Source organism: Gasterosteus aculeatus, chromosome 11, assembly GCF_964276395.1.
Source record: "Gasterosteus aculeatus chromosome 11, fGasAcu3.hap1.1, whole genome shotgun sequence".
Taxonomy (NCBI): domain Eukaryota; kingdom Metazoa; phylum Chordata; class Actinopteri; order Perciformes; family Gasterosteidae; genus Gasterosteus; species Gasterosteus aculeatus.
The window spans coordinates 192274-263083 of NC_135699.1; the positions used below are offsets into that span (position 1 = coordinate 192274).

At 45.9% G+C, this 70810-nt stretch overlaps 1 protein-coding gene and 1 long non-coding RNA gene across 6 annotated transcripts; one reads left to right on the forward strand and one right to left on the reverse strand.

Annotated features, from left to right (window-relative positions):
• Positions 1 to 18566: 18566 nt before the first annotated feature.
• On the reverse strand, positions 18567 to 19288 carry LOC144384583 (uncharacterized). Its single transcript, XR_013451385.1, has 2 exons — positions 19008 to 19288; positions 18567 to 18894 (listed from the first exon to the last, which is right to left on the reverse strand). It is a non-coding gene; the product is annotated as an uncharacterized LOC144384583 (long non-coding RNA).
• Positions 19289 to 31017: 11729 nt separating this feature from the next.
• On the forward strand, positions 31018 to 46906 carry LOC120828149 (putative ATP-dependent RNA helicase TDRD12). 5 transcript variants are annotated; one of them, XM_078084707.1, is made up of 38 exons: positions 31029 to 31074; positions 31254 to 31326; positions 32304 to 32459; positions 32595 to 32731; positions 33627 to 33746; positions 33861 to 33916; positions 34015 to 34100; positions 34279 to 34426; positions 34687 to 34742; positions 34819 to 34889; positions 35931 to 35978; positions 36311 to 36353; positions 36559 to 36638; positions 37183 to 37212; positions 37289 to 37354; positions 37443 to 37499; positions 37620 to 37680; positions 38201 to 38326; positions 38753 to 38935; positions 39043 to 39196; positions 39290 to 39417; positions 39513 to 39689; positions 39783 to 39911; positions 40293 to 40410; positions 40691 to 40830; positions 40927 to 41144; positions 42092 to 42173; positions 42388 to 42569; positions 43047 to 43254; positions 44155 to 44247; positions 44849 to 45006; positions 45088 to 45300; positions 45531 to 45574; positions 45782 to 45836; positions 46042 to 46155; positions 46272 to 46425; positions 46497 to 46557; positions 46654 to 46906. In XM_078084707.1, the coding sequence occupies exons 2-38, from the start codon at positions 31303 to 31305 to the stop codon at positions 46725 to 46727; spliced, it is 4050 nt and encodes a 1349-aa protein (XP_077940833.1). In that variant the 5' UTR covers positions 31029 to 31074; positions 31254 to 31302; the 3' UTR covers positions 46728 to 46906. The 5 variants fall into 5 exon arrangements, with proteins under 5 accessions (XP_077940830.1, XP_077940832.1, XP_077940833.1 ...); XM_078084708.1 differs by having other exon boundaries at positions 37292 to 37354; XM_078084705.1 differs by having other exon boundaries at positions 39043 to 39417.
• Positions 46907 to 70810: the final 23904 nt, after the last annotated feature.

Sequence of the window (70810 nt, forward strand, 5' to 3'; positions counted from 1 at the left end):
TCATGAAGCCTGCATCGGAGAAAAGGTGGAAGGAACTTTTCCCAGATAAGCAGATAGGGACCATTTGGTTAAATGTAGATGTACCTTACCTACCGCACGCTTTATTCCAAGCAGAATTCAAGCTAAGGCACAGGAGGATATGCATCAGATCCACAAAAAGATTTGTCAAAGGACTTGTGCTGTGTGTGAAAGGGAAGACGAAGATCTGGAGCATCTATTTATGAAATGCTCCGCTTTAAATCCCATTCAAGCTTATATCAAATCTATATTGATGACCTGTTGTGGAGTGAGGGCCGAAAACATTGGCCAGTGGGAGTGGGTTTGGCTCTTTGGCTTGCCTAAAAAGAAAGATGGTACCGCAATTGCAACCAACACCATTCTTAGTTTTACCAGATATGCGGTACTGCTAAAAGGAAACCGGGCGCTATTTGATAACATAAAAACAGATGTAATTGCAATGTTTAAGAATATGTTTAAAGCGCACGTCAAGTTATTATTTATGTGTAAAAGGGAATGGTGCAAGAAACATTTTATGGAAGATACCACAATATGTAGTATTGATGAAGAGGAGAAGCTATGCTTCTCCCTGTGAACCATATGGTAGTGTGGGTTAACCCTGTGTTTTGTTTTGTTTTGTTTTTGCAGCTTCGATAAATCATTGTCATTTTTTCTGTGTGGAAGAAGAACTATATGGGGAATGTATACAAACTATATCAAATTGATGTGTGTGGTGGCGGGCGTGGTTTTGGCTCAGCTGCAGGGGGGGACTGAGAAGGGAGTGGTTCAGGGAACGGTGCCGGGGGAGGCAATTGGCCTCAGCTGATGTGAATCAGTAATCAATATACTTCTGTTAAGTAGGAGAGATCCGGCGACAGCAGAGAAAGCGAGGCGAGGAGGCTGGAGCCGGTGTTGTTGTTGTGTGTTTGTGTGGAAATACGAATAAAAAACCATTTACAATGGACCCGACTGCCTCGTGCCCGTCATTCCAAGACCCCCCCAGAGGACCAACCTGTTACAGTGGCGCCCAACTTGGCTGGGGGGAGGAAATGACGGCTGACGGACACCAGCAGGGGATGCCGACCCAGCCGCTTGTGGCGCTCGGCCAGATGATCGTAGAGCTGGCGGCCGTCCAGAAGGAGCAGGCAGAGGCTAACCGGCAATTTCTGGGGGCGCTCCAAGCCCAGGTGGAGAGACAGGCCCGGGCGCTGGAACAGCTGGCGGCGCAGCCCGCGGCCGCGCCGCTGACGCAGAGACCCGCTGCGTTCGCCGGGCTCACGCTGCAGCGAATGACTGGGGACGACGACGTCCAGTCATTCTTGGAGACCTTCGAGGCGGAGGCGTGCGGCTGGCCAGGGGGGGAGTGGCCGGTCCGGCTTTTACCTCTCCTGACCGGGGAGGCGCAGATCGCGGCCATGGGGCTGCCACCGGCGGCGCGGCGCGACTACGCCACCGTTAAAAAGGCTGTGGTGGACAGACTGGGGCTGTCGCCGGAAGACCACCGCCGGCGATTCCGGGAAGCCAGGCTGGGGCCCGGGGACCGCCCGTTCGCGTTCGGCCAGCGGCTGAGAGATGCCGCCACGAGGTGGCTGCAGCCAGACAGCGCTGAAGTGTCCAAGGGGTGTTGACGCGAGTGGTGCTGGAGCAGTTCGGGGAGGGGCTCCCGGCCAGGACAGCGGCGTGGGTCCGGTGCCACCGTCCGACGACCCTGGAGGCAGCCATCACCCTGGCGGAGGACCATCTGGCGGTGCATCCCAACGGGCAGAGTGACTGGGAGAATTTGCCAGCGTTGGCCGGACCAGGAGCTGCGCCGCGACCCAGGCCGGCTCCGCGGCTGGTGCCTTTTTCCCCTGCCCACGACCCACCGACCTCGGGGAACTCGAGCACCCTTCCCGACCCCCAGAGAGGTTCTCAAGCGCCGGGGCAGGAGTGTTGGAGGTGCGGGCGGCTCGGTCACCTCCGGAGAGAGTGCCCGCTGAGGGAGGTGGGACAGGTGATCCGAGTTGCCGGCGTTCCGGCACCCTCCCCCGGTCCGGGAGCGACGTACCGCGTTTCGGTAAGAATCCAGGGGGGTACACGCCAGGCGATGGTGGATTCGGGCTGCACGCAGTCTATGATTCATCAGAGCCTGGTTCGTCCGGGGGCATTGGTGGAGGCAGACCGGGTGAGAATAAGGTGTGTGCATGGGGATGTTCACGAGTATCCTGTGGTATCGGTGGAAATTAGATATGCGGGGGAAAAGCATAGAATGAAGGTCGCGGTTAGCTCCCACCTGACGCACCCCGTCATTTTAGGTACAGATTGGCCGGGGTTTGGTAAGTTAATGGGCGGGGCTACGGGGGTGCGTTCACGACCGACAGGGTTATGCGAGATGTGTGCTGTGCTCAGCGGTGACGCGGGGTCGTCCGACGCTGCAGACGGGGAGGGGGAGCCCGCGGAGCCTCCTGTAGAGACTTCGCCGGCTCCAGAGTTTCGCTCCATGGAAGATTTTCCACTCGAACAGTCTCGTGACGATACCCTACGCTCAGCCTACGACCAAGTGATACGTATTGATGGTCACCTGGTGCGCCCTGACGCAGCGCAGTCATTTCCGCACTTTTCATTGATTAGGGACAGACTGTATAGAGTGACACTCAGACGGGGCAGGAAAACACACAGTTGCTGGTGCCAAAAAGCCGCCGGGAAATTATCTTCCAGGCGGCTCACTATAACCCGATGGCTGGTCACATGGGATACGAGAAAACGCTAGACCGGATAATGACCCGATTTTATTGGCCAGGCATCCGGGGGGACGTCCTGCCCGGAGTGTCAGTTAGTGAACGCTCCGGCCATTCCGAGGGCGCCGTTGCGTCCTCTGCCGTTGGTGGAGGTCCCGTTCGAGCGGATCGGCATGGACCTCATCGGGCCGTTTCACCGGAGCGCACGCGGATATCGCTTTGTGTTGGTTCACGTGGATTACGCAACGCGGTATCCGGAGGCAGTGCCGTTGCGCAATATCTCTGCAAAGAGCGTCGCGCAGGCTCTGTTTCAGGTCATCTCCCGAGTTGGAATCCCTAAGGAGATTCTGACTGACCAGGGCACCTCGTTCATGTCGCGCACACTGAGAGAACTTTACGGGTTACTGGGCATTAAGTCCATTCGTACGAGCGTGTACCACCCGCAGACAGATGGGCTGGTGGAACGCATGAATAAGACTCTGAAGTCCATGATCCGTAAATTTATTGGCGACGATGAACGTAATTGGGACCACTGGCTTGACCCTCTGTTGTTTGCAGTGCGGGAGGTCCCCCAGGCCTCCACGGGATTTTCTCCCTTTGAACTTTTGTTTGGCAGGACGCCGCGGGGGGTGCTGGACCTGATTAAAGAAAACTGGGAGGAAGGTCCGAGCCCCTGCAAAAATGAGATCCAGTACGTCCTGGACCTGCGAGCAAAACTCCACACACTGGGCCAGATGTCACGAGAGAATTTGCTGCAGGCCCAGGAGCGACAACAACGGCTGTACGACAGAGGGGCCAGGCTGCGACGATTCACACCGGGAGAAAAGGTACTTGTATTGCTTCCTACTTCCAACTCTAAACTCCTAGCCAAGTGGCAAGGGCCCTTCGAGGTCACACGGCAGGTGGGGGACGTCGACTACGAGGTGGTGCGGTCTGACAGGGGCGGGGGTACACAGATATACCACCTGAACCTCCTGAAAGCCTGGAGGGGGGTGGAGTCCGTCTCTCTGGTCTCTGCGGTATCTGAAGGGGAGGAGCTGGGGCCGGATGTTCCAAAAGCAGGTAATCATACCTCGCTCCCTCGAGACGCTCATCTCTCCGAGAGCCAGAGGGCGGACGTTGCCAGGTTGCAGGAGCGGTTTGCTAATGTGTTCTCTCCCTTGCCAGGCCGGACCGACCTCATAGTTCACAGTATCAAGACGCCCCCGGGCGTGACAGTGAGGTCTCGACCCTACAGGTTGCCCGAACACAAGAAAGAAGTGGTTCGGAGGGAATTGGCGAGTATGTTGGAGTTGGGGGTAATAGAAGAGTCCAACAGTGCCTGGTGCAGCCCCATCGTCCTTGTGGCTAAGAAGGATGGATCTGTACGGTTCTGCGTGGACTATCGCAGGGTAAATGGCGTGTCACGGTTCGATGCCTACCCAATGCCCCGGGTCGACGAACTCCTGGACCGGCTAGGCACTGCACGTTTCTTCACGACACTGGATTTAACCAAGGGCTACTGGCAGATTCCTCTGTCGCCAGAGTCCAAGGAGAAAACGGCATTCTCCATCCCGTACGGTTTGTACCAATTTACCACACTTCCCTTTGGGCTGTTTGGGGCCCCGGCCACGTTTCAGCGTCTCATGGATCGGGTGCTGCGTCCGCACGCGGCATATGCTGCCGCTTACCTGGACGACGTGATTATCCACAGCACCACCTGGGCGGAGCATGTGCGGCAGGTGGGCGCGGTGCTGGAGGCGCTGGGACAGGCGGGGCTCACCGCCAACCCGGGGAAGTGTGCGGTTGGACGGGTGGAGGTACGGTATTTGGGGTACCACTTGGGGGGCGGGCAGGTGTGCCCTCAGGTGGACAAGACGACTGCTATCGCGGCCTGCCCGCGGCCCAAGACCAAAAAAGAGGTGAGGCGGTTCTTGGGGCTGGCGGGGTATTCCAGGCGGTTCATCCCCGGCTTCGCGGACCTCACCAGCCCCTTGACCGACCTGACCCGGAAAGGTGCGTCAGATCCGGTCCAGTGGTCGGAGCAGTGCCAGCAGGTGTTTGAGAAGGTAAAACAGGCTCTCTGTGGGGAACCACTCCTTCATACTCCTAACTTCTCTCTCCCCTTTATTCTGCAGACTGACGCGTCGAACAGGGGGCTGGGGGCCGTTTTGTCCCAGGAGGTGGGGGGGGTGGACCGCCCCGTGGTGTACATCAGTAGGAAGCTGTCCGAGAGGGAGGCCAGGTACAGCACAGTAGAGAAGGAGTGCCTGGCCATCCGGTGGGCGGTCGACTCCCTACGCTACTACCTCCTGGGACGCTCATTCACCCTCTGTTCGGACCACGCCCCGCTCCAATGGCTCCACCGCATGAAAGATGCTAACGCCCGGATCACTCGGTGGTATCTGGCTCTACAGCCTTTTAATTTCAAGGTGGTCCATAGGCAGGGGGCGCAGATGGTCGTGGCGGACTTCCTCTCCCGCCCTCTCGAGGGCGAGGGGGGGAGTAGGTTCGGCCGGATGGCTCCCCGGCCTAAGTCGGGCGGTGGGGGTATGTGGTGGCGGGCGTGGTTTTGGCTCAGCTGCAGGGGGGGACTGAGAAGGGAGTGGTTCAGGGAACGGTGCCGGGGGAGGCAATTGGCCTCAGCTGATGTGAATCAGTAATCAATATACTTTTGTTAAGTAGGAGAGATCCGGCGACAGCAGAGAAAGCGAGGCGAGGAGGCTGGAGCCGGTGTTGTTGTTGGTGTGTTTGTGTGGAAATACGAATAAAAAACCATTTACAATGGACCCGACTGCCTCGTGCCCGTCATTCCAAGACCCCCCCAGAGGACCAACCTGTTACAATGTGTTAAATATAATTTGCCCCTAGAAGCCCCTCTGTCTAGGTTTTTTTTGTTTTTGGTATGGTTTTGTGTAGTGGTCTTTTGTATGCCGTAACCCACGAGTTTTATATATAGTTAAAATGTTATTTGTGATTGAAAAAAAAAAAAGATTAAAACAAAAAAAGCTCCGTCTGATCTCAGAAGCTAAGCCGAGTAGGGCCTCGTTAGTACTTGGATGGAGGACCGCCTGGGAATCCCAGGTGCTGTAAGCTTTTTCATTTCTATCTCTGGAAGAAATCAAGAAGGCATTAGAAAGTTACTCCTTTTGATTTTTAAAAGTCTAAATCTTTTGACACATTTTAAAGGATTAGGAAGAGGACAAACTGTTACTTATGGCCATACCTCTTGGACACGCCCAAGGGTCCGCTGTCGACAGTATTATAAAATTGACAGTATTGGTGGATATAGTGGGAGAAGAGCGAATTACAATGATGGACATGCTAAGAAAAGTAAAAGAGGACTGCGGAGTAGTGACAGGCTGCAGGTATAAGACTCCCAAACAATATGAAGTAACAATGCAAACAAGTACAGGAAAAGAACGCTTAATGGATGGTGTAAAGATCAGGGACTCCAGAATTCTGGCAAGAGACATTCAGACGGATGAAATGGTGGTGTCTTTCCTGGCGCTCCCCATATACATGGAGGACAAGGAGATCCATGAGAAATTGAGGGGTGAAAGCAGTCTCCAGGATAAGGAGGAGGATGTGGCCAGGCACGGACATTGCTGATGGGACAAGATATGTAAAGGTCAAGTTTACAGAAACGGTGAAATCCCTGCCCTACTCAACTAAGTTTTTAGTATAGTGGGAGGAACAGAACACTTTCGGGTCATACATGACCGACAGGTGAAGGTTTGTCGCCTATGCATTCAGCCAGGCCACGTGGTGAGAGACTGCCCGGAGTTTAAATGCTTCAAATGCGGGAGGACTGGACACTACGCACGGGAGTGCGAGGAGGAGAAAAAATGTAATGCCTGCGGCATGGGAGGGATCTGGTGTATGTGTGGAGAGGCGGGGACATCTGGACGAGAGACAAAGGGGGACTCCTCACCAACTAATGACCAAGAGGAGGGGGAGGCGCAGACCAAGGAGACGACCGAGAGAGCAGAGAGTCGAGACCCGACGGAGGAAAGCTGTGAGATCGGAGTTGCGGATGATGCGAGCAGAGAGAAGGAGGGAACTCCGGAGCACCAGCAGGCGGAGGAGACAGGAAGTGGGACGGAAGGAGAATCAAGTCTGGTGACCAGGATGGACATGCCGGGCGTGCAAAGATCTTTGACGGAGCAGATGTTGGAGCCGCTGGAGCTGAGGGAGACCGAGGCTGCCGCCCAGAGACCGGGACGTGTGGAGGGAAAACAATCCAAGAGAGGGTTTTTTCAAGGCATCAAGTGGTGAAAGGAGTACTTAAACAAAGCAGGATAGACTTGGTACTGAGTTCAAAGAGCCTAGTAAGTAGAATCGGAGAAATAGAGTACAGAACAGCTGCTCTCAGTGAGCATAGGGTAGTGAGATTCACCCTGGGGAATGTGTGTGAAAGGAGAGGAGGGGGTGTATGGTGCATAAATAGGAAGCTGCTTGAGGAAGAAAAGTACAAAGAAAACATAAGAGAATGTATACTGAGAAGAAAGAATGGAAGTATGGATGAGGACGAAGTGGGGAGGAGATGAAAACCATAAGTATTAGATACAGCAGGGGAAGGAATAGCAGGGAAAGGGAGAGGGAAAGGAGACTTAGGGAGGAACTAGCAAGAGAAACTGAGAGGGCAGACAATGATGGAGGACATGGACTAGAACAATACATCCAAATTAAAGATGAGCTACAGGAGATAGAGCACACGAACTGCATGGGGGCAATGGTTAGAAGTAGAGCTAGATATATGATTGAGGGAGAGAAGTGTACAGGATTCTTTCTAGGGTTGGAAAAGACAAAACAAACAAAAAAAATTTGAACGGTGGAGGGGAAGGAGGGAGAAAAGATAATCGAACGAGTAGAAGAATTTTATAAAGAACTATTTAGCAAGGATGAGGTTGATAAGGAGACCAGGCAACAAGTGTTGGAGAAGATGGAGGCTAAGCTGAGCGAGGAAGCTAAGCAGATGTGCGAGGGAGGTATACAAACAGCGGAAATAGAGAATGCCATACAAGGGTTAGGGAAAAACAAGAGCCCAGGGACTGATGGTTTAGTTGACTGTTTAAATGGATGGAACAGAAGGATGAGATGCCAGTGAGTGTGGCAACAGGGTTAGTTACCATAATACATAAGGAAATTAGAAAACTACAGGCCACTGAGCTGTTTGAACACTGATTACACCATTTTAGCTAGAGTACTGGCGAATAGGATTAAGAAGGTGATGGGGTCAGTAGAGTAGACACAATAGAGCACATGAAGGAAGGAAAGGGAGGGATAGTAGTGAATGTAGACCTAAATAAGGCATTTGATAGAGTAGACCACCAATACCTGTACAATGTATTAGAAAAAGCAGGGTTTGGCCATCAGATAATCGGATGGATCAAAAGATTGTACGGGAAAGCTGTTAGTCACATTAAAATAAATGGGGTGGTGACAAGCAAAATTCCACTTGAGAGGTCAGTTAGACAAGGGTGCCCACTGTCTGCTATGCTATGTGCACTGTCAGCAGAACCGCTAGCTGCACTACTTGTGCAAAATAAAGAGATCAGGGGTGTAGACTTGCCGGGGGGGTGAGTCTACTGCACCAGTATGCGGATGACACAACAATAACAGTTAAAGACCGTGGGGGTATACAGCAGAGCATCAGGAGCAAAGGTTAACATAGAGTGGATAAGAAAGGGAGAGAAGATGTGGGATTGAAAGAAAGGAAGAACTATTTAAAAATCCTTGGGATTAATTTAGGTTTAGAAGGAAGAGAAGGGAGGGACATGCAATATGAAGGGATAATGAATAGCATAAGGAGGATATTAATGTTTTGGGGACGCAGGCGATTGAAGCTGAAGGGGAAGGTGGTGGTTGCAAATGCCCTGATAATGAGTAAGCTGGTTTACACAATGAGTGTGATGCATGTGCCTGACTCTAGTGAGTGAGTTTCTATGGGGTGGAAGGGGTGTTAGAATAGCACGAGAAGTGTTGTAAAATGAGTACAATGATGGTGGATTAAAACTAATTAATTTGGAGGAAAAAAAAGAATGCACTCCGGGTGAAAATGCTGACAAGATATATAAAAGAGAAGGATGATCAGGTATGGAAGATATTCTTAAAGGAGGCAATAAAGGTGGGTGGTGGGTGTGGAGAAAGTGATTATTTATGGAACTGAAGAAGGGCATGCTAATTGGAGTGTCTGAGTACTACAAGGAGGTGTTGGGAGCATGGGGAGTGTTTGTCAAACGGGTGAAATACGATTGTAAAAGCGTACAACATGTGTGGGACCAACCGATGTTCCTAAATCCACAAATCCTGCATGAAGGGAAAACAATGTATAACAAAACCATGTGGAGATCAGGCTTTAGGAGGGTTAGGGAACTGGCATATGAGTATGTGCCGGGATTTATGAGTGCTCAAGCGGTGGTAGATGAAGTGAGGGAGATGGGGGAGGAAATAAGCCTTTGTGCTGCTGAGGGCATGGTGGAAAAGATAAAGGCTGGGATGGCGCGGGAATGGGTCGCAATGATTGAAAGCGAGGCAGGAATGATGAACAAAGAAGAAGACATCGAAATGTATGTGGAAGAAGGGGAAAAGACAATACGTTTGGCGGGTTTGAAAACAAAAACAATATACACGAGTTTGGGAAAAAAAGTACGAAGACCAGCTGCAGAGAAGGTCTGGGAAAAAAGTTATAAATGGGATGAATGTAAAAAACATGTGGCAGAACCTGAGAGTGAAATGGAATAGCATAGAATGCGAAAATTTTGATTTCCTGTTATAGCACAATAGGGTCTTCAACAATTTAATAATCAGCCAATTTGATGCAGAAGTGGGGAAAAATGTGATGTATGTACAATGGAAACAGAAACATGCATGCATGAGTTTGTTGAATGCACAGGACTAGATACCTATTTTGTAAAAATAAGGACACTAATAAGCAGATGTTGGGTGGGGGATATTGTGGGGAGAATGGAGTGGAATAGGCTATGGTTTTTTGGCATTGGAGAAAAACTGTAAGGATGTAATGTGAACCTGCTAAACTACACCTTGAGCCATGCCAGGTATGCAGTGAAGCTGAGGAGGAACCTTGCCCATTTTGAAAAAGAGCAGAGGTCTGGGATATGTTCAGGAGCATCACGACAAAAGATGTAAGCATGATACACAAATTTGTCAGGAAAGGGGTGTTTTACAGTGACTATTGAAGGTAGCACCTTTTATTAAGATAAAAGGAGATCGTAAACTTCTGTTGGACTTTGGATGAAAAGAATGCGATGTTCATCTCAACTGTACACATAATATGTTGTACATTATTTGTGAATAACTGAAAAATATAATTTAATTTTTGATAATAAAAAAAGCTCCGCCTGATCTCGTCTGATCTCAGAAGCTAAGCAGAGTAGGGCTTGGTTAGTACTTGGATGGAAGACTGCCTGGGATTCTCAGGCAGGGCCGGCTCTAGCCCATTGGCTGCCCTAGGCGATACTGAGATTTGCGCCCCCCCCCCTAACATAAATGTACTACAGGCAATGTAATGGTTCCCTGAACCTTTTTATTTTTAGTAACTTTACAAACTCCAACAACAATTGAATTAGTATATACATGTTGAATATACACATTTATACAATCTTCTCTGTCACTGCCAAATAAATACAAATAAGATTTAAAAGATAAATTAAAAAGCGCAGACCTTTTTAATTAACTACAATTTCAAATACTTAAAATAAATAAAAATATAAACAAACTTAACAGCCTAATGCCAAATTTGTCAATGGTGTTATCAAATTAAATCTGACTTGAAACCTTGTGGTTGATACTCAAAAGTGCAAGCCCATTTAGACGTTCTTGGCTCATTGTTGACCGAAGGTACGTTTTAATTAATTTCAATTTTGAAAAGCTTCTCTCTGCAGTGTCAGGGATGGGGGTGGAAGGCAGGACTCAGAACGCAGAGTTCAAAACAAAAGACTTTAATAGTCAAAAGGTCCAAAATCCAAGGGGCAAAAACACTCAGGCATGAAACTATGGGCATCCAAGACAAAGACAGGACAAGGACATGCGTGGCAAAAGACAATGACGCGACCAGTGACACAGGAGACACATGGCTTAAATACACAAGGGAGGTGCAGGTGATTGGACACAGGTGGAAACTATTAGATGATCACAGGGGATGACGGGACAAGGCAGGAAGTGAAGTTACCCGGGGACACGAGTGGCAGAAAACTACAAAATACAACAGGAAGTGAAACCACACCGTGACATGCAGAAGCTACTGTTACTGGAAGGGTGGCAGCAATTCTGAGGGCCACCCACATGTTTGGAAACATTTCTCCTAATTTCTTCTCATACAAGAAACTTCGAAGTTCCAGAGTGGTCATGCTTGCTTTTGGCAAAACAGGGAAATTCTGCATTTCCATCGCAAGTTCCCTCCAATCCAGGTCTGACTGCCCACCACAGCTCAGGGTTTGACTGAGTGCTTCACACTGCTTTGTGAGCTCTTCTTCTTGGAGCTTAGGGAAGTTCACCAGAACTCCAAACTTTTCCTCAACATCACCTAAGGTTTTGAAACGTTCTTGCAATGATGCAACCGCCACATCAACCACCACATTAAAGAAGGACATTTCCAATTGTTTGAGTGCATCTCCCTCTGGCTCATCAGGAGATTCATAGGAGTAGCTTACTGTCTTTGTCTTTCTCAGCCACTTCTGCTTTAAAGCAGTTTCCACATTCATCTCCTCCAGTTCTCTGGTTGATACCTGGGCAGAACAGAATCCATTTCCTCTATAGGAGGTAAGAGGGGCTTTTGCTGTCTTAAGCAGCTCAAGAGCCACATCCAATTGCATGGACACCGACTGCAACATTTTGCTGACATGGTGAATTTTGGCAAGGATGTCATACCAAACCACACTGCAAATGCAAAATCTGTATGATCCTACCTCTTCAGCCAATGACTGTGCCTCAGTTCCAATAATTGCATCTGTGGTTCTATTCCTCACCTCTAGTAGAGCCTCTCTGACTCGGTTTGAAATCTTACAGCTTGGACACTGTTTATCCGGCTTTCCCACCTGGTGTCGGACCAGGATTTCAGGGTTGTCTTAACATGCTGCTTCAAGATGGCCCATCGTTGTGTGGAAGCAGAGCCCCTTTGCACTAGATAGTGTAGACCTTTTCATTTTACTTCGGCTCAATCCGAGTTTTCCCTTTGCCTTGCAGCAAACATCCATAAGCGCGCAACCGAAGGGTCCGCCGCGCGGGACCGTTGACGGCACGGCGCCCCCCACCCCCCAAAAAAACACACAAAAACTGAAGCCGAAACTGAAGAATGTCCTTCTTCACGTGGTTCTCCAAATCGTTTGCTAAAGCTAGCTAAATTCATGTGAAATGGTTTGTAAAAACAATCTTGCCAAATGCTAACGACGACTTCTGCCAATGAGCTAGCTACAACGACATGTGTAAGACATTAATAGTAGACCAGGAGCGATCACACTCCTGTGACCAATCCTGCTCAAGAATGAGGTTCGGCCCATCGTAAGCTCATTTACATACGGACACAGAAATGTATAAATAAATAAATTAAGAAATACAGATATGTAGAAATACAGAAATGTAGAAATCGATTTATTTAATAAATTCTGTTTAGATACCAACGTATATTAATACATTAATTTATGTTTATTTATTTATACATTTATTTATGTATTTATAAATGTATTCATTTATCTACACATTTATTCATGTATTTATACATTTATTTACACATTTATTTATTTATTTATACTTAAGTCATTTTTGGTCCTCCATATTTGCCTAGTGGAGCATTCACCAGAAGATCTTTTAAGTTTTTATTTCTTCTGGTGGCTGCTATTAGTCTGAAACCAGAGAGCGAAGGTATCTGGTCCTGGAGATTCCTCAAGTGTTTTTTATGCTGATGGTAAGTGTCTGGGATGCTGGAGAAAATGTAGAAATGAAGGGGACCAGAGAGAGGTTAGAGTTTTCTCTCACAGGTCTCACCGCTAGGTGGTAATTATCTCTCAAATCCCCTTTAATTTCCCAGAGAAATGAACTGCTGTAGCCCCGACGTCTGAGAGCAGCTAAGAGAGTTCTGGTGGCTACTTCCAAATCCTCTGCCCTCGTACAGATCCTGTCGTAACGAATCAGTTGTGATTTGACTATGCCACGGTAAGTGAGTCGAGGGTGGTAGCTGGTTTTATGCAGAAGTGAGTGAGTGTCTGTAGGTTTAAAATACACTCTGGTCCCCAGGCTGCTCTGTCCTTCTTCATGTGGAATTAAAACCACTACAAACTCAATCCTCTCTGACTGTATGTTAAATTTCACAGAGATGGATGATGATGGTGATGGTGGTTCAGGACCGAGATAAAAATCGCTGAACTCAGCTCGGGAATGAGTCCAAATGCCAAAAATATCGTCCAAGTAACGTATATAAAAGTTGGGTAATTTAATGCATTTGGGAAAGACAGTGTGCTCCCAGTCGGCCATGTAAATGTTGGCATAGGCTGGGGGGGACTTCTTTCCCATAGCCGTGCCGTGTACTTGCAGATAAAATTGGTCATTGAATTCAAAATCATTTTTCAACAGGCCAAGTTTCAGAAGTTTCAGGAGGGCCTCATCTGGTCTAGTGGGGTCAGGGTGTCGCTGGAACATTTATTGCACTGCCCTTAGCCCCCATCGGGTTTCTATGTTGGTATAAAGTGAGACGCCATCAGGAGGCACCGAAAGTTGTTTCAATCTGTGACAGGGGTTCAGATATAAATAAATAAACTCCAGGATTCTATATGATTCACTCCTACAATCGGAGACAATGGGTCTCCCGGGAGGAATCTGATGTGGGACCAACCATGTGCCTGGATCCTTGTGGATTTTGGGTACTAAATATAATGTATGTAGGCGTGGCGGGTCCTCTCCAGAAGTAAACTGGGAGCACACCACGCTGGTCATCTTGCAAGACCATTATGAGGCGGTTATGAAGGGGGGAAATCCTGAGCCCTGAGACGCTGACGGAGACAAGAGGCTATTGTGTACTGGATGGCCGTGCTGCTAATTAGAGGACCCACAACTGCCCCCTGCAGTGACGGTGCCAGCGACAACAGTGACCCAGACCGACCCGGTGAGGCATCCTTTGAGGCGCTTAAGACCCGTGGATGCAGTACAGCCGCCAGGTATGCCACCCACATACACCGTCGGGGCCCAGCCACGCTCAGAACCAGTACAGTCCAGCGTAGCAGCAGCAGAACCCGTGGCGGCGGTGGCACGCGCTGTCGTGGCTCAGGTCCATGCAGAGCCAGCGCAGCCCCGCAGAACAGCGGCAACGCCAGTGACAGCTGCCACTCAAACTGTGGGAGTCCACTCAAAACCGAGGGGCGCAGAATTGATCGTGGTGACGCCCCCTTCTCCTGCTGCATCACCTCTGCCCCCCAGCACTCTGCCAGTGATTCTTAATCTCATGGACTCTCCCATCGAGGCCCGGTTCAGCTTAGGCACCCTCTCCCCTGACACCCCGCACCAGGGGGAGAGCTCACAACAGGGGTCCCCACACACTCCTGTTACACAGCAGCCACTGGCGCAGAGGCCACAGAGGCTGTTTGTGAGCAGAAAAGAGACTTTACATTACATGTCATTTAGCGTACGCTTTTATCCAAAGCGACGTACAATAAGTGCATTCAACCATAGGGTACAAACTCAGGAGAACAAGAAACAAGAAAGTGCAATTTCCTCAAATAAGCCAATTTACAATTGGCTATAGATGAGTGAAGTTACAAGTACAATTTAAGTGCTACAATTTGTTAGTCTTTAGTCGAGGTAGAGTCTGAGTACAGCGAGACTGGCGAGGGAAGTACGAGCAAGAAATTGAGATCTAATCAGTCGGAGAAACAGAAAACTGACAACATGAAGATTGGGCAAGGAATCGTATGGAAAGTTATTCTTGAGTTTAACCAGGATGGTGGACATTACCACCTGATCCACTAAATCCAGGATGGCGCCGTTGATGGCAGCCACGGTGCTTCGGTGCGCTTCGTTTTTTGTTGTTTTTGTTGATAATTACGTTTGCTGCTGCGATTCCCGGAGCTCTTTCACCAGAGATGAGCTCTTGAACATCCGTGGAACAACTCCAGCGGAGTTACTTCCAACTTTCCTGCTTTCTTCTGTGGAATTACTGGACATTCTAGTCAAAGGTGCGCTCACCTTTCGTCACGCGGTGAGACGCCGTAGGAGAGGAAAACGGGCCGGCTCGCTGGTGAGACTCCGCAAGCATGGTTCTCGCACTCCGCTGCCGGGCATCTTTCTCTCCAACGTGCGCTCACTGTGCAACAAACTGGACGAAATTCAGCTGCTGATGAGGAGAGACAGAGACTTCTCTACATCCTCCGTCTTGTGCTTCACGGAGACGTGGCTCTGCGGATCGATACCGGACTCCGCGCTCCAGCTGGCGGGCTTCCAGCTGCTCCGAGAGGACCGCGACACGGAGCTCTCCGGCAAGACAAAGGGTGGAGGAATCTGCTTCTACTTCAACAACAGCTGGTGCAACGACGTAACCGTGATCCTACAACACTGTTCTCCTGATCTGGAAACTTTTTTCATCAACTGCAAACCCTTTTATTCCCCCCGTGAGTTCGCTTCATTCATCCTGGTTGGTGTTTACATGCCGCCGGCGGGCAACGTGCACGAGGCTCAGCGGACACTCGCCGACCTGATACGGCGTGTGGAGCGGACCAACCCGGACTCCTTAGTTATTGTCCTCGGGGACTTTAACAAAGGAAATCTCACCCATGAACTCCCTAAATACAGACAGTTTATTAAATGCCCCACCAGAGAGGAGAACACGCTGGATCACTGTTACACCACAGTAAGCAGGGCTTATCACGCCGTCCCTCGTGCTGCACTGGGACACTCTGACCACGTCATGGTCCATCTGATTCCTGCATACAGGCAGAAACTAAAGCTCTGCAAACCTGTGGTGAGGGAATTCAAGAAGTGGACCAGTGAGGCGCTGGAGGATCTTCGGGCGTGCTTTGACTGCACAGACTGGGATGTTTTCAGGACGGCTACTGACTGTCTGAATGAGTTCACAGAGGCTGTAACTTCCTACATTGGCTTCTGTGAGGACAGCTGTGTACCATCATGCACCAGGGTGAGTTACAGCAACGACAAACCCTGGTTCACAGCGGAACTCAGAACACTACGCCTGCAGAAGGATCAGGCATTTAGGAGTGGGGACAAAGACTTGTACACAGAGGCAAAATACAAGTTTAGCAAGGCGGTGAGAGATGCTAAACGACTGTACTCTGAGAAACTCCAACAACAGTTCTCAGCAAGTGACTCTGCTTCGGTCTGGAGAGGCCTCAAACACCTCACCAACTACAAGCCAAACCCCCCCCCCCTCCATGAATGACCTCCGCCTGGCAGACAAGCTCAATGAGTTCTACTGCAGATTTGAAAGACAATGTCCTGATCCCATCCCCCACAGCTCCACCAACCTGCTGCAGTCCCCCTCCCCTCCCTCCCCCAGCCCATCAGGTGCTCAGGCCTCTTTAACTATATCGCCTTCCCCTCCCCCACCAGCAACGACCCTCTCTATTCTGGAGAGAGACGTTAACCGGCTCTTTAGAAGACTAAATTCCCGTAAGGCAGCCGGTCCGGACTCAGTCTCCCCTCACTCCCTGAAGCATTGTGCTGACCAGCTGTCTCCGGTGTTCACTGACATCTTCAACACCTCCCTGGAGACCTGCCACGTACCAGCCTGCTTCAAGGCCTCCACCATCATCCCTGTCCCCAAGAAGCTCAGGATCACAGGACTCAATGACTACAGGCCCGTCGCCCTGACCTCTGTAGTCATGAAGTCTTTTGAACGGCTAGTCCTGACCCACCTGAAGTCCCTCACCGACCCCCTCCTGGACCCCCTGCAGTTCGCCTACAGAGCCAACAGGTCTGTGGACGATGCTGTCAACATAGCCCTCCACTACATCCTCCAGCCTCTGGACTCCACAGGAACCTACGCCAGGATCCTGTTTGTGGACTTCAGCTCTGCTTTCAACACCATCATCCCGTCTCTGCTGCAGGACAAACTCTCCCAGCTGCACGTGCCCGACTCCACCTGCGAGTGGATCACTGACTTCCTGTCTGACAGGAAGCAGCACGTGAAGCTGGGGAAACATGTCTCAGCCTCTCGGACCATCAGCACCGGTTCCCCCCAAGGCTGCGTTCTTTCCCCTCTGCTCTTCTCCCTGTACACCAACAGCTGCACCTCCAGCCACCAGTCCGTCAAGCTCCTGAAGTTTGCGAATGACACCACCCTCATTGGACTGATCTCTGGTGAGGACGAGTCCGCCTACAGGTGGGAGTCTGACCATCTGGTGTCGTGGTGCAGCCAGAACAACCTGGAGCTCAACGCTCTAAAGACAGTGGAGATGGTTGTGGATTTCCGGCGGAACAGAGCCCCACCCTCCCCCATCACCCCGTGTGACTCCCCCGTCACTATTGTGGATTCCTTCCGTTTCCTGGGCTCCATCATCACCCAGGACCTCAAGTGGGAGCTGAACATCAGCTCCATCACCAAGAAGGCTCAGCAGAGGTTGTTCTTCCTGAGGCAGCTGAAGAAACTCAACCTGCCAAAGACGATGATGGTCCACTTCTACACGGCCATCATGGAGTCCATCCTCTGCTCCTCCATCACCGTCTGGTACGCTGCAGCCACAGCCAAGGACAAGGGCAGGCTGCAGCGTGTCCTCCGCTCTGCAGAGAGGGTGATCGGCTGCAATCTGCCGTCCCTGCAGGACTTGTTCGCTTCCAGGTCTCTGAAGCGAGCTAAAAAGATCGCGGCTGACCCCTCTCACCCCGGACAAAAACTGTTTGTGCCCCTTCCATCTGGGAGGAGGCTGAGGTCCATCAGGACTAAGACCTCCCGCCACACGAACAGTTTCTTCCCTTCGGCAGTCGGGCTCATCAACAGAGCCGGTCCCCCACTGACTGACTATAACACTCCACCGGTCACTCCCCCTCATACTGCACATGCCACTTTAACTGCAATTCATCACTTTGTCACTTGTCACTTTGTCTCTTGTCTGTTACTTGTTCGTTAGTGCACTTTATACTTAAATATTAAAAAGGTAAAAAGAAAAATATTAATTTTTTTTAACTTTATTCCCTTGTTTTATACTAACCCATAGCCTTAGCCTTATTCTACTAACCCATTGCATTAGCATTTCATTCCACTTTATTTTATTACTTGTGCACTGTTGTCTTGTCGGTCTACTGTCGCGCACTAACCGCCAAGACAAATTCCTTGTATGTTTGACATATTTTGGCTAATAAATGTTTCCTGATTCCTGATTCCTGATGAAAAGTGAGATTTTCGCCCCCGTAAACGCCCGGAAATCTCCCTAATTTCCGACAATTTCCGACAATTTGCAACCCGCGCACGTTGCGTTTGTCTGTGCCACAAATTGTCGGAAACGAACCATGACGTAGGCGGAGAGCTGGCGGAGGTGCGAATGGCCCGAATTAGCATATGAATGCAGCGAAACCACGGGTGGCCGAGCCGAGCGGGCTTGAATATCCTTACTCCTTATTGGATGAAACCACAACTTACTAACAAATAAAATCACTCGTGATTGGCAGCAAAACCACACATGGGCAGACCAGGCTTGAGTTTCCTTGTTCATGATTGGATGAAACCACAACTTTCAATCACTCGTGATTGGTTGGCAGATCTGTCGCTATTGGTCACCCGCCTCATTTTATTTATATATTCATATTATGCTGTATATTCATTTCATGGTTATCCTATGTAGGCTACTGCACTATTATTAGGATACCAACCAGGACATCAATGAATTTATAGAGAAAATGAACATTTGCCACATGTTTATGCAAAGAAAGAGCTTTATTAACAACACACAAACAACTACTTCATACAAAGTGAGGATCTGCCCACACTTGGGTAACGGCGGTTTAAAAAACGACAGCTCAGTAAACTGTCCGTTTGCCTCCTCGGGGTTGTAGACCGTCACTGGCGCCGTATTTTCCGAGGCAGGTCTGTTGTGCAGGCGCCTCGTGTGTGTGGCGACCGTACAATCCACCCCGAGACCCCGCCAACAACGCCGTCCCCTCCGTCCGACGTGAGCTCTACGGTGGCGGATTTCCAGAGTTCCACCTCGTCATCAGCCAGCACACTTTGTCTCGATTCCAGCAGCTGTAAAAACAATGAATCAGTACTGTGCGATGCGGTACGGACACAACACATCGATCAATGCACCTGAAAAAAAGTCAGTAAATAAACTCTGACCCTCTTCTCGCTCGACTCACTGAATCTGAATCCTTCGCAGCTTCCGCCCGCAATGAGTGTTCCGGCTGAACCTGAAGCTCCAGCGTCCCGTCTCAAAATACGTCTTACAGGCGGCACAATTAAAGAAAACAATTAAATGAGTGTGGTATGAATACAAAAAAAATCAAACGCAAGTCACAGTAACATTGAACAGGGAAGGAGAAACAGTAAACAGTGTCACTTAACACAATGACGTCGTCTAAATCTGGACTTTTCCCGGAGCAAATACGAGGTCACCGCCTCATTATGAGGCAAGATTAGTCTGTGAAAACAAAATGTACAGTTTTGATCGGTATCCATACGTATATATTTCCTTATATCGCAGAATGAAAGCATATTCTTTAAATCTGACCCTTGCTCCGGTTCGTAGCGCCTGTAATTCGTCTCGGAGTTGTGCAGACGGCGGACCGCTTCGACACGGCAAAGAAAATAGACTTTAATAAAGCAGTTTCTGCTCACTTGTAAGGCTACTAGGCTACTCTTAGCTTAGCTTGAGGCTACGCTACTTTTAGCTTAGCTTGCAGTCATCGAACGTATTCTTACCGCTATCTTGGGATCGTGCGCCCGTCTCCTCTTCTTTGAGTCGGTTCCTCTCCTCCATGGACAGAAACCCGCAGAGTCCCGAATGCTCCAGTGGAGCGAACCGCTCGTTGATATCGGCAGTTTGTAGTTGGAGTTGACGAGACGATCCACTGAGAGCTTTCAGCAGCTTCTTCTGTCTGTCTGCGGACTGGCCGAAAGTTGGTGACCGCGGAGAGGAGTTGAAGGCGAGACGCCGTCCAGCCATTATTCACCAACCAGCAAAAACCAAACAAAGGAACTGGAGATACAGTTCTTCTGAATATGTCTGTTTGTATGCTCGTCTTGCAAGTACTGCTGTCTGAGTCATGCCTATGACCTCACACGTGATTGGACGAGGAGTCTAAGGGTCCTCCAATCACATACGAGGTTATTGTTATACGGAAGGACCAGTATTTTAGGAAGACAAATGGTTGGGACTTTGAAACAGCTGATATGCTTTATGTAAAGCAGTGTTTTGGTGTCAGCTAACCCTAACCCTAACAACTTTCCCTAGAAAACTGTACAGTGGTGCCTCTTTCTCCATTCCACCAGACACTCTTGGATGAGTCTGACAGACATGCAATGTTGACCATGTATCATCAGATGTACCCTTGTGTCACTGAGGTTGAATGTTTTGCCATGACATGTAAACTGGTAACATGTATGAATGTAACTTAATCGATAGATGCAGAGCAGAAAGGTCAGCATATGTTCATGCTAAGTGGTGTGGAAACACTAACAGTTTTGAGGAACCCGTCCTTGACCCTCTAGCAGAACTACGACCAGCCATTATAAAGCAGTTTATAGTTGTTAATGTTGTGTCAAAGGGAACTGCATTTAAACATGTTCTTGCACAAGTTTCCTGGCTTTATCTCCACCCGGACAGACATTTTTATGGAAAGCCAATAGAAGTTTGGGGCTTGCAGGGAACAGACACGTCATACCCAGCATCATTTCTGCCAGTTGAGCGCATTGCTAGAAGATGTGTGGTTAATACATCCTCTGTGCATTTAAGTAAGACCAAAGAAAAGGTCACTGTAGTCCTGCCACTATGCACTGTAGTTGAGCTCTAGGAGACTGTGATCTCTGCAGACCCCTCATTCTGATTCAAATGTTGTTTGCATGGAATGCTCATTTTACCTTGATTAAAACTAATTGCTAATGGCAATTAGCAATGGCAAATTGCCATTAGCCAATGGCATAAAACTCCCTCGGCGTTCCTGATTTGCATTTGTATAGCTCACAGCATTTTCATTTACATGTCAAAGCCTCCCCTAGAATTAGGAGGAGGGGGGTCATGGGGGGACAACTGCCAAGGGAGGCCCACATCAATTTCTGACAATTTACGGCAGTTTTCGGCGTTGCCCGCAAATTGCCGTGAACAGCCGCAAAACTGAAATTCCACGACAATTTACAGTGCCGCATACTGCCGAAAATCCCACTTTTCATGCAGTGTTCAAACTTACTAAGGCGATTGAGAAAGAGATTGGTAAAATCATATTTGCTGGGTTTGTGAGCAATAAAAGAATACTGATACATGCAACTAGCAAACAACAACAAGAAAAGATACTGAAAATGTCCTCACTTCAAGGGGAAAGAATGAAAGCACATATAACAGGAGCAATGACAAAAGTGAGAGGAGTGATCTCAGGTGTACCATTGAGTATGTCAATGGAAGATGTCAAAAATGAGATTCAGGGAGGTAAAGTGATTGAAGCCACACGGATTAAAAGCAAACGAGATGGTGATCATACAGTGTGAGAGAGTATGTTCCCTGTGGTAGCGGGCGTGGTTTGGCTCGGCTGCAGGGGGGGCTGAGAAGGGAGTGGTTCAGGGTGGCCTCAGCTGGTATTAATCAGTGTCATCACCCTGGCGGAGGACCATCTGGCGGTGCATCCCAGCGGGCAGAGGGACCGGGAGAATTCGCCGGCGTCGGCCAGACCAGGAGCTGCGCCAACCCAGGCCGGCTCCGTGGCTGGCGCCTTTTTCCCCCAGCCCACGACCCACCGGCCCTGGGGAACTCGGGCACCCTTCCCAACCCACAGAGATGTGTGCTGTGCTCAGCGGTGACGCGGGGTCGTCCGACGCTCCGATTATCAAAGGAAAAGGGCTGTGGCACGTAGGACAATAAAGTGTAACAAAAAGAGAAACTGGAGAGAATTCTGTTCCACCATAGGCAGAGGAGTCAAATTAGGGGATATATGGTCTACGTTCAAGAGAATGAATGGGAAAAGGACGTCTGGTAAAATTCCAGCTTTGATTGATAGAGAGAAGATAATAGTATCAGATAAAGGAAAGGGGGAGGGCCTTTGTGGCAGTACACAGTTGTGAAAACCTTAGTGACATACATAAACAGCAGAAAGAACGGGCATTAAGAGAGAATAATAAGGATATGCCATGTTCAGACAGTTACCAGGCAAGTTAATATCAAGACTGTTTAATAAAATTTGGCGGGATGGAATAATACCACACAGTTGGAAAAGTGCAGTAATATTACCATTCAACAAGCCTGGTAAGGACCCAGCTAATCCCGATAACTATAGGCTCATAGCATTGACATCCCACTTGTGCAAATGGATGGAGAGGATAATAGTTCGTAGATTATCACATATATTGAAACAGAGAGGATTACTGACCAATATACAAAGTGGATTTAGAAAAGGGCGCTCCACAACAGATGCTCTAGTTAGAGTAAGTAATGATGTGGAAAAGGCATTGAAAATGAAAGAACTAATGACAATTCTATATTTTGACAGAGAAAAGGCATATGATATGAGGGAAGGTTTCCTTATTAAGATAAGTAGTATGGGTATAGGAGGAAGGTTATATAATTGGCTTATGGACTTTTTAACAGGTAGGAAAGTTAAAGTTGGATCAGAGGTATCTACAGAATTTAATGTAGACAATGGTATTCCCCAGGGGAGTGCAATTAGTCCGATACTGTTTAACATAATGATAAATGATATTTTTTCAAAAATGGATGGATGCACAAAAACAGCACTATATGCGGATGATGGGGCCATTGTGATGAGAGGAAGGAATGTGTCATACGTATTAGGTAACATAAGGAAAGCAATCAGGGAAGTAGAGATGTGGTCATATAAGTGGGGATTCAAGATGTCGACAAGCAAATCTTGTTATATGATGTTTACAAAGCCAGTAGGTGTACATGGAAAATGCATATTAGGAACTTAGAAACTAAATGCAAAAAAGTTATAAACCTGATGAGAGCTGTGGCGGGATGTGACTGGGGTGCAGAAAGGCAGTCGTTTATTAACGTCTATAGGGCCTGCACGAGGTGTGGGTGTGTTCTGTGTTAGTGAGCGCCGGGTGAAATTGTGTCTGAGGTGGCGACGATTACGCCTCACAACACCACCTGACTCCAACTCCACCTCATATGATCTATGGCTCACCTGTCGGACCACCTTCGCTGGTCTCCAGCCACCGTGTGTGCCACAGGGTTGTATTCTCACATCGTCCCCTCTCTCCATAGTGTCCATGTCTTTTGCTGTAGTACTTTTCCTGTCTCCGTCTGTTGTTTTCCAGTCCCTGTTCGTTGTGTGTTACCTCTGGCTTCAGCAGAGTGTCCTTCGTGGGAAGCAGGGTCCTGGTCCTCCTGCTCAGAAGTCTCTGTGCCGGGCTTGTGTCGAGACCCTGGCTCGGCGTGTTGCGATGATCCAGCATGGCCAAGTACGGATCTTGTCGTGCTGCTGCAGCCTTCACCATCAGGCGCTTGGCTGTCTTCACCGCTGACTCTGCTTTCCCCTTACTCTGCGGGTATCCTGGCAACGATGTCCTTTGTTCAAAGTCCCACTTTCAGCTGAAGTGCTGAAACTCTAGTGATGCATATTGGGGTCCATTGTCTGAGATAACAATGTCCGGAATCCCTTGTCGGGCAAAGTGGGCCTTGAGTTTCTTGATCACTGTGTTACTCTTCGTGTCAGGTAGATAATCGACCTCCCAAAAGTTTGAATAATAGTCTACTGTTGATCAGATAGTCTTTATTGTGAAAGGAGAAAAGGTCTGTTCCTACCTTGGCCCAGGGTCTGCTTGCCATGTCATGTGGGTGTAGTGTCTCTCTTTGTTGCTTCAGGTCCACTGACCTACATATGTCACATTTGGAGATGAAAGTCTTGATCTCCTCATTCATTCCAAGCCAGTATACACACTCCCTCGCTCGTCTCAGACATCCCTCTACTCCCAGGTGAGAGGAGTGGATCCTGTGAGTGATGTCCACCCTGAGTGCGTCAGGTATCACGGCTCTGTCCCCTCGGAACACTATGTCATCCTGGAAACTCAGTTCATCTTGGAAGGTGTGGTAGTGCCTGATGTCACTTGGTAAGTCCTGTTTTCTCTTGGGCCACCCTGACAGTATTCTATTTGCCACACTCTGTAACTTTGTGTCATCTTTTGTTGCAGCCCTGATGGCACTCAGCCTCTCTGCTGAAATGGGTAGGTAGCCAACCATGTTTACAGTCTCTATATCTGTCTCACTCTCACCCCTAGTGCTCTCTGGTAAGTATGCTCTGCTCAGCATGTCTGCAAGTAACATATTCCTGCCTGGAACATAGGTCACACTAATATCATACTGCTGTAGCCTGAGTAACATTCTCTGCAGTCTCTTAGGTGCACTAAGTAAGGGCTTGCTGTGTATATTCTCTAGAGGCTTGTAGTCACTTTGCACTGTGACCTCTCTACCATAAGTATACTGATGGAACTTTTCCATCCCAAACACAATGGCTAAACATTCCTTCTCTATTTGGGCATAGCCCTTTTCAGGTGGTGTGAGTGCCCTACAGCCAAATGCCACCGGTTTACCTTTCTGTGTCCGATGCGTCACACTGAAGTGTCAACTCCTCTTCCTTATTGTAGTATTGTAGGACTGGTGCCTCCAGGGCCTGCATGAGCTTTCTTTGGAACACTTCCGGTGCTGGGCTTGTTCCCATCGGCATTCTCAGCCAGCGGAAGCGACCAAATGGGGTGGCGAATGTGGTGAGGTAGCTTGACTCTTCTTCTAGTCTGACGTGCCAGAAACCTTGCTTCACATCGCATACTGTGAACACCTTTGCCTTCGACATCTCCGGCAGGATGTCATCTATAGTTGGGAAAGGATGGGAAGTTTTTAGTGCCCGATTCAGAGGTTTTGGGTCTATACAGATCCTCAGCTTCCATTAGGTTTTTTCACTGCGACCATGCTACTGATCCAGTCAGTGCTGCGTTCCACTGGTGTGATTATCCCTCTTCTCTCTAGATCTTTGAGTTCCTCTTGTAGAGGTGTCATCATAGCTACAGGCACTCTGCGCTTTGGCAGTTTCACTGGTGGTAATCTGTCATCTATCTCTATTTTATATTCACCCTCCATGCAACCATCCCAGGAATCAGGAATAAGGAAACATTTATTAGCCAAAAAATGTCAAACATACAAGGAATTTGTCTTGGCGGTTAGTGCGCGACAGTAGACGGACAAGACAGCAGTGCACAAGTAATAAAATAAAGTGGAATGAAATGCTAATGCAATGGGTTAGTAGAATAAGGCTAAGGCTATGGGTTAGTATAAAACAAGGGAATAAAGTTTAAAAAATTTAAATATTAAAAAGTTAAAAAGAAAAATATTAAGCATAAAGTGCACTAACGAACAAGTAACAGACAAGAGACAAAGTGACAAGTGACAAAGTGATGAATTGCAGTTAAAGTGGCATGTGCAGTGTGGAGGGGGAGTGACCGGTGGAATGTCAGAGTCAGTCAGTGGGGGACCGGCTCTGTTGATGAGCCCGACTGCCGACGGGAAGAAACTGTTGGTGTGGCGGGAGGTCTTAGTCCTGATGGACCTCAGCCTCCTCCCAGATGGAAGGGGCACAAACAGTTTTTGTCCGGGGTGAGAGGGGTCGGCTACCATCTTATAGCTGCTTCAGAGACCTGGAAGCGAACAAGTCCTGCAGGGACGGCAGATTGCAGCCAATCACCCTCTCTGCAGAGCGGATGACACGCTGCAGCCTGCCCTTGTCCTTGGCTGTGGCTGCAGCGTACCAGACGGTGATGGAGGAGCAGAGGATGGACTCCATGATGGCCGTGTAGAAGTGGACCATCATCGTCTTTGGCAGGTTGAGTTTCTTCAGCTGCCTCAGGAAGAACAACCTCTGCTGAGCCTTCTTGGTGATGGAGCTGATGTTCAGCTCCCACTTGAGGTCCTGGGTGATGATGGAGCCCAGGAAACGGAGAGAATCCACAATAGTGACGGGGGAGTCACACAGGGTGATGGGGGAGGGTGGGGCTCTGTTCCGCCGGAAATCCACAACCATCTCCACTGTCTTTAGAGCATTGAGCTCCAGTTTGTTCTGACTGCACCACGACACCAGATGGTCAGACTCCACCTGTAGGCGGACTCGTCCCCACCAGAGATCAGTCCAATGAGGGTGGTGTCATCCGCAAACTTCAGGAGCTTGACGGACTGGTGGCTGGAGGTGCAGCTGTTGGTGTACAGGGAGAAGAGCAGAGGGGAAAGAACGCAGCCTTGGGGGGAACCGGTGCTGATGGTCCGAGAGGCTGAGACATGTTTCCCCAGCTTCACGTGCTGCTTCCTGTCAGACAGGAAGTCTGTGATCCACTCGCAGGTGGAGTCGGGCACGTGCAGCTGGGAGAGTTTGTCCTGCAGCAGAGACGGGATGATGGTGTTGAAAGCAGAGCTGAAGTCCACAAACAGGATCCTGGCGTAGGTTCCTGTGGAGTCCAGAGGCTGGAGGATGTAGTGGAGGGCCATGTTGACAGCATCGTCCACAGACCTGTTGGCTCTGTAGGCGAACTGCAGGGGGTCCAGGAGGGGGTCGGTGAGGGACTTCAGGTGGGTCAGGACTAGCCGTTCAAAAGACTTCATGACTACAGAGGTCAGGGCGACGGGCCTGTAGTCATTGAGTCCTGTGATCCTGGGCTTCTTGGGGACAGGGATGATGGTGGAGCCCTTGAAGCAGGCTGGTACGTGGCAGGTCTCCAGGGAGGTGTTGAAGATGTCAGTGAACACCGGAGACAGCTGGTCAGCACAATGCTTCAGGGAGTGAGGGGAGACTGAGTCCGGACCGGCTGCCTTACGGGAATTTAGTCTTCTAAAGAGCCGGTTAACGTCTCTCTCTAGAATAGAGAGGGTCGTTGCTGGTGGGGGAGGGGAAGGCGATATAGTTGAAGAGGCGTGAGCACCTGATGGGCTGGGGGAGGGAGGGGAGGGGGACTGGAGCAGGTTGGTGGAGCTGTGGGGGATGGGATCAGGACATTGTCTTTCAAATCTGCAGTAGAACTCATTGAGCTTGTCTGCCAGGCGGAGGTCATTCATGGAGGGGGGGGGGTTTGGCTTGTAGTTGGTGAGGTGTTTGAGGCCTCTCCAGACCGAAGCAGAGTCACTTGCTGAGAACTGTTGTTGGAGTTTCTCAGAGTACAGTCGTTTAGCGTCTCTCACCGCCTTGCTAAACTTGTATTTTGACGGTGTGTACAAGTCTTTGTCCCCACTCCTAAATGCCTGATCCTTCTGCAGGCGTAGTGTTCTGAGTTCCGCTGTGAACCAGGGTTTGTCGTTGTTGTAACTCACCCTGGTGCATGATGGTACACAGCTGTCCTCACAGAAGCCGATGTAGGAAGTTACAGCCTCTGTGAACTCATCCAGACTGTCAGTAGCAGTCCTGAAAACATCCCAGTCTGTGCAGTCAAAGCACGCCCGAAGATCCTCCAGCGCCTCACTGGTCCACTTCTTGAATTCCCTCACCACAGGTTTGCAGAGCTTTAGTTTCTGCCTGTATGCAGGAATCAGATGGACCATGACGTGGTCAGAGTGTCCCAGTGCAGCACGAGGGACGGCGTGATAAGCCCTGCTTACTGTGGTGTAACAGTGATCCAGCGTGTTCTCCTCTCTGGTGGGGCATTTAATAAACTGTCTGTATTTAGGGAGTTCATGGGTGAGATTTCCTTTGTTAAAGTCCCCGAGGACAATAACTAAGGAGTCCGGGTTGGTCCGCTCCACACGCCGTACCTGGTCGGCGAGTGTCCGCTGAGCCTCGTGCACGTTGCCCGCCGGCGGCATGTAAACACCGACCAGGATGGATGAAGCGAACTCACGGGGGGAATAAAAGGGTTTGCAGTTGATGAAAAAAGTTTCCAGATCAGGAGAACAGTGTTGTAGGATCACGGTTACGTCGTTGCACCAGCTGTTGTTGAAGTAGAAGCAGATTCCTCCACCCTTTGTCTTGCCGGAGAGCTCCGTGTCGCGGTGAACACATCCTCAAACTCTTCCTTTATTTTGTCCATGGACATGTGTTCTACCTTTATCACTGGGCTCGGCTCTTTCCTCACTATGCTGCCTATAGCCACGATGTTCTCGTACTGTACTTTTATCAGCTTCATTGCCTCGCTGGCTTTTCTGCCCATTAAAGGGATTCTGCTATTCTGGTTAACCACTTGGAACTCTAATCTGTATAGCTTGTTACATAACATTACAGGTCATTTAGCAGACGCTTTTATCCAAAGCGACTTACATTACACTTTAAACCCGTGGCTTTTTCACATTTTTGCCCGGGGAGCAATTAGGGGTTAGGTGTCTTGCTCAGGGACACTTCGACATGGAACATGGGGCAGTCTGGAATCGAACCACCAACCTTGCGCTTCCCAGCACACCTTCTCTAACCCCGGGGGTTGTTGTTGTTGTTTCTGGGATTTCTGACCTTAACCTTACATGTACCCAGAGGAGTCAACTTGGTCTTATTATACATCACTAGCATGTATCACTTTCTCAGTGTGCTCTAACTGTGTGTCTGGGTTCAGTAGGTCGATGGGGATGATATTACAGGTGGCCCCACAGTCTATCTGGAAGTTGACCAACTTTTCCCCTATCTTCATTGTTGCAAAGAGCTGCTGGCCTTGACTGTGGCTGTCTTTAACCTGGTTTACAGCTTCATCCTCTCTACTTGCTTCAGTTACACAGTTGACATCCTCATATGAGTCGCTGTCACTAGTCTGCTCTGTAACTGTGTAACGGAGTTAGAAATACACTGTCATTTTCAAAGTATTGTATTTTATTTTTTTGTTATTATTCAACAATCTTGTTGAACGTGTGTGTGTGTATTTTATTTTGGGTGGGTAACATGACCGCGGTTCTCAGCTGTGGTGCGTCATTATTCTAGACGATGGAGTGGTGATAAAAGTATACGTTTGGTCATTGTTTAGTTTCGCGCCATTTGTATTCGCTACATCCGGTCGTCCTGACGTATACGTTCCCTCCATAGACCCTGTGTGTAGGGAGCTGATGTGCAGAGAGACCAGAAGGCAATGTCTGTGTTTTATTGTCTTCTGCAGGTATGTGTTTTCTTTTGCTTTAATGCTGGAATTTTTGCAGTTGTCACTGTTATCTATTTTGTTCACTTGGGGTTGTTCTCCCCTTTTTGTCACAATTTGGATCTTTGACAAGCTATAATTTAGATTTTGCAGTAGTCCCGTTTTTCCTGCACAGTAGTGTTACACTGTTGAAGACCCTGTGTGTAGGGAGCTGATGTGCAGAGACCAGAAGGCAATGTCTGTGTTTTATTGTCTTCTGCAGGAGCAAATAAATGCTGAAAAGATCAGTACCTGAGTCGACTACTTCCATGCCCTAAACACATCTGTTACAACTGCATGCGCTTTCTTCGTTTTCCTACTGATCTCTTGGCTTGATCTGCACTGTGCTGCAAAATGATTTTCCTTTCCACACTTCTTACACTTTCTTCCAAAAGCTGGGCATTTTTTCTTATTCCTCTCGTGTGTTCCACCACAAAACTTTCACAGTATCTTATTGTCTTCTTTCCTTCCTTCCGTCTGTTTTAGTGCATGTATCTCCTCCACTGTCTGTCCTTTCAGTGTTCTGCAATTCTCCCTGGACAGCTCTGTAGCTCTACAGATGTGCAGGCATGTATCAAGAGTCAGCTTCTCTTCCCTGAGTAATCTCTCCCTCAGCGCTGAGCCATTTGTACCGCAAACAAGTCGGTCTCTAATCAATGAATCTCTAATGTCCCCAAAATTGCAACTGCTAGCAAGTGTCTTCAAGTCAGTTACATAGCTGTCCACATTTTCATCCAACCCTTGGCTCCTCGAGAAGAATCGGTATCTTTCGACGGTTTCGTTTACCTTGGGGTTGCAGAATTCGTCAAATTGCTTGATCATTCCACTCACTGTGGTCCTCGCTGAAGAGCTGGCACTCGACAAAGTTGTCCAGAGTTCTCTGCCTTTTTCTCCGATGAGATAGCTGAATAGCTTGACTTTTGTGGTGTCTTCGGCGTCTGGCATGGTAAGGTCCATGTACAGTGTAAACTCCTCCTTCCAACTTTTCCATGACTTTGCCAAGTTGTCGGAGTCCAAAACCAAAGTTCCCGGGGTCTTTAGCCCGTCCATCGCTAGCTAAACTTGAACTTTTCCTCGTTAATCACTTCTGACACTTTTCAACGTGCACACCGCTGCCACCATGTTTCATTATGTTCTGTCTCACTCTCGACTGTACATAATGGAAGATTAAAGCAGTTTTGCTTACTTGTTCTTTATTTGTATGCAGTCAACAATACTCTGCCTGGTGCAGTTATCCAGGGCTCCGCGTAAGTGGTGCACGCCCTAAATCTGTCCCCCCTACAACAGTACTGCAACAAACGATCCTATTGTTACACCATCGACAACAGACTGAACAGGAATGGGATGAGTCGTTTTTTTTTCCTGAGGAAGCGTCGACCCTTCCATGTGTGCAGCGAGATGTTGGAGATGTTCTATCAGTCTGTTGTGGCCAGTGCTTTGTACTTGGCCGTGGTCTGCTGGGGGAGCAGCATTGGAGCCGGTGACACCAACAGACTTGTTAAGCAGGCCGGCTCCATCATTGGCTGCAAACAGGACAGCTTGGAAAAGGTGTTGGAGGGGAGGTCACTGAAGAAACTGTTATCCATATTGGATAATCCTGACCACCTGCTACAGGGACAGCGGAGCACGTTCTCCATCAGACTCCTTCAGCTCCGCTGTCACAAGGATACAGGAGATCATTCCTGCCCAGTGCAATAACACTCTACAATAAATCATCCCTGGCCAAATAATGACAATAACAACTCTGTACTGCTGTGATGTTGCTGCTCTTTCCTCTTCTCCTTTTACAAATTATTACTATTGTCTCTTTTGGAAGGTTATTCTTTTGTTTCAGTTTGTTTATTTAATTTAATAATTTAATATTTCTATCTTATTATATTGTATATGTGTATCTTTTTATTCTATTTTCCTCCCTGTACATGCTGCTGTGATACCAAAATGTCCCTCTTGAGGGATCAATAAAGTATATCTATCAAATCTAATCTATCTGACATGACTATACACACTCCAGTACAGTAGGTGGCGGCATGCACCTAAACGTTGGTTGCAGTCCGCCATTTTATATGAGAAGGAGAAGAAAAAGGATGGGAGCCGCCGTTAAACACCACAGAAGAAGAAGAAACAAGAAGTGCGTCCAAGGTGCTAAACGAGGACCGCTAATTAGCGTTAATTTAACATTTTTCTAAATATATTTCCGCTTTGTTGGGTTATTCGGCTAACTTTTAAAATTCGAGATCGGCTTCTAGACGTTTGTTTGAGTTGTTCAGCGAGTAGCCAACTAAGTTAAAGTTAACTTTAAACGTTATTTCCGCTTCAAGGCTTTTCTCTGGTCAGCTAACGTTAGCTAACTAACATTAAGCTCACACCATGGTGAACATCTCCATCCTGAGGGTAGGTATCCCGTTAACGGCAACTTAGGCGGAGTGGTTAATGGTTCGTAGTTGGTTACAGTAACATTATCGACGCCATGATGTAATTAGCAAAAATGTAACCGTATTTGCGGGGTTCGGTGTGTTTTTAATTCCTGCGCATTACAAACTTCTTGACCTTGCCCGTTGCACCACGAGGATTTCAGTTTTGTTGTTGCTCTTTGACTCAGACAGGTGTGGTAGTTGACTGTTGACAGTAATCACTGTCAAAATTAGAGAGGGAAAATCAGGTTGATGCGCGCGCGTAAATCGAACGTTCGTCTCGCGAAACGTGAACTTCCTCGTGAGGAGAATCTCTGCTCGCGCTCGAAGGTGTTTTCTACGCGCCAGCTCTCACACCGGTCCGCATTTGAAAAATACCGGGAAAAGAAGTCTGAATCTGTGAATATCTTGCCAACTTTCAGTACGGATCAACTTTTTGGAAAATGGAATTAATGAGGTAGGATGTGTGCAGGCTCCTCCATAGTTCGGTAAAGTTGGCAAGATATTCAGATTCAGACTGACGGACCGGTCTGCGAGCTGGACGCATCGGTCTTAATGTGCCGGTAATGACGGTAAATGATGCTTGTAGCTGGTTGTCATCTACGCTCCACTACGGTTACATAAAGGTGGCGTTTGTGTTTTGACAACGTTTTATCTCAGAATTTCGACTTTCTATCCCCTTTCTTCAGTTGTGTGAATGCATCACTCCAGCAATCCAAAGACGGGGTTTGTAACCAATCAGGTGTAGAGACCATGTGACTGGCTCCGCCCCCTTACTGTCAGAAAGAACAACAGCGAGCGCATAGGAAACACCTTTGAGCGCGAGCAGAGATTCTCCTCCCTCGAGACTGACTTTTGCTCGTGGATGTTTGATTTACGAGCGCGCGTCAACCTGATTTTCGCTCTCGAATTTTGACAGTGATTTGCAGCCATACCCGCTTTGTAACATCTGTGCAGATCGAGAGCCCGTCCTGCATCTGGGGTCGGTTTGTGCAGGATCCCGGCAGTGGCACAGACCAGTACGACCAACTGCAGGCCCAGATGAACCTCTTCTACAAGGACGTGACTCGGGACTTGCGCCAGCTGAAGCCCACCTCGTTAGAGGAGGGACAGGTAACGCAGCACCCGTGGTCCGCTGTCTCCCTCAGTTCTTACACGCCCGACTCGGGTGCAGAGTCTGACCCTGGGACGTTTTGATCAGGCCTGATCTGGATGAGAACACGTGTGTGTGGCTGGGTTTCCTCTCAGGTGTGTGTGGTGTACTGGTCGTGGATGAAGTCCTGGTGTCGGGCCGTGGTGGAGTCGATCGTGATGGACTCCGTGTCCTCTCAGACTCGCTGCCTCCTGGTGGACCAAGGAGAGCGGCTTATTGTCGCCTCAGACCAGTAAGCCCGGATCAGTCCTCCACCACACAGCACCACTGCCATTTAACCAAAGTAGTCCACATATTAGCCTATTTGTAGGGTTGTCCTCAACCAAAGAAAGTCTCTGTTTGCTGACTGTTTCTGAGCACCCGTGTCTTTTTTCCAATTTTCCTTGCGAGGACAGAGTGCATGCGGCGTCTACAGAAGATGCGTCACCAACGGCATCTTTATTTTCTGAGCGCTCTGCTGCTTTGTCTTAACGTTTTCGGTGTAGCGCTGTCGACGTTGTTTTCCCTGTGTCTGTCAATCGTGAACTTCGGACACCGTTATGCCAAACAGCAAAACATGCATTTGAGTGAGCAGAGCGGTCGGGTGGACACTGAATGCTGCTGCTATATATTCTAGATTGAGACCAACACCGTTTTGAAATAATTACATTTGAAGGTAATAAAGTGCAATAAGAGACTGAGTGAAAGATTTCATGTTTGTGTGGTTGTGCATGTACTGGTAAAATATATTATAACATCGTTTTGTGCTAAAGCCGTGTCTCAAGTGTCCTGTGTCCACTGAGGAGGATCTTGTGTGTGTGTGTGTGTGTGCTGCCCTCATCTTCACCTGGGTTCTTATCTCAACCTGCTTTGCAGCTTCTCGTAGCTGGCACGGAGAATGTTCTTCACATGTGTATAAAAACTCAGCGTCTTTACTGCTCGGAGACGTCATTTCCACAGAGCACCGTGATACGTGCCTGTGTATTTGACCTCCTGCTTGCAAGCAATAAATGGACTTTTTGCAACTTTGATCATTCATCAAGACTCTGTTTTATCAGACATCATTCTCTTCTACCGAGCTTTTATTGAAATATTCCATAACATGCTTTCTGATTTTTAACTTTTGTTTGTCGTCTTTGAACCACAAGTATCCGAATCGCTTTGCCGACCTTCCTCCAGCTGCCCTTCTGGGTCAGGAAGTTCCACCTGGCGGGAATCAAACCAACAACCCTGCGGGTGACCGTCTATGAGGAGAGCGCAAAACTCGTGTAAGACAAGCGGTTGATCTTTGAATCACAGTAGACTAGTAATATAAATGTTGTATCTCTGTTTGTTCTGGCAAATGAAATCCTGTCGTCTTGAGTCATTGGTTTCCTCTGCAGTGCGTCCAGTAAGTGGGACGGCTCTGCGACACTCTACCTGCACCGCCTGCTGCAAGGTGAGCGACGCGGCCGACATGTGTTTACATCTGGAGATCCAGACCGGCGTTAAAACCGATTTAAGGAGCTTCTTTAAAAGTTCTCTTCCTTCCATCAGCGTCGACTATGGCGGAGGCTGTGATGCTCGAATCTGAGTCGGACTCTACCTCCCTTGAACTCTACCTGACCGTATGGAATGTCAAGGTGAACTTTGACCCCACTGTGCCAGATCTACACATTTGGTTTAACAGAGCTTAATACAGACATTATTATGAGATGTTTAAGTCTTCATCTTTAACCTAATAATGTCAGCAACATCCAAACTATTTCTCATCACTGGTGTTGTTACACCGAGAGCTGATTTTATCTTTGTAATCATCAGATCTGTGTGAACGACGATCTGGTGGCCAAGAAGTATGCGTATTACAGCGGCGGTCAGAACACAGTCATGTTGTCATCCAGCCTCTTCAACCAAAGCATCTGCTCGACCTCAAACAAGCCGGCGCCACAAACCTCCCAACCACCTCCCGGTAAAAGACACGCCGCGTGGAGACTCATCCACAGTCGGATTAAACATGAAGAGTCACACTGACCCGTTACAGACGAGTGCATTTGTAATACTGGATCGTCATTACTGTCAGGATTTAAAGTTGATTACTCATTCTTGGGCCTGGAGAGGGCAACAACAGAACGCCCAACAGCGGTTGGATTTTGGTTCCTCCCAGAGTCCGTAGCTGTGGTCCGTTAAATGACTGCATCCACTGACGTTTGCCCTGCCGCTTGTTTTCAGCTCTTTCTCCGCGCTTTGATTCTGTGGAACATCCTGCGGCTCCCTCCACGCCTCAGGTTAGCAGCTCTGCTCACAGTCCGTTCTCCGGTAAATACCCACACCCCCTCACCTCTGACCTCTCGCCTGCTTTAGAAACCCCAACATGAGCCACAGACCTCTGAGGGAGGCACCGGGTCAAAGGTCACGAGAACCGCTGCGGAAAGGTGAGCGCAGTCCAATAGATGTGATAAACCTTTTTAAAACAATATCAGTGTCTGAACCACAGTGATTGACAACAAAAAAGGTTTTATTTTATTTTTTATTGCCAAGGCAAATTCTTTTCCTCAAATTGAACAATATATTAACTCCTACAAAACAATACTGTAAATATAAATAAATGAATAAAAAACGTTGCTTCACATGACAGTTTACAGTATAATTACATTGTTTTCCCTCTAAGAGCTTGAAGTGTATAAATTCATTGAAATTTGGGGAATATTAGTCAAATAAAAAGTGTTTCAATCGGCTCAGGCACCGAAAGGAAGCACCGAAATATGCGTTGTTTCCTGTACCAGTAGGGCTGTCAAAATTGCTCAAAAAGGACGTTTGAATATTTGCTATTCGATATAATATCTGGCTGCGCATTACACGTCAATAACAGGACAAATTTCTACAATGAGACATAACTACTTGTATAAGTAATTTGTTTAAGTTTAAACCTATTTCCTGCAAAAAAATAAGTAAATTAACAAATGGCCACAACTGCAGATCTCTCTCTCACTCGCACACACGCGCTCTCTCTCTCTCTCTCTCTCTCTCTCTCTCTCTCTCTCTGCGCTTATTGGTTTAAATGACCGACAACAATAAACAAATGCTGATCAAGAGTTTTGTGCAGGCAATTTAATGTTGCGATACTTGTCCCACATATGGCTTCATTCAGTGATTGAAAGTTTTACAGTACCGACATTGAGCTGTGCTGAAAACACAGAACCTTTCATTGGCATGAAACGGCAAATAATCAAACTAGTGCATGAAGCTGTTGTAGCCGATCTAGTCTGTTTTATTCATGCAATGTACAGGCGTGCGCCCACCCGCTAAGCAGTCGCGCCGCTGTTGTGTTTTTTTCTTCTTTTTTTTTTACATTTGAATAGTTGTTGAAAACGCCTATGTAAACATTTCAGAAGTGTGTGTATAATTGTCTTAATGTACCTAACCATCTGGGGAGGTTTCATGTTGCTAAATGTCCTTGCTGCTCTCGTGTGCAGCGACTCTATGGAGGAAACCAACGCGTCTCTGGCTCTTCTTCAGTTCAGGTGAGCATTGACCTCCGTCTGGTGCAACGCGCCTCGTGTGATCGCCTGAGGTCGACCGCACTTTCTCCGTCCGTTTTTAACGTGGCTGTTTGAAACCAGTTCACAAGGTTCCTGAATCCTGGCAGCATCCACCAGCAGGCGTTTACCTCTAGGCTATGGGTTAGTAGTATATTAACCCATGGCCTCATACTACTAACCCATAGCAATTATTTCATTCCTCGTGCACAGTTGTCTTGTCGTCCATTGTCGTACTTGTCTGCTGTTACGCACCAACGCCAAGTCAAGTTCCTTGTATGTCTGACATATTATGGTAATAAATGTTTCCTGAACAGATTCCTGAATCCTGGCAGCGTCCAGCAGCAGGCGGCTCCCGCTGTGAGTACACAGGAAGGGTTTTGTTTTTGGCTGTGAGTAATATCTAAAGGGCTTGAGACTCCTGCAGGCTGGATCTTTTTTTGTCTGAATCCTTTTTTTTTCTTTTTCTGCGCACTGTAAAGTGGTTGTTATTTTTCACCTCTACAATTAATTCCTGAGCAATGACTCTTGATATAAAAGTTAGTTTGTTTTGTTGTTGTCCCAGGTCAGTCAGCACGAAGAGCTACGAGACGGTCGACCAGACGAGACAACTGCAGCCTCCAGCCGCTGCACAGGACAGGAAGTGTACGCTGCCACTAGAGGCCCGACTAGAATCAGAGCGCTCCTGTCCTTTTCAACTCTTTAAATCAGTAGATGTAAAGATCCCTTCTGTACCCAAAGGACATCCTCGTCTGGAAACGTCCATAAATAGCATAAAATAAATAAATGAATAATAAGAAAACAATTAGAAGTCATAACTTTCCTGGAAATCATCACATGTTTTTAATAGGCCGAAACCCCCAGAAAATCTTAATTTGTTTAATCTAGAGTTCAGAGATATGTATGTTTTAACTTTGTATTTAAAGACCCAGTATGTACCTTTGGCTGATAATGTGCTACGTTAGCTCTTCAGTTTAGTTCTTTGTGTCTTTCTTGGTATCGCTGTGTGTTGAAATGTTGACGCCCAGCAGATAAAGAAAACCATGTATACATTTTAGCTGGAAATTAGCAAAGGTCCTTTTTAGAAAACAGATAAGATGTGAACTGTCACCTACATTAGAGGACCGTGGCTCTTATTGTACCAAACCGCAGCTTTATATTCACTACTTCTGTCTCGTCTGCCTCTAAGCGACAGCGATCCTGCAACACGGCACACGAGGTGAGGTTCTCCCACTCGATGCTAAGTGAAGGGCACCAGTCGCTCACGTCCTTTAGCTTCATCCCTGTTTCCTCAGCAGAACGCGTGAACAAGGTGTTGGGGAGAGCTGTCAGGTTGGATGTTTGGCAGATGGAGAAACGAGGTACGGTGAAATGTAATATCAATACCACCTGTTGTGCGACGGAGCTGAGCGTCTCCACGCTTCCTCCTTAAATGTTTTTGTGTGCTAGCGATTCGAGGTCAGCAGAGAGGACGCAGAGGAAGGAAGAGGAGTGGGCCTGTTCACGGTGAGCTGAGGAAGGAGTCTGACAGTGTGAATCTCTTTACCTGGGGGGGGAAACGTGACACAAACTCCCTTCTCAATGCTGAAGACTGTTTTTGATTTGTAACTGCTGCGTCCCGTTCAGCCTTTTGGAGTGGTTGAACCCGAAGCCCCCGATTGCCGACCTGGAGGCAGCAGACGCCGCGGTACGTTTCGTTCTCTCGGCTTATCCTAAACTTCACAAACCAAAATGTATTTCCTCTTCATTCTCCGAGTGTTCTTATGGTTATTTGAGCTGCTTGACTGAATCCCGTTGGTACATCTCCACAAAATTAGAAAGCTCTCTCTCGTCCTGCAATGGTACTAAATTGATACAAAAGGATTTCCTTGTTTTATGATTGGAAGGTAAACCGGTTAAAGCATCAAGGCGGTGCATGGTTAACCAATCAGGGACAGTCATCCTGGCAAACCCCTCCCTGAAACTTAAAGATGGTATCTAGACTGGTGAACACGTTAAGCTCCTCTAAAGCGTCCTTGTCTCTGGGGAGTAGAGCTTCACTCGCATTGTTGGAGGTAGTGTTTATTTCTGCCAACGTTAAAAAAAAAATGCAAATAATTGACCAAAACGTTGCTTCCCCAGAGCTGCCGCCTGTGCTGCAGAAGGAGCCATTGCAGAACTCAGCGGGGTTTATTATTTACTGTCTCGTATGTCTTCTGTCTCACCAGCCTCCCGACTGTCCTCAGGTCGCTCCCCATGACCCCAGCCGGAGTGGGGCTCTGGTGCACTCCGCCCTCCCAGTGGAACCCTGCAGCGGCCTGGACGACGCTCCCGTCACCAACACTCTCCGCTGGGTAAACATCAACGAGGCCGCTTTCACTTGGAAAAAAGGGGCAAGCGAATTGTGACCTGAAACATTCGCTTGGTGACCTTTTACCTGCAGGTTTAATTACAAACAGGGTTCTGTTTTAGTTGAATAGCATCTTTCTCAGTCCGTTAAAAAAACAATGACTGACTAACGGATGGAGGCAGCGGTAGACAGAGTGTCCTCATGCCTTCACCCACCATGGGTGCCTACTGGTCCCAGTCGCAGCTGTGCTTTCCCTCCAAGCTGCAGCAGAAGCACTTTCCAGGTCTCCGAGGCCTTTGATCTGGACAGTCGCACACACACACACACACACACACACAAGTGATGAACTAGGATTTATAAACGGGGACTTTGGCGGTCGTGCTGATTTATTAATTGGCAGGTTGAAGCTGAAATGCCGCTCTGCCTCCAGGCGATGAAGAGCAAGCAGTATGGCGCCTTGTCTCCAGCCGACCGTTACAGCTGGACAGCCGTGGCCCGAGGATGCAACACCGTCATCGTCTCCCACAACGCCGACCAGCCTCTGGCCTACTTGGCCCCGCTCCTCACCCACATCCTGCTCAACTCCATCTTCTCCCTCACCTCAGGCACAGGGGTGAGAACATTAACACATTGATTTTAGATTGTTCCGGCCGCGCCATGATTTGATTGACTGCTGTCGTATCGTTGCTGGGGGCTTTAACTGTTGGTTCTCACCTCCAGCCCATAGTGGTGCTGCTGTGTCAAGGCTGGAAGAAAGCTCAGGTGGTGTACGGCCTGCTGGAGGACATGAAGGTGGCCCCGGTCCTCCACCCGCTCATCTTGCTGCTTGGCGTCGGCAAAAACGAGGCCAAGGCCGTCAAGATCCCCAAAGACTGTGAGTGGAGAACTGTCATCTCCGTCCACTGGTGCTCCCCGCTAGAAATGATAAAATCCCACACAAAATGTATTGCTGATCCTCGTCGCACAGGCCTGCTCTTAGTGACCACTCCCTTCAGTCTGGTCCGTCTGCTGTCCAGCCACTGCTTCCTATTCCTGCGTCTCTGCCACCTCGTGCTGGACGAGGCCGACCGGCTCTTCGCTGTCGCCCCGGATCAGGTGACCGACTGCTCCTCCTTCTCACTCCAGTTTCTGAGCTACAGCGGCTAGTTTTTTTTTTTTTTTTTTGAAACTGACTAATGTTCTCCTGAAAGATGGCGGCCATTTTGGAGCATTTCCAGAAGGAGACGGCTTCCTGTTCTCGGCAGCTCGTCGCTGTGGCAAAAAAGTGGACCGGTCACATGGAGGGTTTGGTAGCCAATTACATGCCATACCCTTGCATTGTCGTGACCGTCCCTGAGGAAGCTGTTCTCTATGGTAACGTTCAGCAGGTCCGTGCCAGTTGTAGTGCAGGCTGATGCTCAACTGTAAGTTGGTTGTGTGATGAGACGCTCTGTTTAAAGTAGCTGTCGGTCTTCCTGCAGGTCGTCCTCATGACTCTGGAGAGCAGCAAGATCTCAGTGCTGTTGGGTGCGTTGGATTTCAACCCAGTCATCGGCCAGAAGACTGTGATTGTAGCAGACTCTGCTGAGGAGGTTGAAGACGTGTGGAAGGTGAAACCTGCCACCAGCTTCCTACTCATTTCACTCTTAATGAGCCACGAGGTTGTTTCCTGCCGAGTAGAAAGAGTTGTCTTCACTGCCACTTATTGAAGACTAAACACTTTAAGAAGTTGGTTGCTTGCACCATCAGATACATTCTCACTAGATGGACTTCAGGTAACAATGATGGCAGCCAGACAGACGTTGTATACTTATTTAAGACCTGCGGTTATGCTGTACATTCCTTTGTTTTTAAATGAGTAAACCTACAGTGAGTATGAGTCATTCTACTGTCAGATACACGGTCTATAAAATTACCAGCTTTCTTTTTTTACTTAATATCAGAGCCTTGAAGTAGCAATAATAACAACTGAGGATGTTTCCAATCTTCAGGCTGTGAGCAGCAAGTCTGCATTCTGCCTCAAGACCCACGAGCGGTTAACACACAACTTTGACTTTGTCATCGAGCAGTGGGGGAAAGCCATCGGCCCCGGAACCCACGTCATTCTGGGTAAACTACACACATTCACACACACACACGTGCACACAATGTGGGTGAAACCCTGTATTACGCCTCATGGAACAATTCTATTGGTCACCTTTTGTTTCTGGGTTTCACTAATATTTAACCTTGAGTATTACAAAGAGTTTGTGGCTACATCGTTGGCAAAACCTTAAATCTCTGCCCCATTTCAACTAGATTTTGTTAAAATATGAATAAAGAACATTAATTCTCTGAATCTTCTCCTGTGAACCCTTTGGTCACGCTGTACTTGACCTCTGCCCTCCAGTGACCACCACCCAGTGTCTGAAGTCCCTGGGAGTCAGAGACGCGTCGTGCGTCGTCCACTACGACTTCCCCGCTTCTCCCAAACTGTTCGGCGGCCGGCTGTCCTGTATGGCCAAGAACTTCAGAAACCTCTCGGAGCGCGTAGGAGCCGATTCCTGTGGAAGTGATTGATGCTAAAAGAAGACGTCTCAATGGGCCAGAGGACATTCGTGTTCACGCCTGTCTTTGTTCCTCCAGGGTTCCTCCGAGGACCAGCCTCGGCTCACCAGGTCGGTGCTGCTGATCTCTGAGAGGAACACCAGTCACATGGTCGGAGTTGTGGGCTACCTCGAGCGAACCGTCGCCCCGCTGCCCCCCGAGCTGCTGTCCTTCGTTCGGGGGGTCCAGCTGGCCCAGGAGGACCATAAGGCCGACAGGCCTCTATGCAGCTACCTCAAGAGCTTCGGAGTCTGCAGGTGAGCTTTCCCACTGAAAGATGATCCGCTGACCGCTGTGTGGTTTCTCTTTCCATTTCTGTGCAGCGAGCTGATCGTTTAATCCTCACTTTGTAATCTAGACCAGAAGCTTTATTTCCTTATTATTTATTTGCATATTTTCTCATCAGAGTATGAAAACAAGGAGACCGAGTGGAAACGTTATTTTATTACTTCAACTGGAGGGTTTGTTTGTTATTCATGTTGTCCTGTCACATCCTCAATTCTGTGTTTTACTACAGGAAGAATTTAATCTATTTTACTTTTGAAACTGTTAAAGTAACGCCATACATCACACACCTTCGATTAGTTTTGTTTTTTTAAATAATATTGAATGAATAAAAGACGATGAATGAAAATTGATATGTATAATTCTAATCACACTTTGCTCAAATGCTATAATCAGGCATTAAAACCCCTACGTGTATCGTGTAGATTCGATGAGTTTTTTTTTGGGGGGGGGGGGGGGGGGGGTTATTCATATTCAGTGAACTGCGAACAGGGTGAGTGATGGTTTTAATATTTTCTGGTCTATCTATGTTAAGTTACCCAGGAGCTTTGTTGACACAGACTTGGCTAACGTTAGCTACAGCTTGATGAATTGAGTCATTTAACACAGTAGTAGAGAACGCGACGTCGGGCAGCTAGCTAGCGCTCCGGGGGGAAATGATTAGCTAACGCTACCGCTCCCCCTGTCAACGGATGACTCGAAGAAATCTCTTACCGATGCCCTAGAGGGGTAATATCCTTCTCACCTTGTTCACCCTTGACCTGTTTCATGCCTGTATAATGTGAGAAAGGATCTGCTCTTTGAACAAAGCTTGTAGGATCTGTGTATTCTGGTTGAATGATTCAAATAATAATTTCATTGAATAAAAGAATCCTTCTGGTTAAAAGTAAAATGTGTTTTCCTGTGTTTGCGTCTGCAGAGACCGCAGCGTGTGTCCCAACCGTCACAGATTCATCCCCAAGCTGGACGAGTCGCTGCTTCCTTCCTCGGGACTCCTAGAGGTCTCTGTTCTTCTCATCTTTGATTTAAATAATTAGGCTTAGTCTTCATCTGTCCAGGATCCTGACGTGAAGGACCAGCTGGCTGTGTTCTATGTTCCCCTCGCACAGTTCTCAGTCGTCATGTTAATCCCCCAAAAACGTTTGACATAATGATGTTGAAGAAGCCACCATACCGCTGCTCACAAATGTAGAACGTTGCGTCTGATGTTGGCAGGTCTTGCCTCTCCATGTCAAGACGGCATCGGTGTTCTACGGCCGCCTGGTGGAGGAGGGCGGAGGAGGCTTCCAGAGCTTGGCGGCGGAGATGTCTGCTTTCTACGCCGACAAGAAACCCGGAGCTGAGGAGGTGCTGCAGGGCGGCCTGTACGCTGTCCAGGAGCACGAAGTCTTCCACAGGTCTGTCGTCCAAACACAAAGAACTGCAGCCGAGCTCGTAACTCGAGCGCCAGTCACAGCTGCTCCGTCCGGTCCCCACCCCCTTTATTCAAGCTTTATTAACCAGGACAAACCCAAGAGATACAAAGAACATGCATACAAACATAATCTGGACCTTGAGTCTGAAATTTGAAAAGTTTTGATTGATTGAGACGACAGACTTGAAATAAAAACACCACCATATTGCATCAATGAACAAATTGTTATTCAAGTAAATTCTGTGAATTCTGGTTTAAAAATCCGCTTTGGTTTAAGAATCTGGCTTAAAATGTTCCTGAAGCTCGCAGGGTCCAGAACTTTTTGAAAGTCCATTCGCTCAAACCGCTCCAGGTTCTAGGAGTGACCGACTGTTTGATGTGACTTCATATGTCTGCTGACCTTTAACCCTGCTCCAGCTTTTTTTTTTTTTTTACACTGGTTTATAACTGTTGATTGCAGGGTGGAGGTCCTGTCCCCCCCCCTCAGAGCCGACCGGCTGTTCTTTTCCGTCTTCGTTCGGTTTATCGACGTGGGAAACAAGAAGGAGGTCAAATCCCATCAGGTCCTCCAGCTGCCGGAGCGGTTCTGCTCTCTGCCCGGCCAGGCCGTGGAGATGGTGGTCTGCCGGGTCAAACCGAGCGATGGCGAGATCGACTGGCACCCCGAGGTCTGTGCCCCCCCCACGCGATTTTTCTATTTCTCAATTCTCTCTGGAACGATTTGGTCTCGATTCAGAAAAGTTAATAATCGGAATTAAAAAAAATAATAAGTGTCTCGCGCGAGATATTTGCTCGCTGGCTGGAGTGATGCATCCACACAACTATAGAAGCCCATTTCCGCACTGAAGAAAGGGGATAGAAAGTCGACATTCTGAGATAAAACGTTGTCAAAACACAAACGCCACCTTTATCTAACCGTAGATGACAACCAGCTACAAGCATCATTACCGGCACATTAAGAGCGACGCGTCCAGCTCGCAGACCAGTCTGAATCTGAATATCTTGCCAACTTTACCGAACTATGGAGGAGCCTGCACACATCCTACCTCATTAATTCCATTTTCCAAAAAGTTGATCCGTACTGAAAGTTGGCAAGATATTCACAGATTCAGACTTCTTTTCCCGGTATTTTACAAATACGGACCGGTGTGAGACTAAGAGCAGCTTTTTATTTATTTAAAAGAAAAATGAATGTGTTCAATATTTTTTTTACATCGGCTACTTCCATGTTGCGTTGAAATGCAAGCTGCGTTGGTTCTTGCATTGTTGATAGAAAATCCTATTTGTGACAAAGATTTTTTTTTCTCTTATAAAAAATGAAAAGGTAATTCATCTGTTGATTTTATTTAATTATCAAATAAAGTGGAAGTGATTAGCAACCTCTGAGTAGAAAACTCAGATTTGAGAAAATTTATAAAATCAAGATGCATCGATAATCGTTTTATCAGTTTAGAATCGAATCGTGAGGTGGGAAGGTGGGAAGAGATTCCCACCCCTACCTGTTTGTGCCTCCTACTGTCCTGGCTGGTGGTTTAAACATGTGATTGGACCCCCGGTTCATCTCTCAGGTCACCAGAGCGATCAGCCAGAAGATCCAAGGCCTGCAGCACCGAGCCAGAGCCGTGTTCAGTCTGGGAAACACCGTGTTTGTTGATCCCATGGTGAGCTCATCCAGTTACTGATTCACACATTTATCTCAACTCTGAAGCTTGGTTTGCACTTCTGCTACCATTTTGGCCCTTAACCTTCCAACGCGTGTAAATTCGGTACTCTGAGGCACAAATCATTGATTTCATTTTGTTATCCCTTAAGATATTACAACACCAAGGAGCCAAAAAACGGGATTTAAAAGTTTTAACTTTGTTTTTTGTTCAAAGTAATTAGTGCAGTTATCTTAAGACTGCTGTGACCTTCTCCTGAGGTCACACACACGTATGAAGCTGACATGTTGACTCATGATCTTCACGTGGGGCCTTCTAGTGGCTCCGAACTAAAAGGTGTCTGTCTTTGCCATCTTTTTACTGCATTAATGCTTTTATGCTTTTGATTTTATATTGCTATAGTCATTCACATTTGTAGCTCGCGACATTCGTATAAATAAAGGCACAAAAAAAATTCTGGCATCTCAAAAAATGTGATTATAAAGACATTTTTGCGATCAGATTTCCATCTTGTAGCGAAAAGGAACAAGTACGTGGGACTGCCCTGTTTTGGTTCCGTTGGCAGAAGAGAAATGATTATTAAATGTGTTTTTCCCCTCAGGTCCGTCTGACTCAGGTTCCGGGTATGAAAACTGTGATCAATGAATGCAGCGTGCAGGCGGAGATCCTGAACACCGGGATGGGAGTCACCAACCAGGAGCACCTGGACCTGCTGCGGGCGCTCCGCCGGGACGCCGAGGAGGCGGGTCACACATCTAAGTAGGCAAACACCAGAGCGGCGGGTCCACAAGGCGCCGGCCTCCGTTGCTGTGACAAGTGAAGCACGGCTCTTGTCCGCAGGTCTGGGGACGCGGCACCGTCTCTGGAGGTCGGGATCAAGGTGGAGGTTCTGGCCGAAGCCTTCAGAGCGGCCGAGGTCGACCCGCTCGCTGAGCTTCCTCCCCTCGAGCTGATCCCGGAGTGTGGTCAAACACCGTCGCCTGACCGCCGGGCCGCCGTCGGACAGAAAAGCCTCCACACGGCTGATCTGAAGTCTGCTGAGCAGACCACGAGGTCAGCAGCGTAAATATATACAATACTAAAATCAATTGGATAAAACATCACACACATGTTCCACAGTCGGTTAACCGGCAGCGGTCTCGCCAACCAACACGACTTTATTCATGTATCATCTACTACATACTTATCATCAATTAATCATGAGATCTCCTGCATGAATACGTAGGTTGGGATTAAATGATGTCCGCAATATTAATATTACCACTTGTATGTTTGCGTCACAGAATCCAAAATGGAAGAGAACCTCCTGCTGCTCATCTCGGCAAAGGTAAACAATGTAATTGTCTAACTTCGGCATGAATTCTAGATGGAGACCGACACCGTTGTTTGGTTTCTCACTCACAAGAGAGGCCGTTCCATTCGTGGTGATCACATAAAGGAGATGACGCGTCACTGCTTCTGTACCCAGAAAAATGAAATGTGACAACATAAGAGTGGAGCATTGTGTTTAGTGATGATCTCCGTGTTCCTGCAGGTGAACATCAAAGCGACGACACCAACGAGGAAGACTCTGGTGACCCCCCCAAAATGTACAAAGTGCATATTCAAATAAACGTCCTTCCTCATCGCTCGTGGCAACGTCCGATGTTATACCTTATGGCGTTAAATGTTCTTCTAAATGTCCCGTCATAGTGTTCTTACACTCTTTGATATTTGTATTCTGACAATAAAGATGTAGTTAAACTAAATCTGCACACGTTACGTCTGCGTTTAATCTCCCTGTGACTCGTTCAGTTTCCACCCCCTGGCCCGCTGGTACCAGACGTCCAGCTTTGCCATCGTGACGGTAAAGCTGAGGAACCCAGAGAACCAGCGCTGTGACTTCTACCCCGACCGGGTGGTCTACAGGTCAGTCAGCAGCCCCCCCTCACCAGCCGCTATGCTGTGAAATCAAACTAGCTCAGCTTATGCTTGGACTTCTCTCTTCTCCTGCCCCCCAACCGCCCACCCTCTATTGTGTTTAGTGGCAGAGCCGACGGTCGGACCTACAGAGCCGACCTGCAGCTTCATGGTGACGTCGTTGCTGACCGCTGCTGCTGGGAGATGAAGTCCAACGAGCCAGTCCTCCGACTGGTCAAACAGCAGCCGGGACACTGGGAGCGACTCCTGAGGAGCAAGGTACTGGGTCAGGCTCCACCACGGCCAGTCCAGTCTTTGGGCTCATGTTTAACTCTACTGTGTTTCCTCAGAACATCTTTGTGAGCTACGACACAGACCACATCGAAGAGGACGAAGACGGAACCCCAAACGGTGAGCGGCACACCCAACGGGGGGGAGGGGGCTGGAATTGAGTGACAGCGTGGGCTCTGAAGTCTGGAGTGACGTCCGTGCCTTTTGGGTCTCCAGGCCCGTGCTTCGTCGAGGACTTGGGAAAGGACAACTGGTACGTGAACCTGGAGAGTGGCAGTGAGAGCGACTGAAGATGAGACCGACGGGACAACACCCCCACTCCACTCGAGCCTTTGTCAACCCCCAAACTCTTCCTTCTTGTTTTTCAAAGTCACGTAAAATGCTGTTATAAATGTTACTGTTGTAATACAAACTCATGTAATGCCAAAGTTCAGGGCCTTGATTACTCATTAAAGACAAATTCAAAATATCATTTTTGTTTGTTTCTAATAAGGTACTTTTTAATTGTAGTGTTTGCCCTACAATTATATCAGGAGGCAAGTGATGTTATAAACCGAATGCAAACACTGAGTAAAATAATATTTCTTTTATACGGCTAATACGTTTTACCTAAAGGCTATACTAGTCTTTAATGGAAAAAAGCTCTACAGGTCAGTGATTGAAGGCCAGTTTCTACGTTGCCAGGTTGTGAAATCCTTCTGCTGGTGATTATTCTATTAGTAAATGATAATGTAATAATTTTGTTTCATACAATAAGCTGCTTGATTTGAGTTTGAACATGACCCGTCGCCACCTTTTTTAGGTAATTAAATAAACCGTTTATTTGTACGTTCTGGGTTGCTGTAAAACAAGACACTTCCTGAGTAGAAATGAATAAAACAAATATGGAAAACAATGCAAAACAGCAGAAAAAATGTTGGTGTTATTTCTTATTTCTTTTTGTTGTGGCGATGATCACAGATAGGTGTTCTTAGCCCAACACAGCACATCTGACACCAACACCTGTCTGGAGTAAAACGTTAAATAAGCGACGATCACAGAGTATCAATTTTAGCTGATGCTTTTCAACAAAAATGCGGCAACTCAAAGACCTACTTGAATCAAGTAAGAGGTACAGAGAAAATGGAGGTGTTTGGACACTGTTATTCTGCATATGGATTTTGCTTACGCCAACTGGCCATGGCCTTTGATTGGCAATCAATTACTTATGGTCTCGGCGAGATTGAATTTCTTTGCACACAGATATTTGACTGCTTATTCCATTTTCTGGCAGAAAGAACATTTGACTGGAATTTCTAGTAGAATCTGCAATCCACCAAGATAAGTAAACCAAGGTACCAACAAAAGCACTCTACTTTTTCTGCTGTTGCTAAGTGGGGATATACAACTGAATCTTGGTTCACAGGCAAACCCTAAAAAAATTGATGAATATTTTTCCTTTGAGACTGCTGACTAATCACCAGCAATCCATTGGTGGCTCTACTGTTCATCCAGATAATGTGAACTACTCGATGGAAGAAACAAACACTCTGTCACCAACAGGTCTGGCCCAGCACCAAATGCCGGCATGCCAACTACGACCAGGCTGGGGCCCACACTCTAGCAGTAGCATGCTAGCTGCCACTAGGTTAGACCCAGGCCCTTGCAGTGGCATGCCAGCTGCCACTAGGTTAGACCCAGGCCCTTGCAGTGGCATGCCAGCTGCCACTAGGTTAGACCCAGGCCCTTGCAGTGGCATGCCAGCTGCCACTAGGTTAGGCCCAGGCCCTGGCAGTGGCATGCCAGCTGCCACTAGGTTAGGCCCAGGCCCTGGCAGTGGCATGCCAGCTGCCACTAGGTTAGGCCCAGGCCCTGGCAGTGGCATGCCAGCTGCCACTAGGTTAGGCCCAGGCCCTGGCAGTGGCATGCCAGCTGCCACTAGGTTAGACCCAGGCCCTTGCAGTGGCATGCCAGCTGCCACAAGGTTAGACCAAGACCTCAGCATACCAGTTACCACACTGTATGCCGTCCGGATCACAGGGGTGCAAACTTGTCACCTTTCATTTGTGTGATTCATGTAGATCTGCAATAAAAATATTTTTTTGGGGGGGGTCCGGTCCGGTCCTCCAAGTAATCTGCGAACGCAAGCTGTCGTGAATATTTTTTTCAAGTTTTGCCCAACTCGTGTCATCATGTCATCTTCGGGTCTATAGCTGCCTAGATGCCGTAATAGACAGGAGTGACGGTACGCTGCAAGAACGTCAGTCCTTTTAACGTGCTAATGTCAGACAGTTGGCTGACAGACGCCTCGCAAATCAACCATTTTTGCTGGTTACAATAATGGTGTTATCGGATAGTACAGTACAAAGTTCTAATAAACAGAAGTAAAAAAAAAGAACTGGCTTCATTTCTCATTTCAATGGTGCAGACCCCCCCCCCCCCCCGCCCCCTCATAACGGCCCCCTCACCACCCCATCACCAGCAACACCGGCCTCCGGCTCCCTCCTCACCCAGCAGATGTGACCGGGGAGCTAATGTCAGCCCGGGTCTCACTTGCTGACTGCGAGGTTAGCTTTGCCAAAACGTTCAAGTTAATGCATTAAAATAAAGTAAATACGTTAGAATAAGTCTGTTTTTAGTCCACTCTCTCCATTAGAGGTCGACGCATTCCATTTAGCTCTGGAGCGTGAAGAGAACAGCGTCACGAAGGGGACAGCGTTTTTTCTCTGTTACCAGTTGATTACAGCTGATTAGCAGAAGACGACTGAAGGTACGATGGATTGAAGGAGACTCAAATGAGACAGAAGTGCTAATAAACAGCATATTAATACAGCTTTTTTTCCTGTTGATGCACGAAGCGGCAATCTGATTATGAGGTTTATTGCATCGTCAAACTAAACAGGAGGCAACCTACATTCTCTGCAGTGACCAGCAGGGGGCGACTCCTCTGGTCCCATAGAATATGAGAAAACTGACTACTCTCTTGATTTATTCCCTCAGTAAACATTTACACGTTAAATGGAAGTCAGAATTCGAATAACTTTTGATCAAACAGGAGCCTCACTCATGCGATGCACATCACTGCGCATCTCATGGCTGTCGACCGGTTTCTCCTTAATCCCCTCCCACTTTTACACAATTTGTTTCGTTTTGCTGGCGCTATATATCTAAATATTCCTTCCTGATCCCACACACATCATATCATCCTAATTCATCACCCCAAAGGGAACGGGGGGGGTGACAAGTGCATATTCTCACAGCGCATTGTGGAGAGGAATGCCATTGAATTTGGGTGTTTTTTTTTCACGCGCCGGCCTCTTTTGTGTGCAGCCTAAGGAAGTGCATTGTGAGAAAAGAGGCGAGCTCGGAGCCGTTGTCTTTGGGCGCTAGAGAAGACCTGAATGGAACTGGAACCATCGGAAGCAGCCGGCCCAGACCCAGAGACAAAGCCGCAGAGCGACTTTGAACACCAGCAAAAATTAAAAGTGCAGCTTCTCCGTATCAATTATGCATTCGTGCTTTTGTCTTGGATTTTTTTTCTCTTCTTAAGGGGGGGCGCGAGGCTTAAGACTCAACAGGTCTGGAGCTGATCGAGAGATTACAGTGAAAAAACAAACTTGGGGAAATTCATTGAGGGAGAATTGTGTGGATGTGAGATTCCATGGCTAACGACCCCTAAAGGAACTTGTGCCATGAAACACCCCGTATTTACCAAAAAAACATCTTTGCTTCAATAAGAAAACAATATAACGTTGAATAAAAAAAAGAAGATCAAGAGATGGGCGAAACCCTTTGAGTCTCTTAGCAACGTGCTCTGCAAGATGAAACCCAGAGTTTCACTCTTCTTTTTCTTCTTTTGAGCCCTTTTCCTGCTCCCTCCTCCCTTGGGACGCATGAAGCAGCGCCGAAGGCATTGAGGTGAAGCCCTGCTGGCGGCGCTTCTGTCAGGTGGCTCTGTTGTCCTCTGAGTCTCTAGCAAACGGCTCCTTTAGAGCCCAGTAGGAAGGTTTATTCACAAAAAGCCAACACTGGTTTGAAAAATTGCTGTTGGGGGGGGGACACAGACAAACTGGTCAAATGTCTGGTTTTGAGACATTTATCAACTGCTCATTAATGCAATCCTGATTAAATTATGACAGTCTTTACAATAACCTGACAATTTAGATGTTTTTAGCTCACCGTATGTAACTAACTAACTAGCTAGCTAACCTGTGTGACCTCGCTGTGACCAACCAGTGTGACCTCACCATATCCAACCAGTGTGACCTCACCATATCCAACCAGTGTGACCTCACTGTGACCAACCCTTGTGACCTCACTGTGACTGTGACGACCCCTGCTGTGGAGGCAGCAGCCTTCCAATGAGATTTGGTGATTGAAGGCACCTGGGCCAGGTGCCCTGAGATTAGAAAGCCCTGTGTTCATTCATTGATTCGGTCGCTCTCTTCTCTCTCCAGCAGACGTCCGGTGTGGTAGGGCAGCCGCCTGTTGAATCCGGTTTTCCTTTGGGTTAAATGCCCTGGACAACACCCACCATTTACACTTTACCCTCATGCACATCCTACACTACTGATAATACTGACATTCGCATCCCATCTGGAATGGTTATGGTTTTTCGTTGTTTTGTGTGTTAAATAAAGAATGTTACACCTCGGAAACCAGTGTAACTCCAATCTTGTCATGGCCCAAAGAGCCAGGTCGTGACAGTGACCAACCAGTGTGACCTCACCATATCCAACCCGTGTGACCTCGCTGTGACCAACCCGTAGCTGTGTCTGTCGCTGAACCTGAAATATAACTTTCTAAGTCAGTAACGTTACAAAATAAATACACAAACTGAACTTGCTTTGCTCCTTTTGTTAGGGTTAGGGACACCTCTGGAGGTGTTTGGGAACTTTATCCGGGCTTTGGGGGTGTTTGGTAAAGTAGTCCGGGTTCTGGCGTCTTTTTCCGGACTTAATTCGGCCGTACCCGGCCTCTGGAGGTGTTTGCGGAGCTCCGGGGGTGTACCGGGGTGATCCGGTAATGGGTCCGGGTTCTGGCGTCTTTTTCTGGACTTAACTGAGGCCGGGAACGGCCGAATTTTCTTTTTTAGTATTTTTTGTTCGCTCAGAGACTAAGTCAATGTCGGACAATGCAGCCGGAAAAATGCATGGAAGCCCTGACAAAAAAACCCGGACTTTTTTGGCTCAAGTCAAAGTCTGACAATGCGGCCGAAAGCTCAGCTGAGCCCTGGAGATTTTTGGGCGGCTTGGGAAATCACTGGGCAACCAGGTCGCAGATTTCAGAAACCTGGTTTTTGGAAACCGAGAGCTCCAGGGTAGGGGCCCGGGCTTCGGGGGGAGCGTTCCCCAGCTGGGCCTAAGCATATTGGGGCAAATCCGGGCCGAAAAGAGGGTTCGGGGGCCGGGATACGGGGCCCGTTCCCCGGCCTGTCTAGTCCGATTTCGGTGCACTATTCTCGGACACTTTGGGCGAATATCCGGTCTTCACTAAAACGTGGATAACTCAAGTTCTGGCTACCGGGGAGAGACGGGGAAACTTCCCGGGGCCGCGTACGACTTCGGTGCACTATTTTCGGACACTTTGGTCGAATATCCGGTCTTTACTAAAACGTGGATAACTCAAGTTCTGCTCCCCGGTAGCCCCGGGATGGGGCACCTTCCCCGGACACAATGTCGGGGTGGGTGGGTCTGCTGGATGAAATTTTTTTTCTGGATTTGTAACGGTGGGAGTTCCCGGTGGATATCCGATGATGAAGCACTATTCTCGGACACTCATGCTGTAATGGTGGGTGTCCTGGATGAAGGAAATGAGCAGAACAAAGTTCCATGGAACAGGGGTTCCCGACCAATGTCCGATGACCAAGCACTATTCTCGGACACTGATGGTTGAGTGGTCGGTGTTATGGATGAACCACTTTAACAGATAAAGTTCCATGGAGCGGGGGTTCCCGGCGGATATCCGATGACCAAGCACTATTCTCGGACTCTGATGGTTGAGTGGTCGGTGTTATGGTTGAACCACAATAGCAGACAAAGTTCCAAAGAGCAGGAGTTCCCGGCGGATATTTGATGACCAAGCACTATTCTCGGACTCTGATGGTTGAGTGGTCGGTGTTATGGATAAACCACTTGAACAGAACAAAGTTCCATAGAGCGGGGGTTTCTGGCAGATATCCGATGATGAAGCACTATTCTCGGACTCTGATGGTTGAGTGGTCGGTGTTATGGATGAACCACAATAGCAGACAAAGTTCCAAAGAGCAGGAGTTCCCGGCGGATATTTGATGATGAAGCACTATTCTCGGACTCTGATGGTTGAGTGGTCGGTGTTATGGATGAACCACTTTAACAGACAAAGTTCCATAGAGCGGGAGTTCCCGGCGGATATCCGATGATAAAGCAGTATTCTCGGACTCTGATGGTTGAGTGGTCGGTGTTATGGATAAACCACTTTAACCGACAAAGTTCCATAGAGCGGGGGTTCCTGGCGGATATTCGATGATGAAGCACTATTCTCGGACTCTAATGGTTGAGTGGTCGGTGTTATGGATAAACCACTTTAACAGATAAAGTTCCATGGAGCGGGGGTTCCCGGCCCATATACGATGACCAAGCACTATTCTCGGACTCTGATGGTTGAGTGGTCCGTGTTATGGATGAACTACTTGAACAGAACAAAGTTCCATAGAGCGGGGGTTTCTGGCAGATATCCGATGACCAAGCACTATTCTCGGACTCTGATGGTTGAGTGGTCGGTGTTATGGATTAACCACTTTAACAGATAAAGTTCCATGGAACGGGGGTTCCCGGCCCATATACGATGACCAAGCACTATTCTCGGACTCTGATGGTTGAGTGGTCCGTGTTATGGATGAACTACTTGAACAGAACAAAGTTCCATAGAGCGGGGGTTTCTGGCAGATATCCGATGATGAAGCACTATTCTCGGACTCTGATGGTTGAGTGGTTGGTGTTATGGATGAACCACTTTAACAGACAAAGTTCAATAGAGCAGGGGTTCCCGGCCCATGTCCGATGACCAAGCACTATTCTCGGACTCTGATGGTTGAGTGGTCGGTGTTATGGATACACCACTTGAACAGAACAAAGTTCCATGGAGCAGGGGATCCCGGCCCATGTACGATGACTAAGCACTATTCTCGGACTCTGATGGTTGAGTGGTCGGTGTTATGGATGAACCACTTTAACAGACAAAGTTCAATAGAGCGGGGGTTCCCGGCCCATGTACGATGACTAAGCACTATTCTCGGACACTGATGGTTGAGTGGTCGGTGTTATGGATGAACCACTTTAACAGATAAAGTTCCATGGAGCGGGGGTTCCCGGCGGATATCCGATGACCAAGCAATATTTTCAGACTCTGATGGTTAAGTGGTCGGTGTTATGGATGAACAACTTTAACAAAAAGTTCCATGGAACGGGGGTTCCCGACCCATGTCCGATGACCAAGCATTATTCTCTGACTATGATGGTTGAGTGGTCGGTGTTATGGATAAACCACTTGAACAGAACAAAGTTCCATAGAGCGGGGGTTTCTGGCAGATATCCGATGATGAAGCACTATTCTCGGACTCTAATGGTTGAGTGGTCGGTGTTATGGATAAACCACTTTAACCGACAAAGTTCCATGGAGCGGGGGTTTCCGGCCAATGTCCGATGACCAAGCACTATTCTCGGACTCTGATGGTTGAGTGGTCGGTGTTATGGATTAACCACTTTAACAGATAAAGTTCCATGGAGCGGGGGTTCCCGGCCCATATACGATGACCAAGCACTATTCTCGGACTCTGATTGTTGAGTGGTCGGTGTTATGGATGAACCACTTTAGCAGACAAAGTTCCATAGAGCGGGAGTTCCTGGCGGATATTCGATGGTGAAGTACTATTCTTGGATTCTGATGGTTGAGTGGTCGGTATTATGGATAAACAACTTTAGCAGACAAAGTTCCATTGAGCTTTAGTTCCTGGCGGATATCCGATGACCAGACACTATTCTCGGACCCTGATGGTTGAGTGTTCGGTGCTATGGATGAACCACTTGAACAGACAAAGTTCCATAGAGCGGGACTTCCCGGCGGATATCCGATGACCAAGCAATATTCTCAGACTCTGATGGTTAAGTGGTCGGTGTTATGGATGAACAACTTTAACAGAAAAAGTTCCATGGAACGGGGGTTCCCGACCCATGTCCGATGACCAAGCATTATTCTCTGACTATGATGGTTGAGTGGTCGGTGTTATGGTTGAACCACTTTAACAAAGTTCCATGGGGCGGGAGTTCCTGGCGGATATTCGAAGATGAAGCACTATTCTCGGACTCTGATGGTTGAGTGGTCGGTGTTATGGATAAACCACTTTAACCGACAAAGTTCAATGGAGCGGGGGTTCCTGGCGGATATCCGATGATGAAGCACTATTCTCGGACTCTGATGGTTGAGTGGTCGGTGTTATGGATTAACCACTTTAACAGATAAAGTTCCATGGAACGGGGGTTCCCGGCCCATATCCGATGACCAAGGACTATTCTCGGACTCTGATGGTTGAGTGGTCCGTGTTATGGATGAACTACTTGAACAGAACAAAGTTCCATAGAGCGGGGGTTTCTGGCAGATATCCGATGATGAAGCACTATTCTCGGACTCTGATGGTTGAGTGGTCGGTGTTATGGATGAACCACTTTAGCAGACAAAGTTCCATAGAGCGGGAGTTCCTGGCGGATATTTGATGATGAAGCGCTATTCTCGGACTCTGATGACTGAGTGGTCGGTGTTATGGATGAACCACTTTAACAGACAAAGTTCCATAGAGCGGGAGTTCCCGGCGGCTATCCGATGGTGAAGTACTATTCTTGGAATCTGATGGTTGAGTGGTAGGTGTTATTGATGAACTACTTGAACAGAACAAAGTTCCATGGAGCAGGGGTTCCCGGCCCATGTACGATGACCAAGCACTATTCTTGGACTCTGCTGGTTGAGTGGTCGGTATTATGGATAAACAACTTTAGCAGACAAAGTTCCATTGAGCTTTAGTTCCTGGCGGATATCCGATGACCAGACACTATTCTCGGACCCTGATGGTTGAGTGTTCGGTGCTATGGATGAACCACTTGAACAGACAAAGTTCCATAGAGCGGGACTTCCCGGCGGATATCCGATGACCAAGCAATATTCTCAGACTCTGATGGTTAAGTGGTCGGTGTTATGGATGAACAACTTTAACAGAAAAAGTTCCATGGAACGGGGGTTCCCGACCCATGTCCGATGACCAAGCATTATTCTCTGACTATGATGGTTGAGTGGTCGGTGTTATGGTTGAACCACTTTAACAAAGTTCCATGGGGCGGGAGTTCCTGGCGGATATTCGATGATGAAGCACTATTCTCGGACTCTGATGGTTGAGTGGTCGGTGTTATGGATAAACCACTTTAACCGACAAAGTTCCATGGAGCGGGGGTTTCCGGCCAATGTCCGATGACCAAGCACTATTCTCGGACTCTGATGGTTGAGTGGTCGGTGTTATGGATGAACCACTTGAACAGAACAAATTTCCATAGAGCGGGGGTTCCTGGCGGATATTCGATGATGAAGCACTATTCTTGGACTCTAATGGTTGAGTGGTCGGTGTTATGGATAAACCACTTTAACCGACAAAGTTCCATGGAGCGGGGGTTTCCGGCCAATGTCCGATGACCAAGCACTATTCTCGGACTCTGATGGTTGAGTGGTCGGTGTTATGGATTAACCACTTTAACAGAACAAAGTTCCATAGAGCGGGGGTTTCTGGCAGATATCCGATGACCTAGCACTATTCTCGGACTCTGATGGTTGAGTGGTCGGTGTTATGGATTAACCACTTTAACAGATAAAGTTCCATGGAACGGGGGTTCCCGGCCCATGTCCGATGACCAAGCACTATTCTCGGACTCTGATGGTTGAGTGGTCGGTGTTATGGATACACCACTTGAACAGAACAAAGTTCCATGGAGCAGGGGATCCCGGCCCATGTACGATGACTAAGCACTATTCTCGGACTCTGATGGTTGAGTGGTCGGTGTTATGGATGAACCACTTTAACAGACAAAGTTCAATAGAGCGGGGGTTCCCGGCCCATGTACAATGACTAAGCACTATTCTCGGACACTGATGGTTGAGTGGTCGGTGTTATGGATGAACCACTTTAACAGATAAAGTTCCATGGAGCGGGGGTTCCCGGCGGATATCCGATGACCAAGCAATATTTTCAGACTCTGATGGTTAAGTGGTCGGTGTTATGGATGAACAACTTTAACAAAAAGTTCCATGGAACGGGGGTTCCCGACCCATGTCCGATGACCAAGCACTATTCTCGGACTCTGATGGTTGAGTGGTCGGTGTTATGGATACACCACTTGAACAGAACAAAGTTCCATGGAGCAGGGGATCCCGGCCCATGTACGATGACTAAGCACTATTCTCGGACTCTGATGGTTGAGTGGTCGGTGTTATGGATGAACCACTTTAACAGACAAAGTTCAATAGAGCGGGGGTTCCCGGCCCATGTCCGATGACCAAGCACTATTCTCGGACTCTGATGGTTGAGTGGTCGGTGTTATGGATACACCATTTGAACAGAACAAAGTTCCATGGAGCAGGGGATCCCGGCCCATGTCCGATGACCAAGCACTATTCTCGGACACTGATGGTTGAGTGGTCGGTGTTATGGATGAACCACTTTAACAGACAAAGTTCCATAGAGCGGGAGTTCCCAGCGGCTATCCGATGATGAAGTACTATTCTCGGACTCTGATGGTTGAGTGGTCGGTGTTATGGATGAACCACTTTAACAGACAAAGTTCCATAGAGCGGGGGTTCCCGGCCCATGTCCGATGACCAAGCAATATTCTCGGACTCTACTGGTTGAGTGGTCGGTGTTATGGATGAACCACTTTAACAGACAAAGTTCCATAGAGCGGGGGTTCCCGGCCCATGTCCGATGACCAAGCACTATTCTCGGACTCTGATGGTTGAGTGGTCGGTGTTATGGATGAACCACTTTAGCAGACAAGTTCCATAGAACGGGAGTTCCTGGCGGATATTCGATGATGAAGCGCTATTCTCGGACTCTGATGGTTGAGTGGTCGGTATTATGGATAAACAACTTTAGCAGACAAAGTTCCATTAAGCTTTGGTTCCTGGCGGATATCCGATGACCAGACACTATTCTCGGACCCTGATGGTTGAGTGTTCGGTGTTATGGATGAACCACTTGAACAGAACAAAGTTCCATGGAGCGGGGGTTCCCGGCCCATGTCCGATGACCAAGCAATATTCTCGGACTCTACTGGTTGAGTGGTCGGTGTTATGGATAAACCACTTTAGCAGACAAAGTTTCATGGAGCGGGGGTTCCCGGCCCATGTACGATGACCAAGCTCTATTCTCGGACTCTGATGGTTGAGTGGTCGGTGCTATGGATGAACCACTTGAACAGACAAAGTTCCATAGAGCGGGACTTCCCGGCAGATATCCGATGACCAAGCAATATTCTCAGACTCTGATGGTTAAGTGGTCGGTGTTATGGATGAACAACTTTAACAGAAAAAGTTCCATGGCACAGGGGTTCACGACCCATGTACGATGACCAACCACTATTCTCGGACTCTGATGGTTGAGTGGTCGGTGTTATGGATAAACCACTTTAACCGACAAATTCAATGGAGTGGGGGTTTCCGGCCAATGTCCGATGACCAAGCACTATTCTCGGACTCTGATGGTTGAGTGGTCGGTGTTATGGATGAACCACTTTAGCTTTATGTTTGTCGTCTTCCCGTCTTTATGTTTATGTTTGTCGTTTTTCCCAACTTTGTTTGTCGTTTTCCCGTCTTTCCGTCGTTTTCACGTCTATGTTTGTTGTCTTCCCGTCTTTATCTTTGTTTGTCGTTTTTCCCAACTTTGTTTGTCGTTTTCCCGTCTTCCCGTCGTTTTCGCGTCTATGTTTGTTGTCTTCCCGTCTTTATCTTTGTTTGTCGTTTTTCCCGTCTTTATGTTTTATTCCATTTTCCTGTCTCCATGTTTATGTTTGTCGTTTTTTCCCGTCTTCATGTTTATGTTTGTCGTTTTCGCGTCTATGTTTGTTGTTTTTCGCGTCTTCATGTTTATGTTTGTCGTTTTTCACGTCTTTATGTTTATGTTTGGCGTTTTTCCGTCTTCCGGTCTTTATGCTTATGTTTGTCGTTTTTCCCGTCTTTATGTTTATGTTTGTCGTTTTCCCGTCTTTATGTTTATGTTTGTCGTTTTTCACGTCTTTATGTTTATGTTTGTCGTTTTTCGCATCTTTACGTTTATGTTTGTTGTTTTTCCCGTCTTTATGTTTATGTTTGTCGTTTTCCCGTCTTTATGTTTATGTTTGTCGTTTTCCCGTCTTTATGTTCATGTTTGTCGTTTTTCCCGTCTCTGTTTGTCGTTTTCCCGTCTTCCCGTCTTTATGTTTGTTTTTTTCCCGTCTTTATGTTAATGTTTGTCGTCTTCCCGGCTTTATTTTAATGTTTGTTGTTTTTCCTGTCTTTATGTTTGTCGTTTTCCCGTCTTTAAGTTTGTCGTTTTTCCCGTCTTTATGTTTGTTGTTTTCCCGTCTTTATGTTTGTCGTTTTTCCCGTCTTTATGTTTATGTATGTCGTTTTTCCATCTTCCCGTCTTTATGCTTATCTTTGGCGTTTTTCCCGTCTTTATGTTTATGTTTGGCGTTTTCCCGTCTTTATGTTTATGTTTATCGTTTTCCCCGACTCTGTTTGTCGTTTTCCCGTCTTTATGTTTATGTTTGTCGTTTTTCGCGTCTTTATGTTTATGTTTGTCGTCTTCCCGTCTTTATGTTTATGTTTGTCAATTTTCCCGTCTTTATGTTTGTCGTTTTTCGCGTCTTTATGTTCATGTTTGTCGTTTTCCCGTCTTCCCGTCTTTATGTTTGTTTTTTTCCCGTCTTTATGTTAATGTTTGTCGTCTTCCCGGCTTTATTTTAATGTTTGTCGTTTTCCCGTCTTTAAGTTTGTCGTTTTTCCCGTCTTTATGTTTGTTGTTTTCCCGTCTTTATGTTTGTCGTTTTTCCCGTCTTTATGTTTATGTATGTCGTTTTTCCATCTTCCCGTCTTTATGCTTATGTTTGGCGTTTTTCCCGTCTTTATGTTTATGTTTGGCGTTTTCCCGTCTTTATGTTTATGTTTATCGTTTTCCCCGACTCTGTTTGTCGTTTTCCCGTCTTTATGTTTATGTTTGTCGTTTTTCGCGTCTTTATGTTTATGTTTGTCGTCTTCCCGTCTTTATGTTTATGTTTGTTTTTTCCCCGTCTTTATGTTTATGTTTGTCGTCTTCCTGTCTTTATGTTTATGTTTGTCAATTTTCCCGTCTTTATGTTTGTCGTTTTTCCCGTCTTTGTTTGTCGTTTTCCCGTCTGTCCGTCTTTGTTTGTTTCTCGTTTTCTCGTCTTTATGTTTGTGGGGGTTTTTTTCGCGTTTTTGTTTTTTTCGTTTTCCCTTCTTTGTTTGTTTGTCGTTTTTCCCGTCTTTATGTTTATGTTTGTTGTTATTCCCGTCTTTATGTTTATGTTTGTAGTTTTCCCGTCTTCCCGTCTTTATGTTTGTTTGTTTTTTCCCCTTCTTTATGTTTATGTTTGTTGTTTTTCCCGTCTTTGTTTATGTTTGTCGTCTTCCCGTCTTTATGTTTATGTTTGTCGTTTTTCGCGTCGTTATGTGTGTCGTTTTTCGCGTCTTTATGTTTATGTTTGTCGTTTTTACATCTTCCCGCCATTATGTTTATGTTTGTTGTTTTTCCCGTCTTTATGTTTATGTTTGTTGTTTTTCCCGTCTTTATGTTTGTTTGTCGTCTTCCCGTCTTCATGTTTATGTTTGTCGATTTTCCCTTTTTTATGTTTGTCATTTTTCGCGTCTTTATGTTTATGGTTGAGTGGTCGGTGTTATGGATGAACCACTTTAGCTTTATGTTTGTCGTCTTCCCGTCTTTATGTTTATGTTTGTCGTTTTTCCCAACTTTGTTTGTCGTTTTCCCGTCTTCCCGTCGTTTTCACGTCTATGTTTGTTGTCTTCCCGTCTTTATATTTGTTTGTCGTTTTTCCCAACTTTGTTTGTCGTTTTCCCGTCTTTATGTTTGTCGTTTTTCCCGTCTTTATGTTTATGTATGTCGTTTTTCCATCTTCCCGTCTTTATGCTTATCTTTGGCGTTTTTCCCGTCTTTATGTTTATGTTTGGCGTTTTCCCGTCTTTATGTTTATGTTTATCGTTTTCCCCGACTCTGTTTGTCGTTTTCCCGTCTTTATGTTTATGTTTGTCGTTTTTCGCGTCTTTATGTTTATGTTTGTCGTTTTTCGCGTCTTTATGTTTATGTTTGTCGTCTTCCCGTCTTTATGTTTATGTTTGTTTTTTCCCCGTCTTTATGTTTATGTTTGTCGTCTTCCTGTCTTTATGTTTATGTTTGTCAATTTTCCCGTCTTTATGTTTGTCGTTTTTCGCGTCTTTATGTTCATGTTTGTCGTTTTCCCGTCTTCCCGTCTTTATGTTTGTTTTTTTCCCGTCTTTATGTTAATGTTTGTCGTCTTCCCGGCTTTATTTTAATGTTTGTCGTTTTTCCCGTCTTTATGTTTGTTGTTTTCCCGTCTTTATGTTTGTCGTTTTTCCCGTCTTTATGTTTATGTATGTCGTTTTTCCATCTTCCCGTCTTTATGCTTATCTTTGGCGTTTTTCCCGTCTTTATGTTTATGTTTGGCGTTTTCCCGTCTTTATGTTTATGTTTATCGTTTTCCCCGACTCTGTTTGTCGTTTTCCCGTCTTTATGTTTATGTTTGTCGTTTTTCGCGTCTTTATGTTTATGTTTGTCGTCTTCCCGTCTTTATGTTTATGTTTGTTTTTTCCCCGTCTTTATGTTTATGTTTGTCGTCTTCCTGTCTTTATGTTTATGTTTGTCAATTTTCCCGTCTTTATGTTTGTCGTTTTTCGCGTCTTTATGTTTATGTTTGTCGTTTTTCCCGTCTTTGTTTGTCGTTTTCCCGTCTGTCCGTCTTTGTTTGTTTCTCGTTTTCTCGTCTTTATGTTTGTGGGTTTTTTTTTCGCGTTTTTGTTTTTTTCGTTTTCCCTTCTTTGTTTGTTTGTCGTTTTTCCCGTCTTTATGTTTATGTTTGTTGTTATTCCCGTCTTTGTTTGTCGTTTTCCCGTCTGTCCGTCTTTGTTTGTTTCTCGTTTTCTCGTCTTTATGTTTGTGGGGTTTTTTTTCGCGTTTTTGTTTTTTTCGTTTTCCCTTCTTTGTTTGTTTGTCGTTTTTCCCGTCTTTATGTTTATGTTTGTTGTTATTCCCGTCTTTATGTTTATGTTTGTAGTTTTCCCGTCTTCCCGTCTTCCCGTCTTTATGTTTATGTTTGTTTTTTCCCCTTCTTTATGTTTATGTTTGTTGTTTTTCCCGTCTTTGTTTATGTTTGTCGTCTTCCCGTCTTTATGTTTATGTTTGTCGTTTTTCGCGTCGTTATGTGTGTCGTTTTTCGCGTCTTTATGTTTATGTTTGTCGTTTTTACATCTTCCCGCCATTATGTTTATGTTTGTTGTTTTTCCCGTCTTTATGTTTATGTTTGTTGTTTTTCCCGTCTTTATGTTTGTTTGTCGTCTTCCCGTCTTCATGTTTATGTTTGGCGATTTTCCCTTTTTTATGTTTGTCATTTTTCGCGTCTTTATGTTTATGGTTGAGTGGTCGGTGTTATGGATGAACCACTTTAGCTTTATATTTGTCGTCTTCCCGTCTTTATGTTTATGTTTGTCGTTTTTCCCAACTTTGTTTGTCGTTTTCCCGTCTTCCCGTCGTTTTCACGTCTATGTTTGTTGTCTTCCCGTCTTTATCTTTGTTTGTCGTTTTTCCCAACTTTGTTTGTCGTTTTCCCGTCTTTATGTTTGTCGTTTATGTATGTCGTTTTTCCATCTTCCCGTCTTTATGCTCATCTTTGGCGTTTTTCCCGTCTTTATGCTTATCTTTGGCGTTTTTCCCGTCTTTATGTTTATGTTTGGCGTTTTCCCGTCTTTATGTTTATGTTTATCGTTTTCCCCGACTCTGTTTGTCGTTTTCCCGTCTTTATGTTTATGTTTGTCGTTTTTCGCGTCTTTATGTTTATGTTTGTCGTTTTTCGCGTCTTTATGTTTATGTTTGTCGTCTTCCCGTCTTTATGTTTATGTTTGTTTTTTCCCCGTCTTTATGTTTATGTTTGTCGTCTTCCTGTCTTTATGTTTATGTTTGTCAATTTTCCCGTCTTTATGTTTGTCGTTTTTCGCGTCTTTATGTTCATGTTTGTCGTTTTCCCGTCTTCCCGTCTTTATGTTTGTTTTTTTCCCGTCTTTATGTTAATGTTTGTCGTCTTCCCGGCTTTATTTTAATGTTTGTCGTTTTCCCGTCTTTAAGTTTGTCGTTTTTCCCGTCTTTATGTTTGTTGTTTTCCCGTCTTTATGTTTGTCGTTTTTCCCGTCTTTATGTTTATGTATGTCGTTTTTCCATCTTCCCGTCTTCATGCTTATGTTTGGCGTTTTTCCCGTCTTTATGTTTATGTTTGGCGTTTTCCCGTCTTTATGTTTATGTTTATCGTTTTCCCCGACTCTGTTTGTCGTTTTCCCGTCTTTATGTTTATGTTTGTCGTTTTTCGCGTCTTTATGTTTATGTTTGTCGTCTTCCCGTCTTTATGTTTATGTTTGTTTTTTCCCCGTCTTTATGTTTATGTTTGTCGTCTTCCTGTCTTTATGTTTATGTTTGTCAATTTTCCCGTCTTTATGTTTGTCGTTTTTCGCGTCTTTATGTTTATGTTTGTCGTTTTTCCCGTCTTTGTTTGTCGTTTTCCCGTCTGTCCGTCTTTGTTTGTTTGTCGTTTTTCCCGTCTTTATGTTCATGTTTGTTGTTATTCCCGTCTTTATGTTTATGTTTGTAGTTTTCCCGTCTTCCCGTCTTTATGTTTATGTTTGTTTTTTCCCCTTCTTTATGTTTATGTTTGTTGTTTTTCCCGTCTTTGTTTATGTTTGTCGTCTTCCCGTCTTCATGTTTATGTTTGTCGTTTTTCGCGTCGTTATGTGTGTCGTTTTTCGCGTCTTTATGTTTATGTTTGTCGTTTTTACATCTTCCCGCCATTATGTTTATGTTTGTTGTTTTTCCCGTCTTTATGTTTATGTTTGTTTTTCCCGTCTTTATGTTTGTTTGTCGTCTTCCCGTCTTCATGTTTATGTTTGTCGATTTTCCCTTTTTTATGTTTGTCATTTTTCGCGTCTTTATGTTTATGTTTGTTTTTTTCCCGTCTTTATGTTTGTTTGTTGTTTTTCCCGTCTTTATGTTTATCGTCTTCCCGTCTTTGTTTATGTTTGTCGATTTTCCCGTCTTTATGTTTGTCGTTTTTTGCGTCTTTATGTTTATGTTTTTGTAGATTTTCCCGTTTTTTTGTTTGTCGTTTTTTGCGTCTTTATGTTTATGTTTGTTGTTTTTCCCGTCTTTATGTTAATGTTTGTCGTCTTCCCGTCTTTATGTTTGTCGTTTTTCGCGTCTTTACGTTTATGTTTGTCGTTGTCCGCATCTTCATGTTTGTCGTTTTTCCCGTCTTTATGTTTGTCATTTTAGGCGTCTTTATGTTTATGTTTGTCGTTTTTACGTCTTCCCGTCTTTATGTTTATGTTTGTCGTTTTCCCGTCTTCCCGTCTTTATATTTGTCGTTTTTTGCATCTATGTTTGTCGTTTTTCCCGTCTTTATGTTTATGTTTGTCGTTTTTTGCGTCTTTACGTTCATGTTTGTCGTTTTCCGCGTCTTTATGTTTGTTTGCTGTTTTTCCCGTCTTTATGTTTGTCGTTTTCCCGTCTGTCCGTCTTTATGTTTGTTTCTCGTTTTCTCGTCTTCATGTTTGTTTAATTCGCGTTTTTTTTTTTTTTTCGTTTTCCCGTCTTTGTTTATTGTTTGTCGTTTTTCCCGTCTTCATGTTTGTTTGTCGTTTTCGCGTCTATGTTTGTCGTTTTTCCCGTCTTTATGTTTGTTTGTCGTTTTCCCGTCTTCCTGTCTTTATGTTTGTCGTTTTTCGCGTTGTTATGTTTATGTTTGTTGTTTTTCCCGTCTTTATGTTTATGTTTGTCGTCTTCCCGTCTTTATGTTTATGTTTGTCGTTTTTTGCGTCTTTACGTTCATGTTTGTCGTTTTCCGCGTCTTTATGTTTATGTTTGCCGTTTTTCCCCTCTTTATGTTTGTCGTTTTCCCGTCAGTCCGTCTTTGTTTGTTTCTCGTTTTCTCGTCTTCATGTTTGTTTGTCCTTTTCGCGTCTATGTTTGTCGTTTTTCCCGTCTTTATGTTTATGTTTGTCGTTTTCCCGTCTTCCCGTCTTTATGTTTGTCGTTTTTCGCGTCATTATGTTTATGTTTGTTGTTTTTCCCGTCTTTGTTTGTCGTCTTTATGTTTATTGTTTGTCGTTTTTCCCGTCTTCATGTTTGTTTGTCCTTTTCGCGTCTGTTTGTCGTTTTTCCCGTCTTTATGTTTGTTTGTCGTTTTCCCGTCTTCCCGTCTTTATGTTTGTCGTTTTTCGCGTCGTTATGTTTATGTTTGTTGTTTTTTCCGTCTTTATGTTTGTCGTCTTCCCGTCTTTATGTTTATGTTTGTCAATTTTCCCGTCTTTATGTTTGTTGTTTTTCGCGTCGTTATGTTTATGTTTGTTGTTTTTCCCGTCTTTATGTTTGTATGTTTGTTGTCTTCCCGTCTTTATGTTTATGTTTGTTTATGTTTGTACGTTTATGTTTGTCGTTGTCCGCATCTTCATGTTTGTCGTTTTTCCCGTCTTTATGTTTGTCGTTTTAGGCGTCTTTATGTTTATGTTTGTCGTTTTTACGTCTTCCCGTCTTTATGTTTATGTTTGTCGTTTTCCCGTCTTCCCGTCTTCCCGTCTTTATATTTGTCGTTTTTTGCATCTATGTTTGTCGTTTTTCCCGTCTATGTTTATGTTTGTCAATTTTCCTGTCTTTGTTTGTCGTTTTTCGCGTCGTTATGTTTATGTTTGTTGTTTTTCCCGTCTTTATGTATATGTTTGTCGTCTTCCCATCTTTATGTTTATGTTCGTCGTTTTTCGCGTCTTTACGTTTATGTTTGTCGTTTTCCGCGTCTTTATGTTTGTTTGTCGTTTTTCACGTCTTTATTTTTGTCGTTTTTTGCGTCTTTATGTCTGTCGTTTTTCGCGTCTTTATGTTTATGTTTGTTGTTTTTCCCGTCTTTATGTTTATGTTTGTCGTTTTTCGCGTCTTTATGTTTATATTTGTCGTTTTCCCGTCTTCCTGTCTTGGTTTATGTTTGTTTTTTCCCCGTCTTTATGTTCATGTTTGTTGTTTTTCCCGTCTTTACGTTTATGTTTGTCGTTTTCCGCGTCTTTATGTTTATGTTTGTCGTTTTTCCCGTCTTTATGTTTGTCGTTTTTCGCGTCTTTATGTTTGTCGTTTTTCGCGTCTTTGTTTATGTTTGTTGTTTTTCCTGTCTTTATGTTCATGTTTGTCGTCTTCCAGTCTTTATGTTTGTCGTTTTTCGCGTCTTTACGTTTATGTTTGTCGATTTCCGCGTCTTCATGTTTGTCGTTTTTCCTTCTTAATGTTTGTCGTTTTTCGCTTTTTTATGTTTATGTTTGTCGTTTTCCCGTCTTCCCGTCTTTATGTTTGTCGTTTTTGCGTCTATGTTCGTCATTTTTCGCGTCTTTACGTTTGTTTTTGTCGTTTTTCGCGTCTTTATGTCTGTCGTTTTTCACGTCTTTATGTTTATGTTTGTTGTTTTTCCCGTCTTTATTTTTGTCGTTTTTCGCGTCTTTTCGTCTGTCGTTTTTCGCGTCTTTATGTTTATGTTTGTCGTTTTTACATGTTCCCGTCTTTATGTTTATGTTTGTTGTTTTTCCCGTCTTTATGTTTATGTTTGTCGTCTTCCCGTTTATGTTTGCCGATTTTCCCGTCTTTATGTTTGCTGTTTTTCGCATCTTTATGTTTATGTTTGTTTTTTTCCTGTCTATGTTTGTTTGTTGTTTTTCCCGTCTTTATGTTCATGTTTGTCGTCTTCCCGTCTTTATGTTAATGTTTGTCGATTTCCGCGTCTTCATGTTTGCCGTTTTTCCTTCTTTATGTTTGTCGTTTTTCGCTTCTTTATGTTTGTCGTTTTTACGTCTTCCCGTCTTTATGTTTATGTTTGTCGTTTTCCCGTCTTCCCGTCTTTATGTTTGTCGTTTTTGCGTCTATGTTTGTCGTTTTTCCCGTCTTTATGTTTATGTTTGTCGTTTTTCCGTCTTCCCGCCTTTATGTTTATGTTTGTCCTCTTCCGGTCTTTATGTTTATGTTTGTTGTTTTTCCCGTCTTTATGTTTATGTTTGTCGATTTTCCCGTCTTTATGTTTGTCGTTTTTTGCGTCTTCATGTTTATGTTTGTAGATTTTCCCGTCTTTATGTTCATGTTTGTTGTTTTTCCCGTCTTTATGTTTGTTTGTCGATTTTCCCGTTTTTATGTTTGTCGTTTTTCGCGTCTTTATGTTTGTCGTTTTTACATCTTCCCGTCTTTATGTTTATGTTTGTTGTTTTTCCCGTCTTCATGTTTATGTTTGTCGTCTTCCCGTCTTTATGTTTGTCGTTTTTCGAGTCTTTACGTTTATGTTTGTCGTTTTCCCCGTCTTTATGTTTGGCGTTTTTCCCGTCTTTATGTTTGTCGTTTTTCGCGTCTTTATGTTTATGTTTGTCGTTTTTTACGTCTTCCCGTCTATGTTTATGTTTGTCGTTTTCCCGTCTTTATGTTTGTCGTTTTTCCCGTCTTTATGTTTGTCGTTTTTCACGTCTTTATGTTTATGTTTGTCGTTTTTCCCGTCTTTATGTTTATGTTTGTCGTTTTTCGCGTCTTTATGTTCATGTTTGTTGTTTTTCCCGTCTTTATGTTTGTTTGTCGATTTTCCCGTTTTTATGTTTGTCGTTTTTCGCGTCTTTGTTTGTCGTTTTTACATCTTCCCGTCTTTATGTTTATGTTTGTCGTCTTCCCGTCTTTATGTTTGTCGTTTTTCGAGTCTTTACGTTTATGTTTGTCGTTTTCCCCGTCTTTATGTTTGTCGTTTTTCCCGCCTTTATGTTTGTTGTTTTTCCCGTCTTTATGTTTATGTTTGTCGTTTTTCCCGTCTTTATGTTTATGTTTGTCGTTTTTCGCGTCTTTATGTTTATATTTGTCGTTTTCCCGTCTTCCTGTCTTGGTTTATGTTTGTTTTTTCCCCGTCTTTATGTTCATGTTTGTTGTTTTTCCCGTCTTTACGTTTATGTTTGTCGTTTTCCGCGTCTTTATGTTTATGTTTGTCGTTTTTCCCGTCTTTATGTTTGTCGTTTTTCGCGTCTTTATGTTTGTCGTTTTTCGCGTCTTTATGTTTATGTTTGTCGTTTTCCGCGTCTTTATGTTTGTCGTTTTTCGCGTCTTTATATTTGTCGTTTTTCCCGTCTTTATGTTTGTCGTTTTTCGCGTCTTTATATTTGTCGTTTTTCCCGTCTTTATATTTGTCGTTTTTCCCGTCTTTATGTTTATGTTTGTCGTTTTTCGCGTCTTTATGTTTATATTTGTCGTTTTCCCGTCTTCCTGTCTTGGTTTATGTTTGTTTTTTCCCCGTCTTTATGTTCATGTTTGTTGTTTTTCCCGTCTTTACGTTTATGTTTGTCGTTTTCCGCGTCTTTATGTTTATGTTTGTCGTTTTTCCCGTCTTTATGTTTGTCGTTTTTCGCGTCTTTATGTTTGTCGTTTTTCGCGTCTTTATGTTTATGTTTGTCGTTTTCCGCGTCTTTATGTTTGTCGTTTTTCGCGTCTTTATATTTGTCGTTTTTCCCGTCTTTATGTTTGTCGTTTTTCGCGTCTTTATATTTGTCGTTTTTCCCGTCTTTATATTTGTCGTTTTTCCCGTCTTTATATTTGTCGATTTTCCCGTCTTTATGTTTGTCGTTTTTTGCGTCTTCATGTTTATGTTTGTCGATTTTCCCGTCTTTATGTTTATGTTTGTTGTTTTTCCCGTCTTTATGTTCATATTTGTCGTCTTCCCGTCTTTATGTTTATGTTTGTCGATTTTCCCGTCTTTATATTTGTCGTTTTTTGCGTCTTCATGTTTATGTTTGTCGTTTTTTGCGTCTTCATGTTTATGTTTGTTGTTTTTCGCGTCTTTGTTGTTCGTCTTCCCGTCTTTATGTTTGTCGTTTTTTGCGTCTTTACGTTTATGTTTGTCGTTTTCCGCGTATTTATGTTTGTCGTTTTTCCCGTCTTTATATTTGTTGTTTTTCCCATCTTTATGTTTATGTTTGTCGTTTTGTCGTTTCCCCGTCTTCCCGTCTTTGTTTATGTTTGTTTTTTCCCCTTCTTCATGTGTATGTTTGTTGTTTTTCCCGTCTTTATGTTTATGTTTGTCGTCTTCCCGTCTTCCCGTCTTCCCGTCTTTATATTTGTCGTTTTTTGCATCTATGTTTGTCGTTTTTACGTCTTCCCGTCTTTATGTTTATGTTTGTCGTTTTCCCGTCTTCCCGTCTTCCCGTCTTTATATTTGTCGTTTTTTGCATCTATGTTTGTCGTTTTTCCCGTCTATGTTTATGTTTGTCAATTTTCCTGTCTTTGTTTGTCGTTTTTCGCGTCGTTATGTTTATGTTTGTTGTTTTTCCCGTCTTCATGTATATGTTTGTCGTCTTCCCATCTTTATGTTTATGTTCGTCGTTTTTCGCGTCTTTACGTTTATGTTTGTCGTTTTCCGCGTCTTTATGTTTGTTTGTCGTTTTTCACGTCTTTATTTTTGTCGTTTTTCCCGTCTTTATGTTTATGTTTATCGTTTTCCCCGACTCTGTTTGTCGTTTTCCCGTCTTTATGTTTATGTTTGTCGTTTTTCGCGTCTTTATGTTTATGTTTGTCGTCTTCCCGTCTTTATGTTTATGTTTGTTTTTTCCCCGTCTTTATGTTTATGTTTGTCGTCTTCCTGTCTTTATGTTTATGTTTGTCAATTTTCCCGTCTTTATGTTTGTCGTTTTTCGCGTCTTTATGTTTATGTTTGTCGTTTTTCCCGTCTTTGTTTGTCGTTTTCCCGTCTGTCCGTCTTTGTTTGTTTCTCGTTTTCTCGTCTTTATGTTTGTGGGTTTTTTTTTCGCGTTTTTGTTTTTTTCGTTTTCCCTTCTTTGTTTGTTTGTCGTTTTTCCCGTCTTTATGTTCATGTTTGTTGTTATTCCCGTCTTTATGTTTATGTTTGTAGTTTTCCCGTCTTCCCGTCTTTATGTTTATGTTTGTTTTTTCCCCTTCTTTATGTTTATGTTTGTTGTTTTTCCCGTCTTTGTTTATGTTTGTCGTCTTCCCGTCTTCATGTTTATGTTTGTCGTTTTTCGCGTCGTTATGTGTGTCGTTTTTCGCGTCTTTATGTTTATGTTTGTCGTTTTTACATCTTCCCGCCATTATGTTTATGTTTGTTGTTTTTCCCGTCTTTATGTTTATGTTTGTTTTTCCCGTCTTTATGTTTGTTTGTCGTCTTCCCGTCTTCATGTTTATGTTTGTCGATTTTCCCTTTTTTATGTTTGTCATTTTTCGCGTCTTTATGTTTATGTTTGTTTTTTTCCCGTCTTTATGTTTGTTTGTTGTTTTTCCCGTCTTTATGTTTATCGTCTTCCCGTCTTTGTTTATGTTTGTCGATTTTCCCGTCTTTATGTTTGTCGTTTTTTGCGTCTTTATGTTTATGTTTTTGTAGATTTTCCCGTTTTTTTGTTTGTCGTTTTTTGCGTCTTTATGTTTATGTTTGTTGTTTTTCCCGTCTTTATGTTAATGTTTGTCGTCTTCCCGTCTTTATGTTTGTCGTTTTTCGCGTCTTTACGTTTATGTTTGTCGTTGTCCGCATCTTCATGTTTGTCGTTTTTCCCGTCTTTATGTTTGTCATTTTAGGCGTCTTTATGTTTATGTTTGTCGTTTTTACGTCTTCCCGTCTTTATGTTTATGTTTGTCGTTTTCCCGTCTTCCCGTCTTTATATTTGTCGTTTTTTGCATCTATGTTTGTCGTTTTTCCCGTCTTTATGTTTATGTTTGTCGTTTTTTGCGTCTTTACGTTCATGTTTGTCGTTTTCCGCGTCTTTATGTTTGTTTGCTGTTTTTCCCGTCTTTATGTTTGTCGTTTTCCCGTCTGTCCGTCTTTATGTTTGTTTCTCGTTTTCTCGTCTTCATGTTTGTTTAATTCACGTTTTTTTTTTTTTTTCGTTTTCCCGTCTTTGTTTATTGTTTGTCGTTTTTCCCGTCTTCATGTTTGTTTGTCGTTTTCGCGTCTATGTTTGTCGTTTTTCCCGTCTTTATGTTTGTTTGTCGTTTTCCCGTCTTCCTGTCTTTATGTTTGTCGTTTTTCGC

Coding starts and splice junctions, on each gene's coding strand:
- LOC120828149 (XM_078084704.1), top strand. CDS start 31,303: ATGGTGAACATCTCCATCCTGAGG. Junction 34,101..34,278: donor TGACCGTATGGAATGTCAAG/GTGAACTTTGAC, acceptor TGTAATCATCAG/ATCTGTGTGAACGACGATCT. Junction 45,301..45,530: donor TCTGCTGAGCAGACCACGAG/GTCAGCAGCGTA, acceptor TTTGCGTCACAG/AATCCAAAATGGAAGAGAAC.